Genomic DNA, 50,825 nt, shown 5'->3' with positions numbered 1-50,825 from the left:
TCTCTGAATAGACCAATAACAGGCTCTGAAATTGAGGCAATAATTAATATTCTACCAACCAAAAAAAGTCCAGGACCACATGGATTCACAGCCAAATTCTACCAGAGGTACAAAGAAGAGCTGGTACCACTCCTGAAACTATTCCAATCAATAGAAAAACAGAGAATCCTCCCTAACTCATTTTATGAGGCCAGCATCATCCTGATACCAAAGCCTGGCAGAGACACAACGGAAAAAGAGAATTTTAGGCCAATATCCCTGATGAACATTGATGCAAAAATCATCAATAAAATACTGGCAAACTAAATCCAGCAACACATCAAAAAGCTTATCCACCACAATCAAGTCGGCTTCATCCCTGGGATGCAAGACTGGTTCAATATACACAAATCAATAAACATAATCCATCACATAAACAGAACCAAGGACAAAAACCACATGATTATCTCAATAGATGCAGAAAAGGCCTTTGACAAAATTCAACAGCCTTTATGCTAAAAACTTTCAATAAACTAGATATTGATGGAACGTATCTGAAAACAAGAGCTATTTATGACAAACCCACAGCCAATATCTTACTGAATGGGCAAAAACTGGAAGCATTCCCTTTGAAAACAGGCACAGGACAAGAATGCCCTCTCTCACCACTCCTATTCAATATAGTGTTGGAAGTTCTGGCCAGGGCAATCAGGCAAGAGAAAGAAATAAAGAGTATTCAATTAGGAAAAGAGGAAGTCAAATCATCTCTGTTTGCAGAGACATGATTGTATATTTAGAAAACCCCATCGTCTCAGCCCAAAATCTCCTTAAGCTGATAAGCAACTTCAGCAAAGTCTCAGGATACAAAATCAGTGTGCAAAAATCAAAAGCACTCCTATACACAAACAATAGACAAACAGAGAGCCAAATCATGAGCAAACTCACATTCACAATTGCTACAAAGAGAATAAAATACCTAGGAATCCAACTTACAAGGGATGTGAAGGACCTCTTCAAGGAGAACTACAAACCACTGCTCAATGAAATAAAACAGGACATGTACAAATGGAAGAACATTCCATGCTCATGGATAGAATCAATATTGTGAAAATGGCTATACTGCCCAAGGTAATTTATAAATTCAATGCCATTCCCATCAAGCTACCAATGACTTTCTTCACAGAATTAGAAAAAAACTACTTTAAATTTCATATGGAACCAAAAAAGAGCCTGCATAGCCAAGACAATGCTAATCAAAAAGAACAAATCTGGAAGCATCACATTACCTGACTTCAAACTATACTACAAGGCTACAGTAACCAAAACAGCATGGTACTGGTACCAAAACAGATATATAGAAAAATGGAACATAACAGAGGCCTCAGAAATAATACCACACATCTACAATCATCTGATCTTTGACAAAAACAAGCAATGGGGAAAGGATTCCCTATTTAATAAATGGTGCTGGGAAAACTGGCTAGCCATACATAGAAAGCTGAAACTGGATCCCTTCCTTACACTTTATACAAAAATTAACCCAAGATGGATTAAAGACTTAAATGTCATACGTAAAACCATAAAAACCCTAGAAGAAAACCTAGGCAATACCATTCAGGACATAGACATGGGCAAAGACTTCATGACTAAAACAGCAAAAGCAATGGCAACAAAAGACAAAATTGACAAATGGGGTCTAATTAAACTAAAGAGCTTCTGCACAGCAAAATAAACTATCATCAGAGTGAACAGGCAACCTACAGAATGGGACATTTTTGCAATCTACCCGTCTGACAAAGGACTAATATCCAGAATATACATAGAACTTAAACAAATTTACAAGAAAAAAACAAACAACCCCATCAAAAAGTGGGCAAAGTATATGAACAGACACTTCTCAAAAGAAGACATTTATGCAGCCAACAGACATGAAAAAATGCTCATCATCACTGGTCATCAGAGAAATGCAAATCAAAATCACAATGAGATACCATCTTAACCAGTTAGAATGGCGATCATTAAAAAGTCAGGAAACAACAGAAGCTGGAGGGGATGTGAAGAAATAGGAATGCTTTTAAACCATTGGTGAGAGTGTAAATTAATTCAACCATTGTGGAAAACAGTGTGGCGATTCCTCAATGATCTAGAACTAGAAATACCATTTGACCCAGCGATCCTATTACTGCCCAAAGGATTATAAATCATGCTACTATAAAGACACATGCACTCATATGTTTATTGCGGCACTATTCACAACAGCAAAGACTTGGAACCAACCCAAATGTTCATCAATGATAGACTGGATTAAGAAAATGTGGCACATTTACACCATGGAATACTATGCAGCCATAAAAAATGATGAGTTCATGTCCTTTGCAGGGATATGAATGAAGCTAGAAACCATCATTCTAAGCAAAAACTATCACAAGGACAGAAAACAGAACTCCACATGTTCTCATTCATAGGTGGGAGGTGAACAATGAGAACACATGGACACAGGGCAGGGAGCATCACACACCAGGGCCTGTTGGGGGATGGGGAGCTGGGGGACGGATAGCATTAGGAGAAACACCTAATGTAAATGACGAGTTGATGAGTGCAGCAAACCAACATGGCACATATATACCTGTGTAACAAACCTGCACATTGTGCACATGTACCCTAGAACTTAAAGTATAATAAAAAAAAATTTTTTTAAAGAGTACATTCAGTTGTGTAGTTTTTAAAAAAGCCATTTGTTAGTGGAGATCCATAGGAATGAAACTGTACACCTATACAAATGAATTAACATTTTAAATTTATATTCCTAAGTCAAATAATCAATACATTTAAGATATAGAATATGTCTACATATTAGATTAATATTTTGGTGTATCTGTTGGAATTACAGGCAAAAAAGCTAACTAAAAATAAATTTTAAAATTCTTCAACAAGAGCACACTTTGTTAAATTAAGTTTAGCCTAAGGCTACCTCCTTATATATTTTATGCCTAAAACTTTGTCTGTACAAACCTAAACAGAGTTGTTAACAAACTGTAACCTGCTCTTGTACCAGTCACCGAGTTTTGGCTAAAGGTGGCCAACTGTTCAAACCATGTTCAAATAAGAAAAACATGGAGCTGTAACCAATCTGGCTCTTTCTGTATCTCATTTGTGTTTTCTGTATGTCACTTTCCTTTTTCTGTCCACAAATCTTCCACCATGTAGCTGCCGTGGAGTCTCTGAACCTACTCTGGCTGGGAAACTGCCCAATTGGCAAATTGTTCTCTGCTCAATTAAACTTTTTAAAATTTTATTCAGCTAAAATTTTTCTTTAACAAGTTTCACTCCCATTGCAACAACTTAAATTTTAATTTTCATTTCCTATTAATTCTTTATTCCTAAATATAATGCTTGAAAAAACAGCTTGCTCAAAGAACATGATTCATACTTTGCAAAAGGAAATATGTGTCAGTTCCATTTTGCTAAAATAGCTGATACATATATTAATGTAGTTCTGTCACTGAAAAGAAGTAAGTTGTGGGAGGCCGAGGCAGCAGGATTACCTGAGGTCAGGAGTTCAAGACCAGCCCAGCCAGTGTGGTAAAATCCTGTCTCTATTAAAAACACAAAAATTAGCCCGCCTGGTGGCATATGCCTGTAATTCTAGCTACTCAGTAGGCTGAGGCGGGAGAATAGCTTGAACCTGAGAGGCAGAGGTTGCAGTGAGTCAAGACTGCACCACTGCACTCCAGCCTGGACAACAGAGACTCTGTCTCAAACAAAAAAAAAAAAAAAAAAAGGAAGTAAATTGGTGGCTGACACCAAGAGAACCTGATCTCACCTTTAAAAGAATCTACCAGCTCAATTTTACACCAATATCCATACATATTTGACCTGTTTCTTATCCTTGTCTTCTGCCTCTTGGAATATAGCAATGCAATCTCTATGCAAATTTTTTTATCACGCTTATAATTGCAAACAAAATATTCCTGTAAATAGAGTATAGAAGATCTGTACTGTTTGAGAAGGCTATATCCTGAGATATTTTCTAACCTGCATATTATTGAATGCAATTGTATTATATAATGCCTTACATTAAAGCTAGTATATCGACTTTAGATATGGAAAGTTTTAAATTTTGATGGTCCATTGTTCAAGACAAGCTTTTAAAAATTTTTGTCATTAAGATATACCAGAAATTAAAAATTAAAACATACACCATTTTTTAAACTCTTAATTTTTATTACTATTTCTCACTTTTATTTCTAGAACACTTTTTCTGCAAGACTGAGTTTTTATCATTTTATTCTTGTATGGCAGGGTATCACAGAGCCTAGTGCAGTAAACTAGGGTTGTGAACTAAATGGCTCTTATATAACAGTTTCAATTATTGTCGGTTATTCAATGGAATTTAGGTGTAGGGTCCCCGGAAAATAATAAATTTTCAAGATTAAATGTTCAGAAAACAAGGAAGTAAAATGTTTTTAAATAAATCAACCATGGATAATGTAAAGACACTTCAACTGGACCCAAATCCAAGTAAACATTGTACAAAGCTGGGTTTCTTCACGTAGTGCTCAGTGACCACCCTGACCACTAGCCCTCTGATGAAATGGCAGAGCCATGGCTAACCACAAGACTTGTTGACTTGTTTATGCAAAGGGTGAAAAAATAAATGATTTGACATTTCCCTTTGGAACTGTTTACTTCCTTATAACTCTTCTCAATGTATGCATGACTTCTTTATTTCTCAAGCTGTAAATAAATGGGCTTAGCAGGGGAATTATAATCGTGTAAAACAGAGAATACACTTTGTCTTGGTCTTCAGCTAAGCCAGATGCAGGACGCACATACATGAAGATCAGAGTTCCATAGTACAATGAGACAGAAAGCAGATGGGCGCTGCATGTGGAGAAGGCTTTGCTTCTGCCCTTTTCAGACTTTTTTTTCAGAATATCAAAGAGCACACGAGTATAAGAGATTATGATAGTCATTAAAGTGGGTATTTGTATAAAAGCACCAAAAATAAATATCATTAGTGCATTAATAGATGGATCATTGCATGAAATTTTGAACAGTTGTAAAATTTCACAGTAGAAACAATGTATTATGTTAAACCTGCAGAAAGTTAGTCGCAATAGTAAACTCACATGAACCAGAGGATGCAGGAAACCAATTACATATGAAATGCTTAGCAACTGAGCGCTGAGTTTATTGGACATCATCACTGGATAAAGCAAGGGATTACATATGGCTACATAGCGGTCATAGGCCATCATCCCCAGGAGGAAGCATTCTGTAGTTGCACTGGAAGCAAAAAAGTAAAACTGGGTGATGCACTCAGCTAGGGATATCATTGCAGTCTTGTCTAAGAAATTGACCAGCATCCTAGGGGTTATAAAGGTTGAAGTACAAGCATCTGAAAAGGCTAAACCACCAAGGAATAAGTACATGGGCATATGAAGATGGGGGTCCTTCCAAATCAGAACTATCAGTCCAAGGTTGCCCACCATGGTGATGAGATAGACCACCAAAAACACAACAAAGAAGAGGACGTGCAGCCATGGTCGATCTGTAAGTCCTGTGAGAACAAACTCTGTCACAAGAGTCTTATTTCCCTCTGATATATCCATACTCGTCACTGTAATAAGAAAACATGTTACAAAGACAATCACTAAAGATAACACAAAGCGGTGGCATTTTATTATATTTATACCTTTGAGTTTCCCATTTAATTAACAGTTTTTAAAGTCTAACTTACATCCCTTAGTAAAATCTGTTTACAAAGTGTGTGTTTAGGTATTTGACACTAAAATTGGAAAATACTGAAATGAATGCATATATTTGAGGTGTAGGGGAGGCAAAATTTTGCCTCTACTCTCTCAGTTGGCCTGAGAATCAGATGGACATAAGCCAGATTCAGAAGAGAAAAGCATACAAATGTATAGAAGTTTTACATAACATAAAAGTCCTCATAAGTAAATGAAGACCTGAACATGTGGCAAAACCTAAAGGCTTTCATACTAGGTTGAACAAAGAGAAGCAATTGTGGAAAAGCAGCTAAATTATGTAGGGAGGTAAAAGGAAGATTAGAATTATTTTAACAAGCATTGTTTGTATAGAATTCTCTTGGATAGAATTCATTAAAAAATGAAAATAATGTTTCATTTCTTCTGGTACAGGGAGGGCATCTTGTACATGGGAGTTTTTAACCACTTGTTTTGAGGAAGAAGAGGTGAAATTAGAATGCCCTTCTTCCATCTGCTGTTTCTTTATGTACCTTTAGCTCAAAATAATCCATCTGCCAAAGTGGCATATTTTGGTGTGGCATATTCTACCACCCTCCAGAGGCAATAAAACCATGTGGAAGACCATTGCAATGGAAAAAGATGCAAATCCAAAACCATTGCATGAGAAAGAGAATTAGGCTAATTATTGAATATAGGCATAGCTACCTAATTTTTATGGCATGACAAAAGAATTCATAAAAAATGGGAAAGGACAAAACATGTTGGAAAAATATCTGTAACATAATTTGCATTAATACTTATAAAAATATATACACAACACATATACTCTCTTACAACTTGGCAGGAACAAGTAGACAACCTAATGAAAAAAATGGGTGAAAAATATGAACAGATATGTTCACCATGATTAATAAATATGTTAAAAAAACCGATAAATATGTGAAACAATGTTCAACCTCCTTAATAATTAAGGATATTTTTTAAATTGCTGCATCATTTCCATTTGTCAAATAAACAAAAAAGTAAAATGAGAAATAATATCTACTGATGATAGAAAGGTGAAAAAGAGTTGCAATCTAAAATAACTGACATAAATTTTAACTGCCTTTCAAAGCTGACATCTATCAAAATTAGTAATTTATATATCTTTGATCTAACAATCTCACTTCTGGATATATATTCTAGAAATATTGTCACCCAGATACAAACGTGAAACACAAGGATACCTAATAAAGCATTGTTCATGAAGACAAAGCCAGGAAACAAAAAGAATACTCATCAATTATAGAATGACTGAATAAATTATGGTACAGTCTGACTGTGGAATAGTCTTCAGATATAAAGAAAATGGATTTGAGCTGTATCTGTTAAAAATCGGAGCATTTTCTCAATGCATTATTAAGTAAAAAAATCAAAATAGAAAGAAATGTAAATTACATAGTTCCATTTATATTATTTTTAATTTTTTGCGTATAAATATAAATATGATATGAACATAGATAAAGATTAATTTTTTTCTATAACTTATAAACTATCTTTGAAAGAATTTCCAGTGTAGAGCTTCCCAAATGTTTTGGGGTAAATGTATACAAAATGATGATTACCTGCATGTTAATAGAAATAAGAATAATAAAATGCTATTTTTACCTTTAGTAAGGAATATTTGGCATTGATAGTTCTAATGTAAAATTAGTAATAAATAACCTGTAAATTTTTCTTAGAAAATATCTATTAATGATCTTTTATGTTTCATGATAATTTGCATTTAAATATTTAGTAATAGACAACTATTGAGAGCAGGAATGATTTTTTGAAATAGTCAAAAATATCTGGAAATTATGTAAGATAGATCCATGTATAGTTGTTTTCATAGTTTTTTCATATACTTTCAACACTTTTCTTATTAAATTTTACTCACAAGGGCTTCATAGGTTCTATTGCTATTATGAATGTAGTATCTGATATTTTCATGAAGTAATAAGATTGATTTTCTTCTATGACTTGGTTATAAACTATCTCTGAAAAAATACCCAGAGTAGAATTTCCCAAATATTTTGAAATGACCATATAATCTCCTTTGTTCCTTGAAAGAGAAACAAAGATATATTTAACACAAAAATTGAGTTGAAATAAATTATAACATTCATTGAAGAAAACAATTTCATAATTTCATAGCCATATTTATAATAAATAGAAATGTAATACCAGAATTTAGTTTATTTAAACAGTAGGAACAATGATAAGTTGTTATTCTCCATCTTCACTAAGCTGAACAAAAGGTTTAATAAGTTTAAAAAACTAAACACCCATAAGGATCCCTGTTATAATACACCAAACCTAACAGTTTCACTGGAGTATATTTGCAGAAAATAGGTTATATTAAGGAAATATAATTTTCTTCCCAAAGTGGAGATTTTGTCCTAAATAAAATGGCTTCACTTTCTTTGCAATCCAAGTCGCCAAATAATAGATATTTCTAGTCTCATTTCATGAATTCAGTATAATGAAGCCAAGAAGTAGTAAGGTTTGGGAATTTTTTCCTTAAGAGTAAGATGAAAGAAATACCTTCAAGTTGGAGTAAAGGAGACAATGCTAGCTGTATTTATTGACTTTAGCTTTTACTCTCATGATTCCATGATATTTAAAAATCTAGGTATTATAGACAGCCACTAACTCAAAGGCTACAATTATTTACATTCGGCAAAACCACAAATCATGTAGATAACAAGCTGCATAGCTTGTGTCTCAGCTCTAAACTCTCTATATGATAAAATAAATTTCAAAGCTGTGTTATCATTTTTATTGTAATGTTTTCCCATTTACTTCCTTCTTCCATTAAACTATATTATTTATGAAACTTTGTGAGAAATTTGTCTTCTCTACAGAAAGACATCCTGTCCCATCTGTCTAGGTTTTGATGGTTGATTGAGAAAATCTCAATGCCTCACTGAAATTTTAATTTCTTATATAGATACCTCATTATCACCTAAAGACAAATTGCAAAACGATAAATAATAGAAATTGCAGAAATCACTATACTCTCATCCAGTTCCCACAAAAACACTGGGAAATTGGAAAGTGATACATTTTCTAAAGTAGCATAGAAAAAGCAGAAATGAGATAATTGTTACGTACACACTGAATTTAACCAGTAATTTCAAAATGGGTGGAGATAATATGTATTTTATTTCCAAAATTGTTTTTGTTTAAAACCAAAGGAAAAAGGAAAGGAAGATATTCCCTTCACACTTCCAAAGGATTCCCTGTAGGATAAAGTTAAGTTCAATCTACTGGGCATTGTGATTTAATCATCATTTTACCCTGCAACTAGCTGCAACAATTAAAAACTCTACTTGTAATCCAAAGGGAATACTGTACGGACATCTATACAGAATATCAATGAACAGACTTTAGGAAATGTTTGTTTTCTTTTCTCTTGTTTTCATTTACAGTGCCATCATCCAAATATCTCCTTGATATGTCCTTTTGGAAGTCTAAAAGGAACATTAGATTCACCATGTCCAAATTTGGAATTAGAATTGTCTGTTACTCCACAGGCAGCCCTAGTTATCTTTCAGTGTTTTTTTTTTATCTTGGGGAATAACACCACTAGACAGTTATTCAAGCCATAAACAGGAAGATATCCTTGACACTGAACTCCTCTTCAAATCCATGGATCGACCATTGCCAAGTCATAGATTTTCCCTTTTGTTTTTTTTTTTTTGAGATGGAGTCTCACTCTATCCCCCAGGCTGGAGTGCAATGGCATGATCTCAACTCACTGGAACCTCTGCCTCCCGGGTTCTAGCGATTCTCCTGCCTCAGCCTCCCAAGCAGCTGAGATTACAGGCACCCACCACCACGTCCAGCTAATTTTTGTATTTTTAGTAGAGACACGGTTTCACCACCTTGATTAGTCTGGTCTCGAACTCCTGACCTTAGGTGATCCACCCACCTCGGCCTCCCAAAGTGCTGGGATTACAGGCATGAGCCACCGTGCCCAGCAACTTTATCTCTTTATACCTACCTATCCGTTACTCGCTCTCTCCAACTGCCTCCATATAATCTTCTGCTGCATGGAGCTGAGAGAGGTGGAATCTGCCAATATTTCCTCATTGCCAGATCTACTTGCAATAGCTCTTCTACTCCAGAGAGCTGGGAGAAATGAGAGTTGCCACTCAGCTCTTGAGCCCGTTGGAATAGGTCTTCTGCAACACAAATGTGTATGAGGGGATGCATGAAGTAGCCAGCTCAAATGCCATTGTCTTCCATTATTCTTACCAAGTTTCTCTGTTTTGTTAAATAAATTTTTCTCAATTTATTGGATGTGGGATGCTGGATGTGGGATGTTTTGCAAAAAAAATTAGGTAACCACTCATCTGAGCATGAGATGAGAAGAGTTTAGAATAAATATTATGCCTTTCCCTCCTATATATCTTAGAGAAGATTTATGAAAAATATGAGACGTGTGCAAAATATTAGGGAGTGAACAAAATGTATCAAGATCAAGTAAAGCAACATCATAGGGATTTTTTTAATGTGCAATGGTCTAGAATATGTGTAATATATTTTTATTATGTTATTTTTCTTCTCTCTGTTCTTTTGTTGAAAGTTGCAGAAAGACTAATAAACCTGTCATGATTTCTTCTTAAACTTGACAGAGCAAATTGCAGCTATACCGATTTTAAACATTGTTTGACTTTCTTATTTCTTGGAAGTATTTCTCAAGTGGTTCATTTTTGAAACTTTGGAGAAAGTCACACTGGTGACTCAAAGGATTGAGACGGTTTCTGCAACCAATAATAAGAAGAAGAAACTTGAAAGTATGAATATTACAGATTGGGAACTGGTCATTTCCAAATATATTTTGGGAGTTCGTGGACTAATGCCATCAATTCACATCACAATTGGGTGAGAGATTCTGACGTTGACATTACAATTGAGTGAGGACTCCTGACACTAATGGAGTTCAGGAAGAACGAAGAAACTGATAATCTCCAGCTAACAAGAACCTGATTTGAATTAGGATTAATAAGTGTCGAAAGGCTTCTTCATATGAATTAAACAAAATGCTGTATAACTGAATTCTTGGCATAGTCTCTCATTATCAGCCCAGTACTCATTTAGAGAAGATGCTTTGAGGACTGATGGAAAGGCCTACTTACTAATAATGTAAATTGCTCCTCATATGAGAGTTGGAAAGTTATTTAGTGAAAATGCTATCTAATTTCCTGTCACCAAACTTCTGCAAATGTCCCTTGGGTCATTTCTTGTCATCACAAATGACTACCATTCTCAAGGCAACTTGTTAAGTTTTTTTCCATAGGAACAGACATGATTACTTTCAAGACTAGTGTGACAGAGAGCTTGACGTCAGGCTGCATTTCAGTCATTATAGTCACCTTCATCCTTAGTCCCTAAAAGTTTTCAATGGGCTTACATGGAAGGAGAAGCTCTCTTATGCCAGCATCTCCTCCTCAATAGAACCATCTGGTTTCCCTGGTCAGCCTGTTCTCATTCATTTACCCACCTTGGATATTGACCCAAGGTCTCTACAAAGGGAAGCTAACTGCCCCCAGAAAAACTTGTTTCAATATTCTCTGAGCCATTTAAAAACATATGTAAAAATCCAGCTTCACTGTTCATCAAACTAGGAAAGAGTAGGTTTTATCTTCTTTATCCCCAACTTACTTTGATTCCCCTTATTGAGTACATGATAATTTATCATCTTTAATGCTCCAAGAATTAGTTAATAAAATGAAACTACACACAGTATTGACAATTAAACAGATAACTGTGAAATCTGGTAGCAGTTAATTTGTCCTAAAGAAGTGTTTACATTTGCGAATTTTCAACTGTTCCATCTGTCTTCCCTGCCTATGTTTAGTGCTCATTTCATATTACCCTAAACAGAAACAGTGGTTGCTTGTTTGTTTATAGTGATCAGTCCTCTATGATTGCACTGTGATACCCAACATAAACATGTTGGCAAGCTAAGGATATCCTTGTGTATCAGGATGAATAAGCATTTATCTAAAGTATAGAAGACACGAATCAATCTTGCTGCAGAATCCAAATATGGCATTGTTTGAAGATTTAAGTTTTATGAGAAGATTGGCAAGTTTTACTTCTTCAGCCTTAGATTGGGCTTTAATATTATATTAACATTAGGTTTTGCTTATCCATAAGCAAATAAGAACCGCAATAAGAACATTAACATAATATTGATTTAGTATTGTGCCTCTTTGTTAACAGTGCCTGATGTATTTAACATTATACTGGCAGGACAGGCACAGTGGTCCACGCCTGTAATCTCAGCACTTTGGGAGGCCGAGGCAGGTGGATCAATTGAGGTCAGGAGTTCAAGACCAGCCTGGCCAATCTGGAGAATCCCCACCTCTACTAAAATTACAAAAATTAGCCAGGTATGGTGGCTTATGTCTGTAGTCCCAGCTACTCAGGAGCTGAGGCAGGAGAATCACTTAAACCTGGGAGGCGGAGGTTGCAGTGAGTTGAGATTGCACCATTGCACTCCAGCCTGGGTGACAGAACAAGACCCCATCTCAAAAAAAAAAAAAAATTATGCTGGCAAAGTAGAATTTCTGTGGAATAAAAGCTAGATTCACAAATAGTCAAGTAGTCTATAGAAGTCTATCATAGCCTAGCCATTGGGTTTAGCAATAGCATCTATCATAGTTGACAAAGATATGAGAAATGATTAAAAAAAAAAAACCAGGACTTAACACCATTTCTGTCCAGATAATCAAGCAGGTAAGGAGGTCTTTATGGTCCCTATATTGCTGTAAAGAATCTTTATTAAAATATGAAGGTCTCTGTAGGTCAAAATTATTACAACCATTATTACCTTTTGGAAGAAAATAGTCATTTCTATCCCAAGCTTTTTAAATGGATTTGACTCACCTGCATACTATGCTTCTAATCCAGAGATTTTAAAATGATGGGCTCAGTAGATATTTATTTTTGTACCCTATTTTATTAAAAAGTAAATAATAGTGGCTCTTAAAATCAAATTAATCATTTGCATCCATATGGTTTCCATAAGATAATGGAAACTGGCAAAATCCAAATATCTCCACACATCCTTAAATTAAAAAAAACAAAAAGCAAAAACTTTATTGATGAACAAGAACAAATATATCCCTCCAAAACACCTTTAGTATAACTAGAAGACAGAATAGTATAAACTTCAATTTACCAATAAGCAGTAAATTATGCCCAAACATCTACTCTGGAGACTGGACCAGACTAAAGAGAAGATGGAGCCTACAGAATAAAAGAAGAGAAGAACTAAAGCCTCAGAGTAGCAGAACCCAAAAATCACTCTCAGAAATAGGAAGTTACATCCTAAGTGAAGGGAATACAGAAAACTTGATAGGAAAGAGCAAAGGCTATGAGCTATCAGAAGAAAGACACATGGGAGTATGCAGGAGTAAAACAAGCAGTCTCTCTGAAAGCTCAACCTCTGTGGAAGGGGGAACACAGAAGAGGGAGAAACCCTTCTTAGGCTTGGGAGTAAAAGAAAAAAAAGGAAATTAAATATCCCAAAGAAACAAAAGACAATCAAAATCAGAAGACACTTTAAAATTTTCTCCAAGAAAGGTCCCCAAAATTTGAAACTTTCATTTCACTATAGAAGAAATATGTGGTAAACCAAAACCAAAATAAAACAAAAACAGACAAAATTTAGTTAACTATCCAAACCACTCATACATGTCTATCTATAAATGTAATTGATGATCCTGAACAATTTTACGTTTTAAATTGCCAGAAAGCAACTGAGAACACCCATGGTAAGTGTTAAAAGAAAAAAATAAAATATAAAATAAAAAACCCAATACATTTTTTTCTGCTTAGGAATATTGTTCCTCCTAAAAACATCCATGGAGCAGGGATAATTGTAACACAGGACACAAACTAAAATTGAACAGCTTAAACAAGCAGATATTTTAAAATAAAACCTCAGATCAAAACTTCTAAAACTAAGAACAGATATGAGCTAAAAGATTAAAATATAGATGTGAAAAAGTTCAGGAAATAATTAAAGAAGACAAAACTATTCTAAGAAATAAAGACAATTATTAGGTGCCAAGGAAAACTAGATTTGACTGAAACATATTAAAAGAAATTGAATGAATATCTTTCCAAAGACAGTTCCTATAAACCACATCTCCTGGTGTTTATGTTTTGAGAACCCCAATGGGGTTCTCAATGACTCTCTTTAAACAATATATTGCTATAGTTATTAATAATATAGTATTAATATTTTATAGATTGTAACACAATTATAACTGTGTTACAATTATGTCCTGCTCCATGGGTGTTTTATGTGACAGAAGCTATGTTGTGCCAGTCCAAGCTTAAGAAGTTGCTTCCACTAGCCTTTTGTGGAGCTCTGAGCCTTCATCTAAAGTTAGATTATCCTGCCAGATAAATCACATGGAGAGAGAGAGGTTCTGAAACTATACATAGAGAAAGGGGGGCTCAAAAATCTTAACCTCTCAGCTGAGCCCCATCTTCTAGCCATCTTCAACAATGTACCAGATCTGTGAATGAGTCATCTCGGAAAATCCAGACCAATTGTGACCTCAGATGACTGCAGACCAACTGGCGACCGCCCTGCTGACCCTGGTCAAACCACAGAATTGTGAGAGATATTAATTAGATTACTGAAGAACCACTAAATTTTGGTCATTTTAATGCATAAGTAAATAACAGAAACATTAAGAAAGTTCAGCAAATTTCAGGATACAAGATTAATGTGCATAAATCAGTAGCTCTGCTATACACCAACAGCAACCAAGCTGAGAATCAAATCAAGAACTTGGCATAGAAGGGACATACCTTAACATAATAAAAGCCATCTATGACAAACCCACAGCCAACATTATAATGAATGGGGAAAAGTTGAAAGCATTCCCACTGAGAACTGGAACAAGACAAGGATGCCCACTTTCACCACTTCTATTCAATGTAGTACTGGAAGGCCTAGCCAGAGCAACCACACAAGAGAAAGAAATAAAGGGCATCCAAATTAGTAAACAGGAAGTCAAACCATTGCTGTTTGCTGATGATACAATCATACACCAAGAAAACCTTAAAGACTCATCCAAAAAGCTCCTAGAACTGGTAAATGCATTAAGCAAAGTTTCAGGATACAAAATTAATGTACACAAATCAGTAGCTCTGCTATACACCAACAGTGACCAAGCTGAGAATCAAATCAAGAACTCAACCCCTTTCACAATAGCTGCAAAAAAATAAAATAAAATACTTAGGAATATACCTAACCAAGTATGTAAAAGACCTCTAAAAGGAAAACTTCAAAACACTGCTGAAAGAAATCATAGACACCACAAACAAATGAAAACATATCCCATGCTCATGGATGTGTAGAATCAATATCATGAAAATACCATACTGCTAAAAGCAATCTACAAATTCAGTGCAATTCCCATCAAAACACCACCATCATTCTCCACAAAACCAGAGAAAACAACCCTAAAATATATATGGAGCCAAGAAGGAGCTTGCATAGCCAAAGCAAAAGGAACAAACCTAGAAGCATCACATGACCCAACTTCAAACTATACTTTAAGGCTATAGCCACCAAAACAGTACAGTACTGGTATAAAAATAAGCACATAGACCAGTGGAATGAAATGGAGAACCCAGAAATAAAGCCAAATACTTACAGTCCATTGATCTTCAACAAAGCAAGGAAAACATAAAGTGGGGAAAGGACACCCTGTTCAACAAATGGTGCTGGGATAATTGGCTAGCCACATGTAGAATATTGAAACTGGATCCTCACCTCTTGCCTTATACAAAAATCAAGTCAAGATAGATCAAAGACTTAAATCTAAGACCTGAAACTATAAAAATTCTAGAAGACAACATCAGAAAAATCCTTCTAGACGTTGGCATAGGCAAAGACTTCATGACCAATCACCCAAAAGCAAATGCAACAAAAACAAAGATAAACAGATGGGACGTAATTAAACTAAAAAGCTTCTGCACAGCAAAAGAAAAAATCAGCAGCCTAAACAGACAACCCACAGAGTGGGAGAAATTTTTCACAAATTTGCATCCAACAAAAGACTAATACCCCAAATCTACAAAGAACCCCAAACAAATAAGCAAGAGAAAAAAAAATAATCCCATCAAGAATTGGGCTAATGATATGAATAGATCACTCTCAAAAGAAGACATACAAATGACTAACAAACATAAGGAAAAATGTTCAACATCACTAATTATCAGGGAAATGCAAATTAAAACCACATTGTGATACCACCTTACTCCTGCAAGAATGGCCATAATTTAAAAATAAAAAAAATTAGATGTTGGCATGGATGTGGTGAAAAGGGAACACTTATGCACTGCTGGTGGGATTGTAAACTGGTACAATCACTATGGAAAACAGTATGGAGATTCCTTAAAGAACTAAAAGTCAATCTACCATTTGATCCAGCAACCTCACTGCTGCATATCTACCCAGAGGAAAAGAAGTCATTATATAAAAAACACACTTGCACACACGTTTATAGCAGAACAATTGGCAATTGTAAAAATATGAAACCAGCCCAAATGCCCATCAATCAAGGAATAAAGAAAATGTATACTATTGAATACCACTCAACCACAAAAAGGGAAAAAATTATGGCATTTTCAGCAACCTGAATTGGAAGTTGGAAACCATTATTCTAAGTGAAGTAACTCAGGAATGGAAGGCAAAACATCATATGTTCTTATTTATAAGTGAGAACTAAGCTATGAGGATGCACAGGTGTAAGAATGATACAGTGGACTTAAGGGACTGAGGTGGAACAGTGAGAGAGGAGTGAAGGATGAAAGACAACACACTGGTTACAGTGTATGCTGCTCCGGTGATGGGTGCATCAAAATCTCAGAAATCACCACTAAAGAACTTAGCAATGTAACCAAATACCACCTGTTTCCCCAAAACCTATTGTAATAAAAATAGAAATACCTACAAATTAGCTCAAATGTTAATTTTTGTATATATAATGAGGTAAAGTTATGATATTAACTGATGAGTCAACAGGAAGATTCACGTTATCATGTCATTCAGTATGCCAGTTCCTGAAGTGACAATGCTGTCTAGGCAAGTAAGAATTGTCAGAACACAAATATTCCTAAGTGAACTAACCACTTGCAGAATTACTTTCCCCTTAACCATTTCTCCGTGCTTCACTCTAGTGTCTATCTTCAGCCATTGTTCCAATATCTCACCCACTAATTTTCTGATACAGTAAACATGCTTGAACTTTAGTGTGAAATGATCTTGAGAAAGATGTGATAGATTTCATGAAGTGGATGAAAATTGTGTTGGATCGCCACTTGAATGAAATATAAAGCCCCATGGAGAAATAGGGCCTGGCAGACTTAAAACAATTAAAATGTGAAAAAAATGTAGTCATCTTCTGGAACCTAAATGCAACAACAACAAAAAAGAAAAGTCATACAAACAGCTACGTGAGAAAAACAAAACTGAAAACAAACGAAAAGTTATCAGAGAAAAACTGATTGATATCACTTATAGGTGAATAAAATCCAACATATAGGTAATTAGAGTTTCTGAAAAAGCATTCAATGAAATAGAATTATTACTAAAATTATAATATGAGATTTTCTAGAAATAAAAAAATATGAATCTACATATCAGTAAGTTTCTTATGCACCTATGCACCTGTGAAAATTAAGGGAAACAAGTAATTTGAAACATAGCATTTAAAAACTAAGTCATAAAATAAAACAAATACCCTCTGGGCTTTCGGGTAAAGAAGACAAAACCAGGTTGGCATAGGACCTTTTCAATGGCAACATATAAATCCAAACATATTCAATAGACCAGTATTTCCAGAAATTCAGGGAAATACATTTTCAATAATTTGTAATTATATCCTTACTGTTCTATTGATTTCCAATCTTACCTTATTTTCAATTTATTTTTCATGCTATCATCAGATATATATATATCATCAGATATATATATATCATCAGATATATATATCATCAGATATATATATATCATCAGATATATATATATCATCAGATATATATATATCATCAGATATATATATCATCAGATATATATGTATCATCAGATATATATGTATCATCAGATATATATCATCAGATATATACGTATCATCAGATATATATATCATCAGATATATACATATCATCAGATATATATATCATCAGATAGATATTTATATCATCAGATACATATATATCATCAGATAGATATATATCATCAGATATATATATATCATCAGATATATATATCATCAGATTATATATATCATCAGATTATATATATATCATCAGATATATATATATATATATATATATATATGCAAGTGATATCCCAGAAAGAGAGTAATGGCCAAAATATTGTTGAATATTGAATATATATTGAATGTTGAATATTGAATATATATTGAATGTTGTATATTGAATACATATTGGTTTTTGTTGGTTGGTTTGGTTTTGAGATGAAGTCTCACTCTGTCACCCTGGTTGGAGTACAGTGGTGCGATATTGGCTCACTGCAACTTCTGCCTCCCAAGTTCAAGGGATTCTCCTGCCTCAGACTCCCAAGTAGCTGGGATTGCAGGTGCCTGCCACTACCCCGGCTAAGAATATATATTGAATTATGGAACAAAATGTTCCAGATTTTATAATAGCTATTAATCAGTAATTCATAACCTTTCATTGGTACCACATTTACCTATAATAAAGTCCAACTCATTATCATGGCATAAATGGTTTCCCATTGTCTAATCCTTCTTACATCTCCAGTCTTATCTCTGATACTCCCGTTTCCTTCTAACCCTATGTTCTGACTATATTTAAACACTTGAAGATCCAAACTTAGAGCACTATTTTTACATATTGTGCTCCTCATTCTGAAATGAGTACCTGGTGGACACCTTATAACTCTTATGCTTCCAGTTCTGCCTCAGTGCCACCGATTCTAGCAAGTTATTTTTTATTCTCCCCCATTAATTCCATGTAAGAGTTGAGCAATACTCTTTCCTGCACCACTTCTATGCCTGTACTTAGTTCTTTTCCAGCATTTTTAATCTCTATTACAGTCACTATTTTTATAAATCTATTTCCTCCCCTAGGCTGAACTCCTTGAAAGTAAAAATTGTGGTTAAATGTATCATAACTTTTCTTCAGCAATTGCATGGATGATTAACTAAATTAACAAATTAACATAAATAACAAAATTAAGCTCAAAGAGGCAACTGATCACTTTTGGGATGGTCTTAGAAGAGATAGAATTCATGCTGTATTGTAATTGTAATGGACACAATTTAGAAAATTATAAAGATGAAGCATTTTCCTTGATGAAGAAAGGAAGAATAGGAGCCAAGTTATAGAAACTAGTAAATTACATATTTAATGCATGGATGAAGAATTTGCTTGGTTCCTTTATGAATCTTTATGCTACACTCAGAAATGCAGCCTCTTTGTATAGCCAAAAAGAAGTATTAGAAGATTTTAGTCAGAGATAAGTGACAACAAGCGATGTCTTATACTTCCATTTCCCTCAGTGAAAAAGTAATGCCTATGAGACTTGCACTTCTACTGTAAACAATAGAAGATTGGACAAAATACAGAAAACAACTATTGTTTTCAGATAGTGTACAATAGGCAGAAGAGAACTGCTGTGAGCCCTGAGAATATATGAGGTGAACCCTATAATTGCCTCAGATTTCTGCCTGGAGACAATCTCCAGGCTGTCTTAAGTAATAGGAGCACAAACAGAACTGACGATCTTGCTGACAGGAGGAGACAATATCTTCAGTTAAGAGAAGTTGTTGTAGCTAGAACTTACAAAAGTACTAAAAAAGAGAAAGCTATGCAAACAAAGCACTACATAAGTCTGCATAAAGGTACACATAAGGTTTTGTCTAAACATCTATCTTCATATGAATAAAACTTCAGTGGAAAAGCAAACAACTGGGGGCAAAAACAGTAACCCAGTATCTATAAGTTAAAAAATTCAAGTAGACAACACAGGTATGAATTTTTCATGTTGCCAATAATCAGAGTTTAGAGAAACCCTTGAATACATGGGGCATTCATTAGACACCCCAGAAGGACTAAGCCTAAGTAACGGAGCTAAATTAACTCTAAAGATAATACAAAACTCACCAAATAAAACCTGAAAAACAATCTTGAAAGGGGTAAGTTTACATGCAAAAATGTAACTGTCTGCCAGGATAATTTCCAAATGTATAATGTCAAAACTCCAGTTAAAAATTTCTAGACAACTTAGAGGCAGAAAACCATGATACATAATCAGAAGAAAATGCAATCAATAGGAAGACCCTAAACTAGCAGAAATAATGAATTGACAGGCAAGCATATGAAAACAGCTATTATAAAACAATATAATAAAAATCAGCATAAGAAGAAGAGATATAAAAAACATAAAGAAGAATCAAATGGAATTTCTAGAGATGAAAAAGGCCATATTTTATATTACAATTTTACTGGATAGGGTTAACAGAAGGTTAGCCTCTACAGAAACAAAAAAGGATTAGTGAACTTGAAAAAAATGGCAATATGCTCCCTCTCCCTCTCCCTCTCCCTCTCCCTCTCCCTCTCCCTCTCCGTCTCCCTCTCCCTCTCCCTCTCCCTCTCCCTACGGTCTCCCTCTCCCTCTCTTTCCACGGTCTCCCTCTGATGCCGAGCGGAAGCTGGACTGTACTGCTGCCATCTCAGCTCACTGCAACATCCCTGCCTGATTCTCCTGCCTCAGCCTGCCGAGTGCCTGCGATTGCAGGCGCGTGCCGCCATGCCTGACTGGTTTTCGTATTTTTTTGGTGGAGATGGGGTTTCGCTGTGTCGGCCGGGCTGGTCTCCAGCTCCTAACCGCGAGTGATCTGCCAGCCTCGGCCTCCCGAGGTGCCGGGATTGCAGACAGAGTCTCGTTAACTCAGTGCTCAATGGCTCCCAGGCTGGAGTGCAGTGGCGTGATCTCGGCTCGCTACAACCACCTCCCAGCCGCCTGCCTTGGCCTCCCAAAGTGCCGAGATTGCAGCCTCTGCCTGGCCGCCACCCCGTCTGGGAAGCGAGGAGCGTCTCCGCCTGGCCGCCCACCGTCTGGGATGTGAGGAGCCCCTCTGCCTGGCTGCCCAGTCTGGACAGTGAGGAGCGTCTCTGCCCGGCTGCCATCCCATCTAGGAAGTGAGGAGTGCCTCTTCCCGGCCGCCATCACATCTGGGAAGTGAGGAGCGTCTCTGCCCGGCCGCCCATCGTCTGAGATGTGGGGAGCACCTCTGCCCTGCCACCCCGTCCGGGATGTGAGGAGCGTCTCTGCCCGGCCGCCCCGTCTGAGAAGTGAGGAGACCCTCTGCCTGTCAACCGCCCCGTCTGAGAAGTGAGGAGCCCCTCCGCCCAGCAGCCACCCCGTCTGGGAAGTGAGGAGCGTCTCCGCCCGGCAGCCACCTCGTCCGGGAGGGAGGTGAGGGGGTCAGCCCCCCGCCCAGCCAGCCACCCTGTCCGGGAGGTGAGGGGAGCCTCTGCCCAGCCGCCCCTACTGGGAAGTGAGGAGCCCCTCTGCCCGGCCAGCCACTCCGTCCGGGAGGGAGGTGGGGGGATCAGCCCCCCACCCGGCCAGCCGCCCCATCCGGGAGGGAGGTGGGGGTTCAGCCCCCCGCCCGGCCAGCCGCCCCATCCGGGAGGGAGGTGGGGGGGTTAGCCCCCCGCCTGGCCAGCCGCCCCGTCCGGGAGGTGAGGGGCGCCTCTGCCCGGCCGCCCCTACTGGGAAGTGAGGAGCCCCTCTGCCCGGCCAGCCGCTCCATCAGGGAGGGAGGTGGGGGGGTTCAGCCCCCCACCCGGCTAGCCGCCCGTCTGGGAGGGAGGTGGGGGGATCAGCCCCCCGCCTGGCCAGCCGCCCCATCTGGGAGGTGAGGGGCGCCTCTGCCCGGCCGCCCCTACTGGGAAGTGAGGAGCCCCTCTGCCCGGCCAGCCGCCCCCTTCCGGGAGGGAGGTGGGGGGGTGAGCCCCCCGCCCGGCCAGCCGCCCCGTCCGGGAGCTGAGGGGCGCCTCTGCCCGGCCGCCCCTACTGGGAAGTGAGGAGCCCCTCTGCCCGGCCAGCTGCTCCATCAGGGAGGGAGGTGGGGGCGTCAGCCCCCCGCCCGGCCAGCCGCCCCGTCGGGGAAGTGAGGGGCGCCTCTGCCCGGCCGCCCCTACTGGGAAGTGAGGAGCCCCTCTGCCCGGCCACCACCCCGTCTGGGAGGTGTACCCAACAGCTCATTGAGAACCGGCCATGATGACAATGGCGGTTTTGCGGAATAGAAAGGGGGGAAAGGTGGGGAAAAGATTGAGAAATCGGATGGTTGCCGTGTCTGTGTAGAAAGAGGTAGACATGGGAGACTTTTCATTTTGTTCTGTACTAAGAAAAATTCTTCTGCCTTGGGATCCTGTTGATCTGTGACCTTACTCCCAACCCTGTGCTCTCTGAAACATGTGCTGTATCCACTCAGGGTTGAATGCATTAAGGGCGGTGCAAGATGTGCTTTGTTAAACAGATGCTTGAAGGCAGCATGCTCGTTAAGAGTCATCACCACTCCCTAATCTCAAGCACCCAGGGACACAAACACTGCGGAAGGCCGCAGGGTCCTCTGCCTAGGAAAACCAGAGAACTTTGTTCACTTGTTTATCTGCTGACCTTCCCTCCACTATTGTCCTGTGACCCTGCCAAACCCCCCTCTGCGAGAAACACCCAAGAATGATCAATAAAAAATAAAAAAGAAAAAAAGAAAAAAAAAAGAAAAAATGGCAATATAAACAATCCAACATGAAGCATAAAGAGATTTGTAGAAGTTTGAAAATAGATTAATAGAGTCTCATTGTTGGTCAATATCAAGTGATACAACATACATGAAATTCATATTCCAGAAGGAAAGTAATGGACAAAAATATTGCTGAAGAAATAATGGCCAAAAGTTTTGCAAATTTTAAAACTCAAATTAGGAGATCAAAGGTCAATGAACTCCAAACAACAGAAGCACAAATAAAACTACACCAAGGCACATCATAATTAAATTTCTGAAAGACAAAATATGAAAAACATCCAGAAAAAAACACATCTTAAACAGAAAAATTAAAATAATGGATTTCTTGTCAGAAATTTTCCAAGCCAAAAACAACAGAATAACAAAATAAAATTGCTGAAAGCAAAAAGGAACTGTAGACCTAGAAGACTTTCTTCAGTGAAAATATCTTTCAAAAATAAAAGGGAAAATAATTGAAAGCAGATGGAAATTTGAGTTTACACAAAGAAATGAAGAAAAAATGGGTAAATATGTGAATATTTTTCTCAGTTTTTAATGCCTTTCTAAATAAATGACTCCTTAAAGCACAAGTAATAACAATTGTGAAAATCATAACATGTAGAAATTAAATGTGACAAAAATAATAAAAAGACAAAAAGGACAGAAGTATACTGTTATAAAGTCCTTACATTACACATAGGAAGAAATATTATTTGAAGGCAGACTGCAAAAAATTGAATGTATATTTTAAACAGAGAGCAACTATTAGAAAAGAGGTTTAACTAGTACGCTAAAAGTAGAGATAAAATTGAATGCTAAAAAATCAATAATACAAAAGAATACAAGAAAAGAATAAGATGGAACAAAGACGAGTGAAACAAATTTTTAAAAAGAATTTCAAGAATTGCATGAGATAGGTATCAGTTTTCTCAGTCTGTCATTAAAAAATACCATAGACTGGGTGTGTTAAACAACAGAAATTCATTTTCTCAGCTTGAAGGCTGTAAGTTCTTAATTGGGATTCTGGTAAGGGCTCTCTTCCTGGCTTGCAGACGGTGCCTTCTCACTGTGTCCTCACAGGGCAGAGAGAAAGAGAGTAAGCTTCAGTATCTTTTCTTATAAGGACACTAATCCTATCAGGAAAGCCCTACTCTCATGACCTCATCTAAACCTCATTGCCTCTCAAAGTCTCCACCTCCAAATACTGTCAAATTGGAGTTTAGGACTTCAACATACAAAAATGTTGGGGACATATAAATAATTTAATTTTTCTTTAGATTTCTTCTTTCTCCCATGGGTTATTTAGAAGTGTGTCCATTAATTTCTGAATAGATGGAGATTTTCCAAATATCTGTTATTCATTTCTGATTTAATTCCATTGTTGTCAGAGAACACACTTTGTATTATTTCAATCCTTTAAAATCTACTGGGCTTATTTAATGGCCAATTTTGTAGTCTATATTGTGAATGTACCATGTGCACTTCAAAGAATTTGCATTATTATTGGGTGAATTGTTCAGTGTAAAGGTCTTACACATAGAAAACATTTTGAATTGAATGAAAATAAAAATATAATATATCAAATATACAATACAGATGAAAGTGGCACCTAAATGGAAATGTATAGCTTTAAATGTTTATATGGAAAAAGAAAAAAGGTCTAAAGTCATTTATCTACATTTACTCTTTAAGAAGTTAAAAAGTGAAAAAGCAAATTAAGCCCAAAATAAGGCAAAGGAAGGAAACAGTAAATAAATAAGTCAATAAAATGGAATAAAAACAATTGAAAAAAATTAATAAACTAAAAACTATTTCCTTGAAAATGTCAAAAGTAATGATGAGCCTCTTACTAGAATAATTATTTTTAAAAAGAGGAAAAATAAACTACCAATGCCAGGAATGAAAGAGGAACATCATTAAGGATACTACAAACATTTTAAAAAGGGAATATTATTATCCTAAAATATTACAATAATTTAATCATCTAGCTGAAATATATAAATTCTCATAATAAAAAAATAGCTACTGGCAAATTTCAACAAATACTTAAGGAAAAAATAGTCATCCTACACAAACATTTTAAGAAAATGGAGTAGGGAACACTTATTCAAAGGCCAGAAATATCTCATATCAAAACCAGATAAAGACAAAGAAATTCTGATATACCTCATGATGTCAAATTTAGATATCCCTAATAAAAACATTAATAAATAATATACAACCACATATAAAAATAATAATACATTATGACCAAGTCAGGTTTATCTCAGGAAAGCAATGTTTTCTTAATATTTAAAATAAATCAAAATATTTCTTAATTTCAACAGAAAACGAGGAGAAAATCAAATTTTAATCCACCAGATAAGACTGGGAAGGCTCTTATACACTACCCTTATTCTGTCCATTGTGTATATTTACTTCTACATTCTTCAACCAAGATCTTATCCTTTATTTTTGGAGTAAGTAGCTACAGATTTTCAAAATGCATCTTGTCCTTGAATTCTGGATCTTCTGTTGATGAACCAGGTGGCATGCTTTGCTTTAGCAGGGGAATAATTATAAGGTTCAGATTATTCAGTACTAACAGCTAGTATCTCCTTGGGGTGTCCTATATTCAGTCCCAGTGGCAGGGCTGAAAACTGGTCATGAATATGAAGCACTCCCCTAGAGCCATCATCAGTGGATATTCCTATATATACTTTTCATTTAATCAAAGACTTTTGCTGACTTGCCTCAGGTTTTTTAAAACATGTATTTGACACTGCTCATAACACAATAGTTATCTCAGGTTTATTCTATATGATGCTATTATAGTGGGTACATGTTATTATACATTTGTCCAAACACATAGAATGCACAAAACCAAGAGTGAGCCCTAATGTAAACTATGGACTTTGGGTGCCTATGGTATGTCAACATAGGCACATCAGCGGAAATGAATGTGCTACTCTGTTGGGGGTGTTGATAATGCAGGACGCCGTGCATGTGTCTGGGCAGGAGGTATACAAGAAATCTCTGTACATTCTTCTCAATTTTGCTATAAACCTAAAACTGTTCTTTTAAAAAGTGAAAAAAACAAACAATAAATAATAAAATAAAATAATATTATTTGCTGTGTTTCCATGGAGGGCGCTATTTCCATCAAGGCCTAATAACAGGCCTACACTTGTCTTTCAAAAAGGCCTTTCATTGCTGCACATCAAGTAATTAAAAATTCCAAATTCCTGATGGTGTCATTGTTTGGTAATGTTGATGTTTGCCAGGGACTCTAGCTGTATAGACACCTTTAAATTCATTTGGACTTTAGGATGATGGATGGTGTGGTTCTAGAAAGACTGTTTGGAATATATTCCAAACAGATTGTAAGTCTCAAAGTTCATGGTTTTTCCTGACTTCATTGAAACTCAGTTACTCAACTTCATTGAGTAACTCAATATGGGGCTTCATAAAAGGTTCAAGTGCAATAAGTGCACTCACCAACATGCAGATAGTCCTCTTCTTATCCATCAGGGCTGCAAAGACAGCAATTTATTCAGTTGTGTTTAGAATGTCTATTGTGATTCCAGTCAAAATTATTCCCTAAAGTTTTACAGATTGTTCAAGGTCGTATAGTTTAATGAGGTTGATTAGCCACTTTGGGTTAGTCATATGTGTCACCACAGTTCTTAAGTCTTTAATTTCTTAGTTCCTCTGAGAGATAAATTATCATAATATTATCAATGTAATAAACTAATTTTCTCTTATAGGAATCAAGTCTAGATCTTACCTAACCAAGGTACATGTCTATACTGGAAAAAGTAATTATCTTAAATATGTATTGCAGGCTTTACCAAAAGAAGCAAATTGTTTTACTTTCTTCTGAAATTGGAATGAAAATAAAAATCCTTGGCCAGCTCTATAGCAGCAAGTCACCTTTAGTTTGCTATACTTCTTGAATGACTTTTACCATTCATGGCACAGAGATCATCAGAAGAAAGATCTTATTTAGTCCTCAGTAGTCTATGGTTAGTCTTCATGAACTGTCTTTTTCCTTAGAGACCAGACAGGACTTTTATATAATTAGTTGATGGGGATTAATATTCCTGTTTCTACTATCTTTTTTTTTTTTATTATACTTTAAGTTTTAGGGTACATGTGCACATTGTGCAGGTTAGTTACATATGTATACATGTGCCATGCTGGTGTGCTGCACCCACTAACTCGTCATCTAGCATTAGGTATATCTCCCAATGCTATCCCTCCCCCCTCCCCCCACCCCACAACAGTCCCCAGAGTGTGATATTCCCCTTCCTGTGCCCATGTGATCTCATTGTTCAATTCCCACCTATGAGTGAGAATATGCAGTGTTTGGTTTTTTGTTCTTGCGATAGTTTACTGAGAATTATGGTTTCCAATTTCATCCATGTCCCTACAAAGGACATGAACTCATCATTTTTTATGGCTGCATAGTATTCCATGGTGTATATGTGCCACATTTTCTTAATCCAGTCTATCATTGTTGGACATTTGGGTTGGTTCCAAGTCTTTGCTATTGTGAATAATGCCGCAATAAACATACGTGTGCATGTGTCTTTATAGCAGCATGATTTATAGTCCTTTGGGTATATACCCAGTAATGGGATGGCTGGGTCAAATGGTATTTCTAGTTCTAGATCCCTGAGGAATCGCCACACTGACTTCTTTTTAATCAAAGCAGAAATTTGTGATTGTCCTCCTGAGATCTGGTTTTGCTTAATTCTCACTGCAGAGGAAAATTTGCACAATTCTAAAGGTTCTCATTTGTATGTCAAATTAGAAATGGGTACAGACATGCTCAATTAATACCTGATTAGAAATCAGCAGGCAATGGCGAATCTCTCTATTCACATAACATCAAATCCAATAAGACACTTGTGTAGAGGTGACATTTCTACAGGGCATTCTTACTTTCATATTTTCCAATTTGTAATTTAATGTAACTCTGGTACCTACTATGACAGCATCACATTATCCTCAAAGTTTTACCTTGGTCCTTAATGTTGCACTCTCTGCCTCTTGCTGGTATCTCTATATATTGTGTTCCAGCTTCTGGTAATCCCTGGAAATTCTGTTCACCACCCCAAAGCTGTTCAAGTTAGACCAAGTGTACATCTTTAGATCTCTGCTGAAATTTTGCAAGTAGATTTTAACTTTTTAAAAATCTATTGCCTTAACAGAGGTATCCTCTGCACCTTGCTTACCCACTTTATTTTCCCAATACTCTTTGACATATCCCAAACAGGAGTAAACAGAACAAACTTGACGAGTTTTTTCAGTGAGGCAAGTGTGGTTGTCCAAAGTACCAAGAGTTCTCCACCTCCTAGCCAGTAACAATCAACACCATATTTTATACAGCACCTTCATCAGTTTATTTCCTTTTCATACTACTTTCATTAGCCACCAAAATAATTCCATGTAGCTAGACCATTTTTAATCATTTCCTTCCCTCTAAATATTACACACCTTTCTTCTATCATCAAGATCCAAGAGTAGCAGCTTGCTAACATGTTTGTCATGGCCGTCTGTATAGTATATATTCTAATAAAAGGAAGATTATATAAGGGTACCAAGCATCACGAACTGTCCTTATCACTGCATTTATCATAGTTTGTGTTAAAGGCATTTTTCCATTGAGAGTAATTATATGTTTTATCTATAATCAACCTAAAGTGTCTGCATTAGAATATTTCTACTATCTCTGCACGGATCCTTCATCTACCATTAAGAGAAAGAATTGGGCAGGCAAGCTTGTTGGATTTTTACTTTAACTATTGTGTATCATAATTGGGAATGAGAAATGTATACTAAAGTTTATATAGTCTGGCCATATAATTCCATTCAAACTGAATGGATTCCTTACCTTTAAAATATTACTTCCTTGAACACACAGTCTGAGCATCCAGACTAACAAAACCTCATCAGGTTTCCAGTGTTTATCTGTTGGCAAAACGCTTCAATTATTTAACAGTACCTCCTAGTTTCTATGGTCATCTGGCCTTGTCCTCACACCTCTTGAAAAGTCAGTGGTCACACTAAGTGACTTCTAGTTGACCAGTAAATATAATCTCTGCCAGATTTCCAGCAAAACATGTTACAGCTCATCTTCTATTTTCATATTTTCCTCACCTCTTATAAGTCAAGTCTATTTTTTTGTGTTCTCCTGATAGAATTTCCATTGTGCTAATATCACTGATAACAATCAAGAAATATAGCTATTTTCCGTTTGCCTTTTTTATTAATTCATTTTGGTTAATTGTAGAGCTTTGAAGCTAAATCATCTAAATTCCATTGATGAGATTTGTCCCCCAAAATTTGCCTCAAAAAATTTTCACTACCACAAACCAAGAATAAGTTAGCAGCCATCCCAGCACTAAAGTCTCAAAAGATTTTCCCTACCCATCCTTCTGTATGAGCGTCATTTAATCATTGGACCACTGTAGTAAGTTTCAAGTGTACAATGACAATCAAACTTACCCAGTGTTTATTTAGCCATGTTTATTACCAAGTTTATTTAGCTTTAAGCAAGAATATCAAATAATGCAAAGCAGCAGCATTACAGAGGTCCTGGATACCCAGATAACAACTGCCCAAGTTTCAACAACTGAATGCAAACTGAAATAAGTACAGCTCACGTTAGCACAAGAAAAGTGCAGGGTCTAGTGTCTCTTAGCTTAAGTAACTTGCTTGTCACCTAGCACCTGGAGGTATGTTTGCCTCACCTCCATTTTTCAGTACAGCTGCATTACATAAAATATAGGTTATATAATAAACAATCTTAAAAACTGATACAATATACTTGGGAACATTTTAGATCAGCAATCAGTTCAGACCAATCCCAACAATATAACCTGCCTGTCTAGATGTCCATTCCTCAGGGGCATCTCAAACTGGGGGAAACAACTACAATTCAGCTGCAACCTTTTCTTTTCAAGGTAATATGGTATAATAGCTTGGATTTTGTTAAAAATAATCCTGATAAAATTATGTCTTTCTTGTGCAATTATAAATATTTCTCAGTATTTCTCAATAAAATTGCCCATTACTACCTGTAACTTTGAAGTCCCTAGCAAATAGCTATTTTGAAAAAGCTAAATGCTCAGATTAAAATGAAGCACAATGTTTCTAAATAAGCTAATTTTGGGTAACGTTACCAAACCTTCACTGGATCCATATCCAAGTAAACATAATATGAAGCTGAGATCCTTTACACAGAGCTCAGGGACCACCTTGATCACTAGTCCTAATCTACAGGACTTGGGGTTTTCTCAGCAGAATATAAAGAAGAAATGGTTTGAATGTTGTCTGACAACTATTTATTTCTTCTTGATTCTTCTCAGGGCATCTATAACCTCTTTGTTCCTTAGGCTGTAAATAAAAGGATTTAGTAAAGGAATTATTATTGTGTAAAATAAAGAATACATTTTGGCCTGATCTGCAGCTGATCCAGACCTAGAACTCACATACATGAAGAAGAGGGTGCCGTAGAACAAAGAGACAGAGAGCAGATGGGCACTGCAAGTGGAGAAGGCTTTGCTTCTACCCTTCTCAGACTTCTCTTTCAGGATGGCAGAGATAATATAGGAGTAAGAGATGATAAGAGTCATAAAAGTGAAGACTTGTATAAATGCTGAAAAGATGAAAATCAGAAGTATGTTAACTGTAGGATTGGTGCAAGAAATTTTGAACAGCTGTAAAATTTCACAGTAGAAATAATGTATAATATTGGACCTGCAGAAAGTTAATCTAAATAACAAACCCGCATGAATCGCTGAATGCAGAAAACCAATAAAATATGAAATACCTATAAACTGAGTACAGACGCTATTGGACATCACCACTGGATAAAGCAAGGGATTGCATATGGCTACATAGCGGTCAAAGGCCATCACTACCAGCAGGAAGCATTCTGTGGTTGCATTGGAACCAAAAAAGTAAAACTGGTTGGCACACTTAGCCAGGGATAGCATATGATTCTTTGATAAAAAATTGATAAGCATCTTAGAAGTCACAGAGGATGAAGTGCATGCATCTGCAAAGGCTAAACTGCCAAGAAATAAGTACATGGGGGTGTGAAGGTGGGGGTCCTTCCAGATGAGAGCCATCAGGCCAAGGTTGCCCACCAGGGTGATGAGGTAGATGACCAAGAACACCAGGAACAGGGGCGCCTGCAGCCCTGGACGATCTGTAAGTCCTGTGAGGACAAAGTGAGTCACCAGAGTCTTATTTTCTTCTGCCATGTGTGACCTGGCCAATCGCTAAAATGAAAGAAGAGAGAATATAGTCACAAAAGAGTCATAACAATGATGACATTTTAGGTATGACTGATTCCCAAGAGATGCTTCTTGTTTTGTTAGTTTTAAATTTTTACCCTTATTTATCCACTTTTATTTTGTTTGGTTTCGTTATTTTGAGACAGAGTCTTCCTCTCTCACCCAGGCTGGAATGCAATGCTGCAATCATGGCTGACTGCAGCCTCGACCTCCTGGGCTCGAAAATCCTCTTGCTTCAGCTTCCCAAAGTTCTAGGATTACAGGCATAAGTCACCACACCTGGCTTCCTTCTCTATAATAATATACATTCAAAATTATCCGTTATAAAAAGTCTTAAAATCATAATCTATCCAAAGTGACATGTAAATTTAGTGCAAATCCTTTTCAATCTAACAGGGTTTTTTCTACAACTGCATATACTTATCTTAAAGTTCATATGAAAGAAAAAAGTTGCCATTTTCCCCACGAAAATACTAAATAGTAAGAATAGTTGAGTACCTTAACTGCTATTGAGCTATGATATAAAGCCATAATAATCAAAATATTAAGATATTGGGATAAGAATAGACAAGAGGATCTGCACAATAGGATAGACAGGTCAGAAATATATTTCAATACATAAGGGAATTTGGCATAAAACAAATATATTTCAATACAGAAGGAAAAGAATGACTGATTTAATGAATTATACTGGCACTGTTGGCTATTTCTCTGGAAGTAAATAAGGTTAGGCTCTACCTCACACCACAAATATTTTCTAAGAAATTTAATGTAACTTAGAGATTTGAGAAATTCTTATTCAAAGAAAGAAAGCCAGAACAAATACATAGCTCCTATATAATTTTAATGCATGGCAGAAGAGTATCTATCAGAATCAAAAGGCATATAATAAATTAGAAAACGTATTTTATCATGGATATGAAAGCTACAGATGTATGTCTATAATAAAAACTTAAGATAGATAAGCAAATGGCAAAGTATCTAAAAGAAGAATGAGTAAATGATATAAATAAGCAAGTTTACAAATTTAACAAAAGAAAATGAACAATAAATGAAATGAAAAGATACACAAATTTCTATGTCATAGACACACACACACACACACACACACATACACACACCCCTTTATTTTCATATATCAGATTAGCAGAAATTAAAATGAATAAAATACTACTAACTGAGGTAAGAAAAGTAATATTTTCATATATTACTGATGGAAATATTTATTGCAACAGTCTTTTTGAAAAGCAATTTTATATACTCTCATTAATTTTATAAAACATATATATACCCTTTGATTTACCATTTTTAATATATACTGCCTAGAAATAAAAGTACCACTACTCAAATGTAAATATACAAAAAATATCCAATGCATTATGGTTCACAGTGGCAAAGACCAGACACATCCGCAGTGAAATGGCTGGATAAATCACAGTACATTCATACTGTGGAATAAAATTCAGGCACAAAAAAAAGAACTGTCTATACCAATTGAATTGAGAATTACCACAATGTGTAGATATGAGAAGAGCAAGATACATATGAGTGTAAACAATATAATTTCATTATTGTAAAACAAGAATTGCACTTTTAAATCTCTCTTTGCATGGAGAAAAATATGGGTAATGGATACTAAATTAGTAGCACTGGTTTATGTAGTATGGGAGTAGATGCCAGATTAGGGGAAGTGGAGGAGAGAGCAAGAGGGATAAATCAAAATAAGAGTTCCACAAGAAAAACAGCATGTATGTTATTATCTCTTTAACATAAAATTATATAAACATATGTATGTACATGTGTCTACATATGTATATGAAGGGATGTATGAAAGAACAGTCTCTAACATGTCATAGTGGAAAAAAGAATCAAGGACAATAAAACCTCCTTGCCTTTTAAAGGAGATATTTTGTCACTGAAAATTTCAATGCAAAATTAGGGGTCTATAATCTCTAAGTTTTTGTACCTACATATTGCTTAAATGCAGAAATAACATTCAGGCAAATTCGCATGGTATTTTGAATATTATCAGTGGAAAAAACTTTTGAGCATTGAGAATAGATAGAATTTTTTAATACTCCAAAGTTATCTGTAATTATATAAGATAGAGATTCAAATAGAGTAACAGAATTTTTAGAAATTTTTGAATTTTTGTAATTTCTGTAATGTTCTTATTAAATTTATTCTTTTATACTTTATTTTTTATCACTGCTATGAATATAACATTTAGTGTTTTCATGAAGTAAAGAGATTTTTGTGAAGGTGTGTGATTTATATATAGTCTCTAAAAGAACTTCAAAAAGAGGTTTTCTCATGAATATAGACCCTTCTAGATTACCTTGAGAAGAAATATGAATAAATTGTTCTGGCATTTTCATGTATAAAAATTTTTTTCATAATTCTATAGTCATGCCTCATAATACTTAGGGAACATAAATTTTTTTACTATGAGGAATATTTGAAAAACTGGGTTTGTATAATTTAAAAATATAAATAAAGGCTAATTTTCTAAGAATCAAATATTAGCATAAATAACAGTTGTAAGATGTGATATTATCTTTACTGAAAATAAATGAAGAATGAATTCATTTTAGGATTTTTATTTTTAAATATATACTCACAGAGAGCCCTAGCATATACAACAGGGCCAAAACCATACACTAATAATTAAGAACTATAAAAGATCTTTGCCCAGAACAAACTGGCCCAATTTTCCTTATAACCTCAAGTAACTGAATTATTGATATTTCTAGTTTTAGTTCCTTCAATGTATAATTTAGCCAAGAATGCGTAAGTTTGTGAATTTTTCTTAAGTTATGTAAGACATAAGGAGACAAAAGGAGCCTATTGAAGTTAACTCTAGTGACTTCAGCCCATATTCCCACAATTCCATGGAATTAAAGAATTTTTATTATACTCAGTCAAATAAACCTTAAGCCAGAATTTCCTATTTTGAAAAATTACAAATAAGTTATACTTCAGTTGCATAGCTTACATCTTAACTGAGAAAACTTTTCATGTTATAAAATAAGCTCTGTTGGATTTTTCTTATTATTACTTAAATTTTTCATTTTTCATTTTTTTGCTAATCAAAGTTTGTTTAAAAACTTCTCAACAATTGTGTTACCTCCACTGTAAAAATTCTAACTGAAATATACATGTTCAAAAGGGTATTTACTTCTGTCTGTTCATATTTTGGTTGTCAATTATTTTTAAAAATCCTGTCTAGGATTTTAATTTCTTACTTAGACATTTTGTTATGTTACAGACAAATTGCAAAGCTAAAATAACAAAAATTACAAAAATCTCTGCACTCTCACCCAGGTCCTATGAAACATTGGGAAACAAAATATGCTTTCTGTCTGGAAGAAACATAAAATGTACAGAGATGAAGCAGTATTAGTAGTGTACCAATTTTCCTTGAAAATTCCGAACTGGAAGGAGATGGCATTGCTATCTTCTATTTTCAAATCCATTCTTTAAAAAAAAGGTAAATTCCCTCAATGTTTCCAGAGGATTCCCAGTAGGATGAGTCAAAGTTGTTCTACAGGGCATTGTGAGCTAATCATCAAGTCAGTCATAAACAACTAGTTATAACAATCAAAACTACACATTGTGTCCCTGGGGTTCACTGTTGGGGCATGTTTATAAAATATCATTGAATAGAATTTATAATAAGCTTGTTTCCCTTCCCCCTATTTCTCTTAATGGTGCCACAACCCAACTACCTAATTAACTTGATTTCCATTTGGAAATCCCAAAGTTACCTTAGAGTTAATATGTCCAAAGCTGAGACTAAGATCTTCCCCTATTTTACCCCCAAACCCAGTAATCTTTCAGTGTTTCCTGTCCCGAGGATAGGGTCACCCAACAAACATTTATGCAAGCCTTAAACCAGGGACGTATCTTTGACACTAATCTTACCCTCAACTCCTTTGTTTCAACCATTGTCAAGTCTTCCAGATTTTACCTTTTAAAGATTTCTTAAATCCAACTATTTCTTTTCATTTCCCCCTTTATCCTCAAAGTCCAAGATACATTCCTCTATTGCTTCGATGTATTAAATAACCTTCTAACTACACTATCTGCATCTTCTAACACCATCATCCCATCCATTTTCCACACTGACACCAGAATGTCTTTTCACCACCATCACACGAACACATTCTTCCCACTTACAACAAATAAATAACTTCTCACTGCACATAGGATAACAACTAAAATCCTTAAGCCTAAATATCCATGCCCCTATACTGAAAAAGAAATCCAATAGTTATACAGAGTTGAGGGGTTTTGGACGTTGTACATGTGCACTAATTACTGTAACAGTAACTGCATATACAGAAAATCCCCACTCTCTTAGTGAATTGACATAATAATTTAGTTCTCCTTCATGCAAAGTATCAAGCACATGATCCTATTTGAAAGACTATTCTACTCCATTTGGTGATTCAGAGTTTTAGACTCCTTCATCTTGTCACTCAAGCATTTTCCACACAGGTCTTCCTGAAATGTTTGTGTTCTCATCTGGGTTAAGCTGAAGAAAGAATGTTCACAGAGGGTTCAAGATATGAGGTGCTTATTCACCAGAATGTAAGTGATGTATGCCACTACCAATTCTAAACCTAATCACACGACCACAGTTAACTGAACAAGGAGACTGTGTGTGTAGAAAGAAAAAAAGTGGACTTGGTGATTAGCTAAGTTTCTTCTACTCTGATCATCATGGGCCTGTTTCAGCCCCTCTCCACACATAAGACACTCTCAGCCTCTCCCCAAGGGAGTCAAACCCAATTCCCATCTAGTCTCCATCTCAACAAAAGCTAGGATCTCCAGGTGATATCCTCTTCTCTCCATCAAATCCAGCTGTGACTGTTCTTTGTCTAGGTACCAATAACTTCTTTAAAATATATTATTTTTGTCACATGTAATAATTACATGCTCCCAATATACAGTTTTTCTTGGTTTTATCTGTCATTTCCTGGAGCACATGCAATTTACAAGGGCACTTATCCAGAGTACTCCCCAGGTCCAATTCACATGATATCAGCAACACAATGGGCTAGACTGCTGTTCTGCAAAGTGTCCAGCAAACAAAGTATCCTTTAGACACAGAATAGAAGAGTTAGCATAAACCTGGGACAAGACTGTCAATGTACACTGTTGACATCTCAGGTGAATGTAAAATGCTTCTGATCCTTATTCATGATCTGTATTGAAAATAATACATTTTCACATCAGTAACCACATATCTCACACCACATATGGTATTAAAGTGTTCTATTAAGCATAACACATCTGGCAGAACAATAGCAATAGGCACTACAATATGGCTAAGTGTGTGGTTGTCTAGACTGGAATAAAAAAATAAATAGGATATTATGGGAATCAACAGCATTGCCACCTTTAAGTCTCTGAGATTAGCACTAACCTCTGATATTGCAACAAAAATGACAGATGTCTCTCTCAGATAAAAAAACTTTTCAAGTAACTGAAGCTGACAGACCTCATAGTTCTCATGAGAAGCTGATATGGTTTGGCTCTGTGTTGCCACACAATTTCATGTCAAATTGTAATCCCCATGTGTTGCAGGAGAGGCCTGGTGGGAGGTGATTGAATCGTGGGGGCTGACTTCCCCCTTGCCGCTGTCATGACAGTGAATGAGTTCTCACGAGATCTGGTTGTTTAAAAGTGCATAGCACTTCCCCCTTTGCTTTCTCTCTCTCCTGCCACCAGTGAAGAAGGTGCTTGCTTCCCCTTCCATCATGATTGTAAGGTTCCTGAGGCCTCCCAGTCATGCTTTCTGTTAAGCCTGTAGAACTGTGAGGTGATTAAATGTCTTTTCTTCATAAATTACTCAGTCTCAGGTAGTTCTTTATAGTAGTGTGAGAACAAACTAATGTAAAGCCTTTGATGGTCTATTTTTGGATAGAGCTGCTTGTTCTAAAAAAGACCACAGGAATTTGCAAATCCTTTAACTGACAGGGAAACCTATGACCTGACTTTATCTGAGATGCTTTAACCACTTTCAAGAACTAGACTATTTGAAAAGTGTTAAGTCACAGAATCTGAAAGAAAAAAAGTGTATTTACACAACAGCCCTCTTGAGTTGCAAAGGTTGCCTCTAACATTTTGCAAATGAAAACGTCCATAAGTCTCCCTGTATAAAGGGGTACATTTCATTCTTTGTGGATTTTTATGGTTTGTTCATGGCTTCCAAGTCAAAGGTTTCCTGCTCTGAAGCACTGTAGTAACTTGAAAATCATCTCCAAAGATATTGCTCAAGGGTATGGAGGAAATGTTATATAGTGCTGAAGTTTGTTTTGTAAATAGTGAAAGCACAAAACTAGTTTTTTTTCATTTAAAAATCAGTTTTAGAGCAGTGTGGAGTTGCATAAGAAGTAAATACCTGAGTTCAGTGAGAGCTACATAAGAGCAAATTAAATTACCTATCGATTCAAGGAATTTCATATATCACCCAAATAGAAGGTCACATATAGCCCAAGTGCTCCCCTCAGTGATACTCTGGGGCTCCTGGTCCCATCACAACACATAGAGAGAGGAAAACTTCTAGGCCACCCTCTGCCTAGCCATGCTGCAGGCCATGCCCCGGCGTTATGCAGGAAAGACTGGTTCCTTTCTACACTCAAAAATAAGACTCTGGCTAGAAGACTTCCCTCCCTCAGGCTCTATTAAAACTATCTACAAACCTCTGAAACTCCAAATTGGAGCCTGTAACAACAAAATTGGGATACAGTTACCTGACTGCTTCCCTTTGCTCTCTATCCACTTACTCTTCTCCCCTCACCACTAAGTGAGAAAATATGGACTCATGTTTTACTTCTCTTACTTTGTGTTCTCCTTGTACGATGAAGAAACCAGGCTTAGCCTAGCAGACATAGCCATATTTACAGTATAGAACTCTAATCTCTAAGACTTCCAGTTCATTTCTTAATATACTAAAAAGCTGTGTAAAATAACGTAATATTCTTTCAAGACAAATTCCTGTTTTTGAAGTCAGAAGAGGAATTCTTTTTTTTCTCTTTGCATTACTTCTACAACAATTTAAAATATATTCCCAGGCAGATAGAACCCTTATGCAAACTATGGAACCAGCTCTATACTCAGAGAGGCAACTGATAAAAGAAAACTAATACTTTTCATTCTCTTCCTCCCCTTTACTTTCTCTCCTTAGTAAACATGAGTCCATTCAAAAGACTCTTACTCTTTTTTAGGGTACGAGTCTTTTGAATGGACTCAAGTTTGCTAAGTTTGCTTACCTTGCTTCTAGAAAGACCTGAGTTGAATTTTCTACTATGTTCTGTTGTAGTTTGGCTAAGTAAAATTGGTTACTGGATGAAAGTCTTTTCTCCTACTAGGAAGCTCCCTCCATCCACAGTATAATGCATCCCTGTCCCAGGAATTCCAGCTACATGGTCAGCAGGGCCTCCTTTGTGTAGGTATGAGCATAGGGTGGACCCACTGGAGGCTGAGCAGTTATCTTTGTAATGGTGTCAGAAAGTGTAGGCTGTCTCCTCAATCTTTTCTTCTCTTTCTCCTCTCTCATATGCTCATGTTCACTTTCAAGTTGTAGTTCTATCTCTGCCTCAGTTGCCTAGCTTGTATTGAAATAGGTGGATGAGCTGATTCTTGCACGATTCATGTGATGTCCCTTCCCAATCTGCCAGGATCTCTCATGTTGGCCTTGGCTCCTGTGAGACAAGCTGCAGGTTCTCTTTCTTACTCAGCTAGGGACTCTAAATATGTCCTCCCACACCTAGTCTCTACAGCATGTCCCAGGCTATCACTTATGAACTGAGTTATCACTATTGGACTTGGGCTTTTCTCAGTGAAAACAACTCTCCAAAGTCCAGAGTTTAAGAAGAGAGGTTAGTCGATTGTCCCTTATCCTATTACTTCCCATCCATTCTCTCATGGGTCATGACCTCAGCCTGGAGATGACCTGAGTCTGTGATTCTAATCAACGATTTTGTTAAGCAGTTCATGGAATAGATATAGCAAGAGCTGTCATGATCTAAATGACAGAAAATTAACTTGACTAACTTTAATTTTTTCATGTAAACCTCTGAGATGAATATGAGAATATGGAGCAGGGAAAGGCCTGTGATCTTTTGGGAGTAAAGTGAAGGTCTCTGTCCTACTAATACTGTCTGACTCTTCTGGGCTTGGCATGGTGCCAGCTTTTATAGCCAAAGTCAGTGCCTGTTGGAACTATTGGTCTGGTCAACTAGTATGGGTAGGGTCCCAGCTGCCCTCCAAGGCTGTTCTGACTCTCTTGGGTGTCATCGATGTGGTCATCCCTCAGGGTCTCTCTTATGTCCTCCACCTACATGTCCCAACCCACCTCTTGCATGAGTGAGTCTCTTGGCTTCTTTCTGTCGCTGCAGGAATTTGCAGGTCCTGGCCATGCAAGATGGTGATGGGGACCAGCCCCTAAAGCTTAACCTTCAAGGGTCTGCTGCCTACATACTTTGCAAACCAAGTTTACTTTGAGGTAGCCAGGTAAGGAAGGAGCAGAGCCAGAAATGATTTCTAGTGCCATAAATTGGAATCTGGACAAAACACACTCTTTTCCAAGTCTACCTTTGATGGACGAAATAATGCTCCTGCCACATATGTACACATCTTAATTCCCAGAACCTGTGAATATGTTAGGTTACCTGGCAAAGGGGAATTCATGCTTCAGGGGTAATTAAGGTTGTATGAAAGAAAGTGAGGTAACTAAGGTGCAGGCATTCTAAAGTGGAGCTGGGAGATTGTGAGAGAATTTCACTAACACCTCTAAAAGTCAAACCACAGATTGTGCCAACAGAGGATGAACAATGGAAGTTAGTGTCTGCCAGTCTTCAACATTTCTCACCTGGGAGTGCCCTAATTAACTAACCAATCAGTACAGCTCTGTGATTTGGGATTTCTGCTCAGCCAATGAACTGCCTGTTTAAGGGACATGATTCAGGACTCAGACATAAATAATTTAAAAGTCTGCTCTTCAGGCTATCTTGTTAAAAGGTCAAGTACTAGATTTTTCCCACCTCAGAAGCTATGAAAAAAAATGTTAAAATAAGAAATTAATTTCCATTGTTTAATATTTGCAAAACTATTGTCCCCATTGACTATAGAGCTGCCTGTGGCTGTTTTCCTCTCAGGGAGTGTGAGGATGTCAGTCCTGCTCTATGTGAATCTAGCTGAGGAAAGCATGTAGAATGTAGTACTCTGGTCTCTAGATCTCAACCCAAATCAGTGGGGATTTTTCTTGAAATAATATAGGTGTAATGATGAGAGAGAAAGGTTATACCTTGACATACGGCCACTATGTAGGCAAGACTAATCAGCCTGTATGGCATATTACATATAAAATTAGAACACTTTGTCGCTGGGGTTGACTGTAGAGAGATGGAGACAGGAACTCCTGCAGAGATTCTGCAGCCACAGGGTACACCCGCTTAAAATGGAGTCCACACAGCAGAAGGCACAGCTCAGATGCAATGACAGGAACCGGGTTCTGAAAAAACTGAACCCTAACAAACTATTCCTAAAGCCAGTGTGCCTCATTTGGGGCTTTGGGTTATATCATTCAACAAACTGCAATTTCTTCACTTTTTTTTAAAGCCAGGGTAAAAGCAATCTATTATGCATATGGAAAAATCTTTCTTATTTTCTCAAGAGAATACTCTCTTGAGTATTCTCAAGAGTCTAAGTAATAAAAGTAAGGAGGTCAAAGTTTGCCTACTCATGAAAGGGCCAGATAGAATATATATACAATGTAGGTAAGAAAAAAAATTAGCTTAATATATTTAACTGACAGTTGATCCAGCACACCTGCTGGTTCAGGCAGGTGTCAATGCCAGAAAACACTATTCAGATAGGATATGTGTGTCAGGAATGAAGTGCTCAGTAGGACTACTCAATAAATTAAAAAGTAAAAGTTTTAGAAGAACTCAGAAATTTTCTAACAATATTGCAGAAATTTGAATTACTTTTAGTATTTTCGTTGTTACATTTACATATCTTTCAATGGAGGCAATGAAACATGTTACTTTTCAAAATTGCTTTTAAACCAAATGGAAATCTTAGTTTTAAATGTTTTAAGAGGATATGTGTTGTCATATTTGGCCTAAGAGTATTATTTTTATTAACATTCTGATATATCATTATAAATATCTGCTAAAGAGAAAGTTTGAAAAATGCCTTGTTCAAGAATTATTTAGAAGTGCGTGAATACTTTGAACACTTTTTAAATTATATAGGTGGGGTCTTCCTTTAAATAACTGCAAGTAAGTTCTAAAACATGTATGTCTGTATTTCATGTAGTTCATTCATGTTACAAAAACTTGTTACTAAGTCTTTGTAACATGAATGAACTCTTGTGTTTCGTTCATGTTACAAAAACAGTAATGTGGTATTATAATTTCAGTTTGAACTTCATCCTTGAGTATGTACTTAAAACAACAACAAAAATGTGGTGTTTGTCCTTAAATGCTCATTAACTATTTTAATGATCAGAATAACTTATAACTAAGACAAGAATATTTAGTCTAAATTTTTTTATTCATTCACCTAACATATTATGTCCCTACTATGTGTAAAACACAGAAACAATTATTAAGATTTATTTTAACAGAGAGGAAATGGAAAGAATTATGAAAGTGTTCTCCAAAAATATTTCTTTATCATTGTTCTCAGTGTACCTAAAACTTCTTTGTTTTTCATACTGTAAATAAAGGAGTCTGCAGAGGAATTATAATCACGTAGAACGGAAAATACATTTTATTCCACTGTTAATCTGGGCCAGACCTGGGGCACCCATACATGAAGCAGACAGTGCTATAGAACAAAGAGACAGAGAGCAGGTGAGCACTGCACATGAGGAAGCTTTTGCTTCTGCCCTTCTCAGAATTCTTTTTCAGTAAGGCAAAGAGGACTTGGGTATAAGAAACTATGATGATCATAAAAGCAAAAGCTTGTATAAAAGCAGTGAAAACCACAAAATCACTAATGAGTTAATAAATGGATCAATGTAAGAAATTGTATATTGTACACTGAAAAAATGGTAAGATTTTTTAAAAATACATATTATTTCTTGAGGGTTATAGAGGAGATTCTAGACAAGAACTAACTAGTCCCATAGTCTGCCACTCATAAGTACCTTAAAATTGAATGTATTAACAATGAAGTGTTTTAAGAGCAAAAGGTACACGGTATATTTTATGCCAAAATCTTAGAAAATGAGACTTTGTTTCGGGTTCAAAAGTGTATTTTCTCACTCTTTCAGGAACTTTTTTATCTTTCTAGAACAAAAAATGATCTGATCTTCTTGGTATTACAAACGGGACTATCACAGTCAAGGTGGAATAAAACATTACAAAAACATCATAGTAGAAAGAATGGCCAGTGTTTTGAATATCTGGATTCAATTTAAATAAGTTAAATAGTAAATTATAAATTTTATTTAAATAACAAATTAAATGGGGAGAAAGGATTAACCAAATTAATAGGCAATGACTAACATAAACATAGGTAAGGCAATGCAGAAAAAGCCTCAAGCTAAAAGTGTATGCATGAGTTTTATAAGCCTGGAAAGTAAATGAAAAGGAAACTAAACAAGATCCTGTGGAAACACAGGGTGAAAAAATATGTCTGCATCATCAATACATGTCTTTAATGACAAACTTTGCATAATTCCGGACATAAAATATGTTTTACATATTCAAATCCCTGCCTTGTTGATCTAAAGCAGGAACTACCAACTTGTAAAACAGTAGGCCTAAGTATACAACCATTCAAGGGAATATTTATAAGTATTAGATTTACAACTCTTAAGGTTTAATGACAAGGCCAGCCAGTAGGTGTTACAACTTGACATATTTTTATTTCTATTAACTAGTCACCAATTCTGTATAACTGTAGCTAAAGTCTTCACTTCCCAAGTCTGTGCAGGCCTGAAACTCGTTTTCTCAAAGCTTCTGCTTTGTTAACTCAAAATTAAGGCACAATAATGGAAAATTTAAGGAAAAGTTTTAGAGTTAGTGAAAAACAACAGTAAAAATACATAGAACGATTGGGATTTTTAATCTTTAAATTTTTTTATTTCCAGAGGTTTTGGGGAACAGTTGGTGTTTGGTTATATGAATAAGTTCTTTAGTGGTGATTTCTGAGATTTTGGTGCACCCATCACACAAGCAGTGTAGCCTGTAACCTGTACCCGAGGTGTATAGTCTTTTATCCCTCGCCACCACCAACACTTTCCACCAAGTCCCCAAAGTCCAATGTATCGTTCTTATGCCTTTGTGTCCTCATAGTTTAGCTCCCTCATATAAGTGAGACCATACAATGTTTGGTTTTCCATTCCTGAGTTACTTCACCTAGAATATTAGTCTGCAATTCCACCCAGGTTGCTGCAAATGCCATTCTTTCATTCTTTCTTATGGCTGAGTAGTATTCCGTTATATCTATCTATCTATCTCACATTTTCTTTATCCACTTGTTGATTGATGGGCGTTTGGGCTGGTTCCACATTTTTGCAACTGCAAATTGTGCTACTATAAACGTGTGTGCAAGTATCTTTTTCATATAATGGCTTCTTTTCCTCTGGGTAGATACCTAGCAGTGGGATTGCTGGATCAAATGTTAGATCTACTTTTAATTTTTTTTTTTTTTTTTTTGAGATGGAGTCTTGCTCTGTCGCCCAGGCTGGAGTGCAGTGGCGCGATCTCGGCTCTCTGCAAGCTCCGCCTCCTGGGTTGATGCCGCCTCAGCTTCCCGAGTAGCTGGGACTACAGGCGCCCACTACCACGCCCGGCTAATTTTTTGTATTTTTAGTGGAGACGGGGTTTCACCATGTTGGCCAGGATGGTATCGATCTCTTGACCTCGTGATCCACCCCACTCGACCTCCAAAAGTGCTGGGATTACAGGCATGAGCCACCGCGCCCGGCCTACTTTTAATTTTTTAAGGAATTTCCACGCCGTTTTCCATAGTGGTTGCATTAGTTTGCATTCCCATCAACAGTGTAAAAGTGTTCTCTTTTCACCACATCCACGCCAACATTAATTTTTTTTTTATTTTTTCTTTATTCTTGCAGGAGTGAGGTGGTATCGCATTGTGGTTTTGATTTGCATTTTCCCCATAATTAGTGATGTTGAGCATTTTCCCATATGTAAGCGGCATAATGTATAAAATTCCATAATTGTGGCTGAATAGGAAAGCTCAATCTATTAAAACTTAACTTTCACAAATAAACATAAATTTCATATAATTTTATACAAAATCATAGGGAGGTAATTTGTCTAGAAAATTCTAATTTATCTGGAAAAGCAAACGTGTAAAAAAAAAAGCCAACATAATTTTTTTTTAGAAAAATAAAGGATGTTCATGTTCCATGACAGATATTGCAATTTATCAGAAAGTTACTTTAACAATTGAAACCATGTTTAACATCATCAAGGTTCACTGTGGGTATATTCACTAAAATTGGAGTGTCTGTTTATAGACATGGGGAAGGAAAAATAGCAAAGCTGATTAAGAGCACAGACTTTGGAAAAGGCGGTTTTGGTGGCTTTGCTTCTGAGACTTTGGTCAAACAACTTAAAATGTCTAAACCTTGGTTTCCTCACTTGTGAAATAAAGTTAATAATGTGCACTTACAAAGTTGTTGCAAGAATCAAATGAGAGGATGAATGTCAAGCCCTCACCCCTGTACTTGATAGATAGGTAAGGAATCATTAAATGGTGGTGACTTTAATTATTTCACTCTGTCTCCCAGGCTGGGGTGCAGTGGCGCAATCTCAGCTCACTGCAACCTCGGCTTAGTCGGTTCAAGCAATTCCCCTGCCTCAGCCTCCTGAGTAGCTAGGACCACAGGTGTGAGCCACCACCCAAGGCTAATTTTTGTACTTTTAGTAGAGATAGCATTTCATCATGTTGGCCAGGCTGGTCTCGAACTCCTGACCTCTGGTCATCTCCCCCCGTCTCGGCCTCCCAAAGTGCTGGGACTAGAGGCATGAGCCACTGTGCCCAGACAGTTATTTCTGTTATTTATTTTAATTATTCACAAGGAAAGCAGCAACACTCTTTTGTAAGAGAATCGTATTCTGAGTGAGAAAATCAAGATATGTGCTGTTGATTTGCCAAATTCTTGACAATAACAACTTAACTCTGTACACAAAATAACTTTTACAACCAACTCAAGCCATCTGCGAGTTGTCATGGAGACCAGAAACTAGTGATTTAGGTTAAGCAAATGAGGCACATCTTCTAGAAGGACAAAAACTATAGGTATAGCATGTTTTAAAGAGAAACATTTAACATTTTAATAAAAATAACAGACATCGTGACATTTCACAACTAAACACTCCAGGCTGCATCTTTTCAAAAATGACATTTTCCTTCCTAACCACAGTACCATACCGACATCTGACAAAATTAACAGTATTCTCTCAACACTATCTTATAACTAGTATATATTTAAATTTCTCCATTTGTTTCTTATCTTTTACAGCATCACATTGCATTTGTTGTCTCTATCAAGACTCTTTTGACCCAGAACAGTCTCATTTCTTTCCTCTTCCTTTCCTTTTTTAATTTTTAATGAAAATGACATTTTGGAGAGACTGGGCCAATTATAAAATTGTCTGGTGAAATGTTTCCCATTCTGGATTAATATGCATTCTTTAACTTGTTTTCCTAATTCCTGTATTTTTCTTTTCCCAGTGAAAATCATATTCAAAGGCTTGATTAAACATTTTTTAACAATATGCTACATAGAAGATGCCATTCCTTCACAGTGCCTCGCATCAGGAAGCACATAATGTCTGTCTGTCTCACGAACAATGAGGCTAAACCCGATCCCTGGATTAGTGCAGTAACAGCCAGATCTTCCTACTGTAGCGTTATGATTTGTCCCTTACATATAGCAAGTAGTTAATTACATTATACTTTGGCACTTTGAGAATATCCAGGTCCCCATCATTTTTTTCTCTCTCTCTTTCCTCCCTCTCACACTCCTCTCTCTTCCCAGTCTCCTTGTTGTTGTAGGTATACTTTTTTGTTGTTGTTACCTTGAGAGAACAGACAAAATGTGTGTATATGTGTTCAACTAGACGTCTTTAATGCAAAGCTCAAGAACCTTCTCTCTTTTTTTATTTTACTTTATGTTCTGGAATACGTGTGCAGAACATGCAGGTTTGTTACATAGGTATACGTGTGCTTGGGTGGTGGGACTGTAAACTAGTTCAACCATTGTGGAAGACAGTGTGGCGATTCCTCAAGGATCTAGAACCAGAAATACCATTTGACCTATCAATTTTTTAGCTAAGATTTTTAACATCATTTGATGATCCTTGCCAGAATCAATTATGGCATTGCAGAGTTTAAGTGGTAACTTTAAAATTCTATAACGTGTTTTACATTTTTTAGCCGGCATGCCTTAACACAACAACAAAAAGAGAAAAAAGTGGCAAAATGTTTTAAAATTTATCATAAAAAGAAGAAATAGAAATTTAAAGCAAATGTCTAAATATTGTTTAGATTTCCTTGACCTTGCCAGAAGTTCACAGCTGCTTCCCCAAGTCCCCCAAAGCTCAACTTCCTTCTTATATGTAGTCAAAATGTTAACATAGTATTAAGGAAAGATAATTTGGAATTGCTTAATCCTTCAGCTAACGAATATTTCTTCATATGTATTATATAGTAGACTGTGGTCTGGAGTCTTCTTTGAAAGAGATGAAGCAATTAAGTTGCAAATTGCTTCAAATTTTATCTGATTTATGATTCCTGTTTCTCAAACTTTGTAGAAATTTTTTTTTTATCCTTAATGGTCAAATTATTCCTTACCATAAAAACATTGATTTTAGGCAATGCTACTTTTTGAAGCCTTTCTCCTATAGAAGAATTTTACAGATAAATGTTTTTTACATTTCCTGAGGCTATTTTTAAAACATATATGTATTTCTTTATTAAAAATTATTATAATCTATTTATTGCACTTTTACATTTAACTTTCAACAACATTTATGCATGTAAAATATCTTAGTTTCTTAACAGTATTGGAGCTCCTGATGTTTCTCACGTTACGATGATATAATGAAAACAATTCTAAAGTGGTCATAAATGTGACAATGCAGTTTATGACAGTGATTCTCCCATTGGCTTGAACATTTGTTGGTTATGTAACTTTGGGAAACTCAGATCTTAACTTGCTCATAAACATACAAACTTGTGTTTATACATTGAAAGTACACTCTGTAATGAATTAATACTTTCACATATATTGAATCACTTGATCAGCTCAAAATACAGATGAGTGCATATTATTATCCCCATTTTACATGGAAGAAGTTAAAGCAGTCCCCACTTAAATTAGAATCAAACACTCACTTTTTTTTGTCTTTGAGCACTAGCAGTTTTACTGGAGTCTATTGTGGTCTCTTTTAGCTTCAGTCGAGACTTAGATAAAATAACAAGGCTTCAGATTTGAAATCTTGTGTTTTTCTACTTCTCTAGGCTGCCTCCCTTGTAAAGGAAGGAAACACTACCTCCCTTCCATCTTCCCAAAGCTGTTGAAAGGTTAAAATCATTCAGATGAACACCACTTAAAAACCTTGAAGTAATATTTAAATATGAGTGAGACTTTCTTATTAAGAAGAAAGAATAATTCAAAATCTAAAGATTAGTACCTACCCCACCTGGTTTATGTTAACTTAAATGAGATAATATTTTAACGTGATACAAATCTTGCCAGATAGTTCTCCAGGTGGCTTTGAAACAACCTAGTTCTCTCCCTTTCCTTGCTTGTAGGTCTCGTAAACAACTGTAGAAGTGCTGGGTATGCCTCATCCTGAAATAAGGAGGAACCTGCTGGAACAACCTGGGTTCTGTTCCAGTCCCTCCTAGAAACAGGACATCCTTCAAGGCTTTGTCCCAGCAATTCATATAATCTCCCAGGATATAAAACCAGGGCAGGCTTCTTTCTAGGGTCTCTCAGCTGTGGTGCAAGCAGGGCATGCACAGACAATACTCCACTCAGTCTGGGAAGCTTTCCTGAGCCTTGGGAGACTGGCTCATCATGAATCCGAGCCTTCTGTGGTCCCTTTATAACTATCTGCAAGTAATAAATTAGCTTCATGGAATTTACAGTATATTTAGGTGTTCTGTCTCACCAGGCTGACAAATTGGTACTCAGTGCACAGGGTAACTCTTCACAAATGCCTGACATATATTTATATGTCTGGAAAATAAATAAATTCTCTTCCCACTCTAAGGTTATGATAGGCATAAATCTTACATCAATGCATTTAAAACAACTAAGACTATGTGTTTCCTTTATCAAGCATGTATTTAAGCACCTGCCATATGCCAGGCCCTGTCCTAGGCTCTGTGGTTTCATACCTATTCAACTCACTGTCACTGGTAATTACTAGGAAAAGTAATAGACTTGTTAAACTGTCATAAAGTAATTCACTGGGTCTTCATTTTTTAAAATAGTAGGCATGAGAGATTTTATTTTCCAAGATATGACTGCAACAATATGTTCTATCTTACATGCTCCTTAGCAATGTGGCCTTCGCACTCCCCCATTAAAAGGGGAAGTTTAAATCCCCTCCCCTTAAATTTAGTCTGAGCTTAATGACTTGCTTTACCAATGGAATGCAGCCAAAGTTATTTGGTGGGACTTCCACAGTTAGGTCTTCCAGTTCTGCTTCAGTCTCTTGATGCTAACACTTAGATTCAAACTTGCATACTTTGAGAAACTCAGGATACATGAAGAGGTAAGGTACAGGCACTCTAGTCTAAGCCCAAGTTGAGCTACTAGATAATAGCTACTGCCAGCCATATGAGTGAGCCATCTTGACCTCTAGCCCAGGAGCCCCCTAAGATGACTGTATCTCCAGGAAAAGCCTGACTTCAACAGCATGCTACACAGCTATGTCAACCCAAAGAAATATGAGATACAAAAGTAAATTGTCTTTTAAGCTGTAAATGTTGATGTATCTTGCTAGATAGTAAGACATAGCTGGAACAATGTATCAAGTTGTTCTTTTCAATGAAACATTATACTCAATATATGGGAGGAAAGGAGAAGGAAAGGAAAGGAAGCTATCATTTTATCAGTTCAACTAAATTATTTTAGGCCTTTTTGTTGGATTTGCTAATAAGATTGGCAAATATATAATTCTTAGTAATCAGAAAAAATAAAATATATCAATTACTGGAAAAGTGGTTATTCATGTCATGAATAAATAAAAGTCAATCTTCATTTCAGGTTTTAATCAGTCTTCTAGAATTTGAAGTCTCTGGGAGACACAGAGGACGTGAAGTCCTAGGCATCAGAAGAGTCTGAAAAAATATATTTTCAGATAATTTTAGAGTTGTGCAAGGTATAGCATGCCTTTCTGGAATGCCTTGAAGAAGACAAACATGAATGTGAGGACCGAAAAAAAAAAAAAAACTTGAATAATACAAGAACAGAGCAATGCCCATCTGAATGGTCAAAAATCCTAAAATATGAAAGATTAATATTTGAGAAATTAAGGAGGAAGGAGGGGAGGAAGAGAATAGAAGAAGCAAGAGAGGAGGAAGGTAGAAGTTTGTGTAAATGCAAACTATCATGGACGGAAGAATGGATAGATTAAGAGAGCAAAATTTATATGGGATGGCCATAAGAATATTTTAAGGAATATGTCTTAGGGGGTATATGGGTGGATCAGGCTGCTCTATAAGAGGAATCATGTAGCCATTCATATACTCAGAGGTCAATGGAAACCAGATTTATTCTTTGGCTTTTTTATTTTTAGCTGTATCTGGAAGAAAAAAATGCTATGAGCTGAATATATTCATAAGAGGATAAGGTCGATCAAAAGTAAATCAAGCTATTTTACAGAAAATCATTTGTAAATGTAGATTTTTTTTGTCATAGTAGTGTTGCCTGTTTTTGTAAATGAAACTTTATAGTAGGTGTTTGCGGCTGGCTTATTAGACTCTGTATAATGTTTTTGAGATTTATCCATGTCATTGTGTACCATTGGTTTAATGAATTTACTGTCATGCTGTAGTCCATTTTGTGAAAAAACGACAGTTTATCCACCCTCCAGATCATGTGCATTTGGGTTGTTTCCAGTATTTGGTTATTTTGAATAAGTATGAATTTGTCTTTCAGTGGACATATGCCCTCATTTCCCTGGGTTTTTTACCTAAGAGAGAGCAACTGCTATTTCATGGGATAAACAGAGTGAGTAGCATAACTAGCTTATTTGACAGATGTAGTTGATGATTTCTTAGCAACTCCTCTATATCACAAAAAATATCCTCAGTAATAATCACAAAATAAAATAAAACAAATAATGATCAGGAAAGTAATGCAAACAATGAAAATTTTCATTTATTGGACTTCATATTATGATACTAAATCTTTTTAATTACAGTATAAACATGAAAAAGCAACAGATTAATTCCTTTAATTACATTTTTTTACAGAAAACTAATACATTTACATTTTGATCTGTCACAGTGATAATTAATATTAATTTCTGTTTTCATGTCTCACTTTTGCAAATTTGTGAATGATTTTCCCAAAATGTGTCTGCTTTATGTATTGATATACAATAGATGCCATAACTAGGTTCATCAATAGTTTCACTTATAGTTGACTGAAGAACTAAAATATACACTTTCCAAACAAAAACATTACACCTTGCAATTTGCATTCTAGTTTGCAGTTGTAAATTTTAAATGCAAATAACATTTCAAGTTATCCTATACAATGACAAAATCAAAGAAACTCGAATTCTATTTAGCTCTATAATCAATGTGCTATCATTATTTTTATTCCAACACCTAAATGTAGGAATGTGTAATACCAATGGTATTGGAGACACAGAAATGCAACCAAAATAATTCCAAACTGTTATGGATTTACTCTTAAAAGGAGTCATATAGCTGAATTCTCATGGGACTAGAGCAAATGT

At 36.2% G+C, this 50,825-nt stretch overlaps 2 protein-coding genes across 2 annotated transcripts; both read right to left on the bottom strand.

The window, feature by feature from the left end:
* Positions 1-4,664: 4,664 nt before the first annotated feature.
* LOC101125649 (olfactory receptor 5AC2) lies at positions 4,665-5,594 on the bottom strand. Its single transcript, XM_004035952.5, has one exon. It carries the CDS (start codon positions 5,592-5,594, stop codon positions 4,665-4,667), a length of 930 nt encoding a protein of 309 aa, XP_004036000.5.
* A 24,292-nt stretch (positions 5,595-29,886) lies between these two features.
* Positions 29,887-30,810, bottom strand: LOC101125285 (olfactory receptor 5AC1). The gene has a single exon (XM_004035951.4). The coding sequence runs from the start codon at positions 30,808-30,810 to the stop codon at positions 29,887-29,889; it is 924 nt and encodes a 307-aa protein (XP_004035999.4).
* Positions 30,811-50,825: the final 20,015 nt, after the last annotated feature.

This window comes from Gorilla gorilla, chromosome 2 (genome assembly GCF_029281585.2).
Source record: "Gorilla gorilla gorilla isolate KB3781 chromosome 2, NHGRI_mGorGor1-v2.1_pri, whole genome shotgun sequence".
NCBI classification, from domain to species: Eukaryota; Metazoa; Chordata; class Mammalia; order Primates; family Hominidae; genus Gorilla; species Gorilla gorilla.
This window is presented reverse-complemented; position numbering and strand designations above follow the sequence as displayed.

Excerpts from the sequence above, each read along its gene's own strand:
- LOC101125649 (XM_004035952.5), bottom strand. The coding sequence starts at position 5,594 with ATGGATATATCAGAGGGAAATAAGACTCTTGTGACAGAGTTTGTTCTC.
- LOC101125285 (XM_004035951.4), bottom strand. The coding sequence starts at position 30,810 with ATGGCAGAAGAAAATAAGACTCTGGTGACTCACTTTGTCCTCACAGGA.